This window comes from Eurosta solidaginis, chromosome 1 (assembly GCF_040869045.1).
Source record: "Eurosta solidaginis isolate ZX-2024a chromosome 1, ASM4086904v1, whole genome shotgun sequence".
In the NCBI taxonomy this organism is placed as follows: domain Eukaryota; kingdom Metazoa; phylum Arthropoda; class Insecta; order Diptera; family Tephritidae; genus Eurosta; species Eurosta solidaginis.
In genome coordinates this window covers 225,533,605-225,605,693 of record NC_090319.1, presented here as the reverse complement: position 1 = coordinate 225,605,693, position 72,089 = coordinate 225,533,605, and the positions used below count along the sequence as shown (strand labels likewise).

General features: G+C 40.2%; 2 protein-coding genes, 1 long non-coding RNA gene and 2 pseudogenes across 9 annotated transcripts in view; 3 read left to right on the top strand and 2 right to left on the bottom strand.

Annotated features, from left to right (window-relative positions):
• The window catches only part of LOC137240001 (uncharacterized), a 4,118-nt gene extending 933 nt beyond the window's left edge, over positions 1–3,185 (top strand). Inside the window, exons 2-5 of the mRNA XM_067765871.1 lie at positions 898–1,312; positions 1,376–1,689; positions 1,747–2,211; positions 2,302–3,185. Of these exons, the coding sequence (XP_067621972.1) occupies positions 898–1,312; positions 1,376–1,689; positions 1,747–2,211; positions 2,302–3,123 (2,016 nt within the window). The 3' untranslated portion in view covers positions 3,124–3,185. The remainder of the gene's footprint in view (positions 1–897; positions 1,313–1,375; positions 1,690–1,746; positions 2,212–2,301) is intronic.
• Positions 3,186–12,116: 8,931 nt separating this feature from the next.
• On the bottom strand, positions 12,117–69,258 carry LOC137237039 (methionine--tRNA ligase, mitochondrial-like). 7 transcript variants are annotated; one of them, XM_067760190.1, is made up of 4 exons: positions 20,953–21,192; positions 14,874–15,277; positions 12,999–13,154; positions 12,117–12,940 (listed from the first exon to the last, which is right to left on the bottom strand). In XM_067760190.1, the coding sequence occupies exons 3-4, from the start codon at positions 13,039–13,041 to the stop codon at positions 12,450–12,452; spliced, it is 534 nt and encodes a 177-aa protein (XP_067616291.1). In that variant the 5' UTR covers positions 13,042–13,154; positions 14,874–15,277; positions 20,953–21,192; the 3' UTR covers positions 12,117–12,449. The 7 variants fall into 7 exon arrangements, with proteins under 7 accessions (XP_067616291.1, XP_067616293.1, XP_067616292.1 ...); XM_067760193.1 differs by lacking the exons at positions 14,874–15,277; positions 20,953–21,192 and adding exons at positions 68,628–69,070; positions 69,162–69,258 and having other exon boundaries at positions 12,815–12,940; positions 13,033–13,154; XM_067760192.1 differs by lacking the exon at positions 14,874–15,277.
• LOC137241415 (asparagine--tRNA ligase, cytoplasmic pseudogene) lies at positions 24,069–26,222 on the top strand (annotated as a pseudogene).
• Positions 46,947–50,200, top strand: LOC137237041 (uncharacterized). Its single transcript, XR_010948774.1, has 4 exons — positions 46,947–47,157; positions 47,251–47,299; positions 47,441–49,984; positions 50,073–50,200. It is a non-coding gene; the product is annotated as an uncharacterized lncRNA (long non-coding RNA).
• Positions 66,375–67,211, bottom strand: LOC137241413 (microspherule protein 1 pseudogene; annotated as a pseudogene).
• Positions 69,259–72,089: the final 2,831 nt, after the last annotated feature.

The following is a 72,089-nucleotide window of genomic DNA, read 5'->3' as shown; positions in this document are numbered from 1 at the left end:
TCAAGTTTTTTTCACCTGATTATTTCATTTCCTTTTAAATTTGTTGCAGAAAAATATCACTTATCTTGAAAACACATTGGTAGTACATAGTACAACATTATTTGGCATGTATTTTTCTTGTCCACATAAATTCAAATAGCACTGTCGGGTGGCGAGTTAGGATAGTTTATAATATACACATTAGACCTGGCGCAGCTTATATGAGATTTTTTTTTTTTTGGAATTTTGAGTACGGGGATTGGTCAAATATGCGATTCGATGTAATAATTCATGTGGTAAATTTTTAACTCGATCAGAGTGTGCCAACCTGTGCCATAATGAGGTCAAAGGTCAAAATATAGAAAAACACTTGTTTTTTTTACTGTTATCTGTTTATTTATTATATATAGAATGTAATGACCTCATTTTTCCTCAATATTTTGCACAGTAATTTTTTCTATATGTCCAATAATGATAAGAAAATTAGTAAAATTAATTATCTGCACAAGACTGTTGTTGGAATTGAGTGGAATTGCGTTCAGTGAGTTCACAACAACAAATTACTCGAATTTGCGCAGATAATGTAGTCAGTGGCCCGCCTAACGGTAAATTCATACATTACGGTTCACATACGCCAATGTTGATAATTAGACAGACTGAGACGTGCAAATAGACCTTTTAATATTTTGTCATTGCGAAATTGACTGTGGTTAAGAAAGGGTCTTTATTAAAATAATTAAAAATAGTAAAAGTTATACTGCAATATCGTGATGGCTGTAAATAATTTTGTTACACTTAGATCTGCTGACACAAACGTATATTTGATAGGAAAATGTGAAAAAAATATACTTGGAAGCAAGTTACCGTCACAACTACAAGTGCTGAAATGTTTTTTTTTACTATGTGCGGTGTGAAAAGAAAACAATTAAGGAAAGTGCTAAATTGGCTTCGAAGGAAATATTGCCTTTTTGGGAAAGAGCACGTGTTCCAACGTTAAACAAAAAAGCATGTGACGATAAATTGGTGAAATTATATTATGAGTGGAGAACAGTACAGAAATTTTGTACATCTTCGTTTCCTAGTTCTCGTAAAAAGGAAAATGATTTCAATGATAATTTGAACAATTTATTCGATATTGCACATGCTGATGCTTTAGAAATGATAGCTATTCCTGAGGACCGAGACTTTTTAATTAAACAAAGAGAGCCAGGGCGTGTTGGGAGCATGATTTCTATAGATCAATGTCTCGCAAATAAAGAAAAACGGAAGGCGCAAAGGTTAGAAGAAGAAAATCGACGCAGAGCAAAGTATCAAAGATTGGAAAGCACTCAAGGTATTTAGTTAATTCTGCTGAAACAAATAACATGTAAGTTTCTCTTTCAACTAATTTTTTTAGAGTTGAGTGTAGACTATGATGTACGTGATGAAAGTGAATATGAGTCTGAAAAATCTGTAGAGCAGTTAATGATCGTATCAAACACCAACGAGCTGAAAAAAAAACGTGGTAAAAAAAGCTTCATAGATGATAGAATGCTTGCTTGTATGGATGCTGGCAATTTGTCAACCCCACTCGCAATTCATTTTATTATTGCAACAGCTAAAGCTTTGGGTCACGATATTGAAGATCTGGTTATTAATTGTACAAGTTTGAGAAAACAGCGCAAGGAATATCGTCGGCGTCATGGTACAGAAATTATTGAGAATTTCAAGGTATAAAAGTTTATTTTGGATTTGTTATGAATACTTCTCAGAGCGAAAATTTTTCAGATCCCTGATACATTTATGTTACACTGGGACGGTAAACTACTTCCTGCAATGACTGGAAAGGAAAAAGTAGAACGCCTAGCTATTGTTTTAACGGCAGATAATATAGAAAAATTAATTTCCATTCCAATTATTGAATGTGGAACTGGTGAAGCAATCGCCCAGTCCATATATAATTACTTAGAAAAAATGAATATGATAAATTCGGTGGAATTGGTATGCTTTGACACGACAGCTACAAACACTGGTAAACGTAACGGTGCTGGAATGTTGCTGGAACAAAAATTGAAACGTAGCTTGTTGTGGTTGCCATGCAGGCATCATATTGCAGAAATCATACTACGAGCTGTATTTGAAATATATTTTGGAAAATCTTGTGGCCCTGAAGTTGCCATATTTGAACGTTTTTCGCGGGAATGGAACACTTTCAATTTAAAAGATCTTTCAATTGGAATCATGGATGAAGAAGTGCGACGTGCTATAAATGCAGAGGAATGTGAAGCCAATAAAGAATTTTGCATCAAAAATATAGCAAAAGACCACATTCGCCATGATTAGAAAGAGCTATTGCAACTCATGTTTATTTTCTTAAGTGACAGCATCCCGAACTTTTCCTTTCGTGCACCTGGCGCGACGTCACATGCCAGGTTTATGTCAAAAGCGATATATGCCTTAAAAATGTTTGCTTTGCAAAAACAATTTAAAATGTCTTCCAGCCATTTGAATGGATTCCGCAATGTGTGTATTTTCATGGTGCGTCTTTATATTCCGTATTGGTTTCGAACTACTAATGCAGTCGAAGCACCAAATTTGGATTTGCAGCTGGTAAAAAACATTGCCGGTTATTACGACCCAAAAATATCTCTAGCCTTATTAGATAAAATGAAAAACCACTTATGGTATCTGTCCGAGGAAGCCGTTGGTCTCGCCTTTTTCGATTCTAATGTGGACTTAAATGTGAAAAGAAAGATGGTTGAAGCACTAGCATTAGAAAAAGAGTTTGAAAGCAATGACGACAATGGCGTTTATCTGCATAAAAATGTAAATGCCAGCATTGAAGAAATGAAAGCATTCATAAGTAAAGATTTAAGTTGTTTTGTAACGCAAAGAACTAGAAATATCTTTTCACGATTGGAAATAGACATAAAATTTTTCAACTTAGATCCCTCAAACTGGTGCGAAAATGCAGAATATTTAAAAGGTGTTCAAATCCTCAAAAACGTCACTGCTGTTAATGATTCTGCTGAGAGGAAAGTAAAACTAATAACAGATTTTAACCGGTCTTTAACTCATAGCGAAGAAGATAAACAATACTTGCTTCATATTGTCGAGAACTACAGGCAAAAGTTCCCTTCATATACTAAAACTTCGCTTTTGTAATATTCTTGAGACATATATTAATGATTGAAATGCAAATTGTGGAAAAATTGCGTCATTTTATTTTTTCTTTAATAAATAAACAGATAACAGTAAAAAAACCAAGTGTTTTTCTATATTTGGACCTCATTATGGCACAGGTTGGCACACTCTGATTGAGTTAAAAATTTACCACATGAATTATTACATCGAATCGCATATTTGACCAATCCCCGTACTCAAAATTCCAAAAAAAAAATAACGCCAGGTCTAATACACATACTTGTATACATTTTACACACATTTGCTATATAACCAATAAAATATTTAAAAATCCAACAAAAACCATTATATTGTATCGGGTGACTGAGAATTTTCGTTTGGGCCAAATTCCTTCTTCGTAGTAAATACTACTAAACCACCAGCTGTCCTGAACCATCTAAAACTTTTTTATCTTAAGCTGTCCATACATTATACTCCAAAATGGATGCTTACATATGCTTTGCCGAAGCAGTAATTGACTTTGAGACAGAAAACAGCGCCACAAAAGATGCCAACAAGCATACTCTTATGACGACTAAGTGAAACAAGAGGGTCTTTCAAAAGAAGATAATAAGGCCGTAAAAATGAAACACAAACTATCCATGAATAGCTATATAAAATGTATGTCAGCTATAACGGTCCAATTAGAAATCCTGAATAAAGCAGAAAGAGAGAACCTGGAACAGTCAACCCAAAAAAGACCGAACGCAAACACCATGTTCGCCTACCTCCATGCGAGACAGAGATTTTTAAAGGTGACTATCTGTCTTGGCCATCTTTTCGAGACGTGTTCTCGGTTATATATATTAAAAACGAGGACCTCGATGGGGTTGAAAAATTATGTAATCTCAGCAAAAAAACCCAGGGTGAAGCAAGAGATATAGTAAAAAAAATATCCTCTAACAAATGAGGGTTTTACTATGGCCTGGAAAAACTTGTGCAAGAGATACGAAAATAAGCGTATCCTCGTAAATACGCAATTAAAAATTCTTGTCAACCTTAGTCCAATTGAAAGTGAGTGTGGTAGCTCTGTAAAAAGGCTGCAAAGAGATATTAACAATTGCTTATCATCCCTCACGTGTCACCAAGTTGATATTTGTAATTAAGATGCAATAATTATTTATCTCTGTTCCACAAAATGACCAGAAAATACTCTGGCACTTTGGGAACAAACGATCGAACAAAAAAGTGGCTTGCCAAAATGGGAGGATATGGACAAGTTCCTATCTAGCAGGTTTCAAACACTGGAAACACTATACGGTTTGAAAAGTAAAGGTGAAGGCACCGAAGTCGCAACCTACACGTTACGAACCCAAGGATAGATTAAACTTTATCAAAAAGGAAAACGGTTGTCTTAATTGTCTAAGTTGGGAACATACTATGTAGAGATGAACAAGCGCATACAATTGAAATAAATGCCAATCACGATATAACACGCTCCTACATCTGCAGACAAATCAGCAAAAGACAACTGCACATCGTACTTCATCATCGGAACAGCATAAGTCCGACGATATACCCTCGACTTCCAAGCAGGCCCAAACTAATCGGGAGAAAAATACATCCACTGAGAAGCAAACAAATACTGTGTTGTCTTGTCATGCCAATGCTACTTCTGGCGTGCTTATCGGTACGGCACGCGTCAATATCCACATTACTGACACAGATTTTTCCGCTAGGGCACTTATCGATTCTGGCTCCTTGTCTTCCTTCATTACTGAACGACTCAAACGCAGAATCAAGCTTCCCTCTAGAAAGATCCGAGCTCAAGTTTCGGGCATCACAGATTCTAGCGTTGCGCAAATTAAAGAAGCATGCAACATAGAAATACGATCACCAGTTCATCCAATATTCCGCATGCATGCCACGGTGCTAGTTTTAGCCAAAATGACTGGTAATCTGCCATCCTGTCGTATCAGTGCTATGACTATGCAGGCATTTCCAGATTCAGTTCTAACGGATAAAAAGTTCTATGTAAACGAAGAAGTAGATCTGATATTGCGATGCGATTTATATCCCCAAATAATTCTTAGCGGCCTGAAGAAAAATGTACTGAGCACGCCTTTGGCACAAGAAACTGTGTTTGCCTGGATTTTAACCGGCCGCACAGAACCACAAAATCCAACCAATAACATAGTAGCGTATCATAGCAAAGTGACCTTAGATAAACAATTATCGGCTTTCTCGGAGTTAGAAAACATCCCTGCAAATAAAGCTATGAGCGCAGACGATAAATTTTGTGAAGATTTATTTGAAAAATCTACGCAAAGGCACGAAGATGGGAAATATATACTGTCCCTCCCCTTCAAACAAGAATTTCCTGCAACTATATGCTTAGGCTCTTCTCTTAAAAGAGCGTGCTCTCAATTCTTCCGAAATGAGACACGGCTCGCATAAAATCTTGAGTTGCAAGAAGAGTACACAAGGGTTCTAAGCGTATATGAGACATTGGGGCATGTCAAAAATTGGTAGGAGCATATCAGCAGATGCAATCGACAACTATTTCCTACCACACCATGCTGTCATAAAAGCTGAAAGTACCTCCACGAAGGTCCGTGTGGTCTTCAATACCTCTAGCCCGACGGCTAATGGTAACAGCTTAAATGACATTTTACTCCCGGGTCCGGTACTTTAGGCAGATCTTCCAATACTTATTCTACGCTGGAGATTATATCAATACGTGTTTAACTCATAAAAAAAAAATTTAAGGCGCGATAACCTCCGAAGAGGTCTAAGGCCGAACTTGCCTTCCAATTTGCGTCGTGCTCCTCTTGATTTTCCCTACAAATTGGCCGGACGGGACCTACATGTTTTATGCCGACTCCGAACGGCATCTGCAAGGCAGATGAATTTCCACTGAGAGCTTTTCATGGCAGAAATACACCCGGAGCGCTTGCCAAACACTGCCGCTTAGAAAAATTTTCTTCTAATTGAAAAACATTATTTCTAAAATTTTGATGTTGCTTTGCCCGGGTGCGGACCCAGGGCATACGGTGTGGTAGGCGGAGCACGCTACCATCACACCATGGGGGCCGCGTGTTTAACTCTTACATCGAGAAAATGTATCGACAAATATGGGTGAACAAAGATCATACCAAGTATCAGCGTATAGTCTTTCGTGCCAGCCCAAAAGAACCTCTTAATCTATATGAGATAAAAACGGTTACATTCGGTATAAACTACGCACCTTATCTCGCGATACGCACATTGCTACAATTAGCTGACGATGTCGAAAGGGCTTCTGTGGCTTCCAACATTCTGCGAAAATGTATGTACGTGGACGACGTGTTAGCGGGAGGGCACATAATCGGAACAACCATAAAGGCAAGAGACGAAATCACTGAAGCTCTACATTCAGCAGGATTTCCTTTACGAAAATGGACTTCCAACTGTGAAGAAATTCTTAAGGACATCCCTAAGCAACATCTACTCAGTGAGGACTTTTTGGCATTCGAAGATACCAACACAGTAAAAGCTCTTGGAATACGATGGAACGCGCATAGCGACTTATTTTACTTTACCGCAAGGCCATTGAAAACAGACCAGGAACTTACAACTCTTAACTCATATGGCAATAAGATTGAACAGATCTGTGTTAAAGTTAAATTTTCTAAATCAAAATGTATTTTCATTGTATTGTCTTATATTCCTCCCAATAGTACTATTGATGTTTATGAAAATCATTTAGCCAACCTAATCTTGGTATACAATAATTTAACTCAATTCGATGAACTTATTTACCTTGGTGACTTTAATTTAGGTAATATTGAATGGATATCCACTGATAATTTAACCTCACCATCCAATTTGAGATCAGATATCGATATACTGTTTGTGAGCAATATATTATCTTATAACTTAAATCAAAATAATTCTATTGTTAATTATTTAAATCGCTTTTTAGACCTAGTTTTTATTTCTGCTGATTTGAATTCTTCTTGTGGGGAATGCATTGCACCATTATTAAATAATAGTATTCATCACAAAGCACTAACCATAGAATTTTAATTCTACGAATTCGATAAGAACGTCGTTGATGATACCAAGTCATATAACTATAATAAAGCAGATGTTACTGGAATCAATAATTATCTTAATAATGTTGACTGGTCATTTCTAGACTCCCTAGATGATCCACAGTTATTATACAGCAAGATATCTGGGTTATTTACTCTTATGATTTCAAATTTTGTTCCTAAACATAAATTAAGGTCCAACAATAAGCCACCTTGGTTCAATCACAGATTGTGTCACCTCAAAAATTTAAAAAATAAAGCCTACAAAAAGTATAAAACAACGGCTTCAGAGGCCGACCATTCAGTCTTCATCCGTCTAAGAAAGGACTTTGATTGTTTGAATAATTTTCTCTACAAGCAACATATGTTTAGAATTGAATCCAACTTGAGACAAAATCCTAAAAGTTTTTGGCAATACATCAACACGAAACGGAAAAGTTGTGGGTTTCCAACTACCCTGTCCTACGTAGGTAATGTATCCGACAACATATTTGATTCTTGTAATCTCTTCGCAAATTTTTTTCAAAAAGTGTATGAAGTTCATGCACCTAGTGACTATGCAACGCCCAATGCCTTGACATTGGATCAAGTTGATGGCTTTAGCGTCTCGCCACAGGATGTTGCGAACACAATATCTATTCTAAAAAACAGCTCAAAAGCTGATCACGAGGGGTTTCCTCCAATATTTTTCAGGCTACTTAACTCAATCATATCTACTCCCATCGCTAAATTATTCAATAAGTGCTTAAGTAAAGGTATCTTTTTAGACTCTTGGAAGCTTTGCACAATATTGCCAGTCTACAAATCGGGTAACCGAAATGACGTATCTAACTATAGACCCATTGTGAAACAAAGTAATTTTGCAAAAATCTTCGATCACGTGGTCAAAGCTAAACTGTACGATCACGTTCAATCATATATCTCTATACATCAACATCGATTTGTACCCTCGAGATCAACTTGCTCAAATCTGGTCTTTACAAACAAAATAGTTAACGCCTTTGAGAGCCAAGCACAGTTAGATGTAGTTTACACTGACTTTTCTAAGGCATTCGACAAGGTAGACCACTCCATTCTCTTGGAAAAACTCAAAGCATTCGGCATTAACGGAAACCTTCTAGATTTTTTCTCAAGTTTTCTTATGGGACGAAAACTTTTCGTCCAAATGGAATCCGCTAGATCTCAAACTTACATACATGCTTGGTCAGGTATCCCCCAAGGTACACATCTTGGGCCTCTCCTCTTTTTATTTTTTATTAATGACCTTCCTGATCAATTTTCAACTGCGGATTGTCTTATGTTTGCGGATGATGTTAAATTATTCCTAAAAATTCAAAATACAATTGACTGTTCTAGTCTTCAGTCTCATCTAAATAATCTTTCTAATTGGTGTATATTAAATCATCTCCATCTAAATGTTAGTAAATGTTGCGTCATCACGTTTGCTAAAAAGTCTAAGACAGTGACTTGCGACTATGTACTAAATGGACAAAATTTGTGCCGTAAAGATACTATTAAGGATCTAGGGGTTATTTTCGACTCTAGGTTGACCTTTTCCAACCATGTAGACCATGTGGTGTCGAAGTCTTTTTCTATGATTGGTTTTATACGCAGAAACACTGTGGATTTTGTTGACCCACTTGCTCTCAAAGCGCTGTATATATCTTTAGTGCGTAGTCAATTGGACTATTGCTGTATAATTTGGAACCCTTACTATCAAAATCTTACTTCTATAATTGAAAAGGTGCAAAGGGTGTTCACTAGAATGGCTTTGCGTCCTCTGTCATGGCCTGATGGGCTTCCAGACTATATTGGCAGACGCAAGTTGCTAGGTCTGCAAAGTTTGGAAGAGAGAAGATCTTATTTTTCTATTATTTTTGTGTATAATGTGATGAATTCTAGAATCAACTGTGAACTCATTTCTAATTTAATACATGTTCACTCATCAAGTCTTAATTTAAGGACAACTCGTTTATTCGATGTAATTTTTCATGCAACCAATTATGGTTTCATGGGCCACTCACAAGATGCGTTCGAATATGCAATTCATATGCTAAAAATTTGAATTTCAGTTTAGAGATAAGTAGCTTTAAGACTAGTCTCTTTATACTTTTTAATTAATGAGTCTGTTAGAACTATTCGGTAGACAATAAATATATAAATAAATAAATAAATGAAAAGGGAAGTACTATCAGCCATAGCCAAACTATTCGACCCACTAGGATCGCTCGCGCCAATAGTAATCGTAGCCAAAATACTTATGCAAAGTATTTAGTTGGAACGCTGGAAGAATTTTACTCAACACTACCATGGAATAGACAATATTAAAATTCCGCGTTGGGTATATTTTTCGCCGGGAGACAGCATCGAACTCCACGATTTCTGTGATGCGTCTGAAAAAGCCTACGCAGCCACGGTTTACCTCAGGGTCAAGGAAGATGGCAAAGTTTTTGTTAACTTGCTTCTAGCAAAAACCAAGGTAGCCCCTGTAAAAACAGTATCACTCCCAAGGTTGGAACTCTGTAGAGCCGTACTTTTGGCGGAAATGATGAACTCAGTCATCAACAACCTCAACATAGGGCAGGCGGAAACGTATTTATGGACGGACTCAACAATCGTTTTGGGGTGGATTCGAAAGCCGCCATGTTCATGGTCTACATTCGTCGCCCATCGCATAACGAAAATAGTCGAAAAAGTGGGAAATACAAATTGGCTACATGTGGAGTCAGCTGCCAACCCAGCTGACTTAGCCATCAGAGGGTTACCGGCGTTTGAACTGATAATAAATTCTTTGTAGTGGCAGGGGCCCTCTTGGCTACAAGAGGACGAATGATGTTGTTGTTGTAGCGATAAGGTTGCTCCCCGAAGGCTTTGGGGAGTGTTATCGATGTGATGGTCCTTTGCCGGATACAAATCCGGTACGCTTCGGTAACATAGCACCATTAAGGTGCTAGCCCGACCATCTCGGGAACGATTTATGTGGCCACAGTAAACTTTCAGGCCATTCCCTCCCTCCCTACCCCCAAGTTCCATGAGGAGCTTGGGGTCGCCAGAGCCTCGTCTGTTAATGAAACAGGATTCGCCGCGGATAGGTGAGGTTGACAATTGGGTTTGGAGAAGCTATATATTGCGCTGGCAACCTGAAAGGTTGCGCTACACAGCCTCTTGAATCTGGTATTTTAGTCGCCTCTTACGACAGGCATACCTACCGCGGGTATATTCTGATCCCTTAACCCGCTGAGACGAATCCCATTGGCCTATACAATAGGGCAACTACGACACAACAATAGAGAAAAAAAAGGTTCAAGCTCACACGATAGCCAGAACTGACAATAGAACAACCATTCTTGATAGGTTTTCAGATTTGCTTAGAGCGTTAAGAGTACTCTCTTATGTGTGGAGATTTATCCAAAGGACTCATCCAAAAACAAAAACCTCGGTCCAATTTAAATCTCTTTTAATTTACCCAGAAGAAATCGATGACCCAACTCTTGATACATATCCAACAGAAATATTATTGGAAGGAATTTTCGAAACTAAAATCACAGGAGTTAATAGAAACGAAAAATGAACTGTTACTCCTTGACCCCTTTTTGGATAAGGATGATCTCATAAGAGTAGGTGGTCGTCTTGGCGCTTCGCAAGATATACCATTCAAAGAACGTCACCTTATAGTGCTGCCCTATGGCTGCCGGTTCTCCCGCCTTCTCGTCAAGTTCATTCACCAGGTCGCACTCCATGGAGAAAACCAGTTAATGCTGCGTCTCATTCGCACACAATACTGGATCCCCAAAGCCAACAACCTGATCAGAACAGTCATACATAATTGCAAAATTTGCACCATGTATAAAAAACGGTTTCAAACAAAACTCATGGGGATATTACCAAAGGAACGCAACACCTTCGCTCGTGCCTTCACGAATACAGGTGTCGATTTTACCGGTCCCTTTTTAAGTCAAAAGTTATCGTGGCCGAGGATGCCGGATGTCAAAGGGTTACGTCTGCCTTTTCATCTGTTTTGCGACCAAAGCGATTCACTTGGAAGCTACCACAGATCCTAGTACCCCTACGTTTTTAGATGCCCTTGACAGATTTATCGGCAGACGAAGATGTCCGAAAAATATTTAATCCGACAATGGCACTAACTTTGTCGGAGCATGTCTCAACTCCCGCCCAATTAGCCCATCCTCAAACGAACCCACTGACCTGACACTACTAACCCCAGGCCACTTCCTAGTAGGGGGCCATCTGTTAGCTCCGCCCGAACTTGATTCCAACGAGAATCCTGCCTCCGTAGTAAACCGGTGGCAGAAACTTAAAGTCTTACCCAACACTTCTGTAAGCGTTGGAAAAACGAATATCTTTTTGAGCTACAGAAGCGCAATAAATGGAAATATGCCGAGACAAATATAAAAACTGGGGACCTTGTAGTAATAAGAGAGGACAATCTCCCTCTTAACGAATGGCGATTAGGCCGAATAGCCAACCTCCACCCTAGTCCCGATGACCGGGTCAGAGTTGTCGGCATCACAACGGAAAGGGGCGAAGTGACGAGGCCACTGACCAAGTTGGTTTTACTTCCACCGAATAACGCGGAGAAGCCAGAAGGAACCGCCCCACCGCTCTCGTTCCAACCTAACGAGGCCCTTTAGGAATCCAACGAACGTTAATATATTCATGTAGTTTTGTTTGCCCGACATAGATGAGCAGAACTGCGTTTTAGTCACTATGAGCGAATATCTTATTTGACGGTTTCAGCGTGGAAAGTTTCTTTTGAATGGAAAGTTTGTTGAAATTTTCTAGGAAATATGCGAGAAACACGTCATTAAAAGCATAACTTAAATTTTTAAATTAACAAATATTTTTCTTAAAATATCACACACAAAATTAAATTAATGTCTTAGTGAAAACAAACACGAATCCATAATAGGCCTAACAAAACCTTGTGTATCTGCATTTTTAACCAGTTTATTTAATGTTGCGGTATTACATGCTTAGTATGTACCTATGTGTTAATGTTTTGAAATAACAGACCGATGATAGTACTTGGGTTTTTTTTAACAAATGGACACCAATCTAAGCGTAAAAAAGCTCGTTAAAAGTACTGGCATACACATAAAATATTTGTTTCATTATAAATAACGTTTTTTCCATTAATTTGCGTGTGCAATCCTATTTTCTGTGATTTGCAATTTTAATTCGAAACAAATACCTATCCTATATCTATATTGTTGTTTTTTTAGTTTAAATCGGTGCGAGACTAGCACAGTCGAATGACACTACATTTTACGTCTAATGCTTGCTTGAAATAAGAATATCAGCGCCACGGCTGCGAAGCGCTAAGACGACCGCTTCGTAGAATGGACCATAGGTGAACCAGTAACCAACTACAACAAATAATAAAAGTAAATGTACTTGAGCGATGATAATATTTTTAGTTACATGACCAGATTTCCAATGGTCCAATTCATGACCGAGCACCGCCAAGACTTCTTCATTGATGCAACTTTTACCCTTGTCTTCCTCTTTCAAATCAACATCATATGGTTTACCTTTGTTGAGTACAATAAGCTTGGAGTTCCATAATGCATAGAAGTATGCATTACAATGTGATGAACGTTCTGAACTTTCCACAACATGTAATTTCGTTAATGGAAATGTTTGCGTGGCGGCAAGATCTTCAATAGATTGACGTAGTGGTCCCTTTTCTAATCGTGTATACTTATCGAATAGTGGCGCAATGAATGGTGGATAAATGGTGAGTAATGTCCACGAGGTTACACCTGTAAATACCCGTAACCAAATAAAGAATTGATCGCCACTATTTTGTACAATCCATACTTATTTTTCTTGAGCAAATTTTTGTTGCACTCACATACAGCATCAAGGTTGATGCAAGTTATTTAACTGGCAAGAGCACAGTACTCCTTGAATTTTTTGTGATCAGCAAACATGTTTTTCTCACCAGGTTTCCAGGTAGCTTAGGCATCTTCAAATCTGTAATTAAATAAACGAAGAAATCTCCTGTCGTCAAAAGTTTTTACTTTCAACGAAATAGAATATATATATCGATCTCTCAGCTGCTCTAGGATTGCAAGCGCGCCGTCTATTGGCACTTTAAGGCAATAACATATCCGTCATTTTAATACACGGGCACTCAAACTGCACAATTTAATGTTAGGCCATAGTCACTTTTGCTATCGCATTTTGTATTATCTATATAACAAAATTACCAAGCGAAACTTTCGACGCCCGAGACAAATCGTCCAATCTCTCGCCACCCGACCTCAGTCAAAAAACCGACTCAAATCATTTTTTTTTTAAAAGTTATAACCAAAACCTTTTCAGGAAAAATGGGTCGTTTCCGCGCATTAAAACAGCATACTGAGGGTTCATCAAGCCTGAAGAAAAAGTGCCATCTTTGTGAAAAAAACACCCTATACGTCTCTGCCTCATATACCGCGCCAAGACACCAGAGGAACGACTCAGCGAAGCCCTAAAAAGGTCATTCTGTGGAAATTGCCTGGCCATGGACCATTTCACTAGGGAATGCACAAGTCAAGGGAGATGCCGTCGGTGCGGTATGAAGCACCACTCAACTCTCCACCTAGAGGACGACAACGAAGAACTAAACCTTCTTTGGGAAGCACGCAGCAAACTTTGGAGCACGCAAGTATCTGAAGAAGAAGACGACGACGAATCTGTTTAAATGCCTCGGAGATTGGAACGGAGACTAGGCCTGTTCGTCCTGAAACCCAAACATTTCGGTCCGGAGCGGAGACACGGCGTCTTCGCCCGGCCCTTACTAGGGGATTGGAGACTCAGTCTCTCCGACCCCGCTTACAACACGAACGCCAACATCCTACCCGACAAAATAAAGTCACCAAGCGCGGAGTGGAGTTAAGGCCTCCCCACCTGCATCGACAGGAACATGGGAAGGGTATAAGTAATTGGCGCCAGCTTCATAAGCCGTCAACCTTTCGCAACTGTCTAATAGGACAACACGCAGCCAGTCAACCAACGTTGCGGCTAACTCCCGCGATTTCACCCACCGCAGTGGTAAGAGTAGAAGCCACGGGACGTCTCCACCTTGTCAGAGCCCTCATTGACGCCTGCTCACCACGTGCAATCATGTTATCCGATTTAGCATATGAATTGGGATTACCCCGTCCAGGATCAGTTAGCAAGATAGCTGTACTCTGCGTATAAGAGGGAAGCATGGCGAAAGTAAACGTATATCCACATACGTTACCCTAGTCCCAAGTTATCAGAGGGTGTCGCCCGGGGGCAATCTGCACTCGTCGATAGCCAGCAGCTACACCCACATTCGGCTAGCAGACCCTCAATTTTATAGGTCGACGCCCATCCGCTTAGTTCTTGGAGCGGACATCTACGGAGAAATCTTATTACCTGGCCTCCTACCGAACACATCGGGTGGGTACTCTCCGGAGTCACCAATGTCTAAACTTTTTCACCATTAAACTTAAGGTTTTATAAATCTTTCTTTTTTTTTCAAATAATGAATATTATATGAGGCGCCTAAATACAAAACCTGCTATTTTGAATTTTTGAATTAATTTTTGTATAATCTCGCACGGTGCGTGGTTGCACGGAGAATATATATATGTAACAAAAGAAATAAAAAGGCAAATATTTGTATTAATAATAGTGACAAATGATTAGTTTATTTAATGTTAAAATGGTACAATATTTTACCTTTGGTATGTTGCGTGACGGCAGCAGTTGACCTTCTTCCTTCGTGGTTGAAATTGAACAGCAAAATGGAAAGTGATCTCCGTGTTGTCGAACCGGAGATCGTGCGGGGATGTAGTGCCACAGTAAAATGTATTAAAATAAATTGTAGATGGCAACCCTCTTTAGAAATGTGCAAGATGCAACCATACATCAGATGCACTTGGCATCACTAAAATTGCTAGAGTCGAACAATTTGGAGAGTTTCTGATTGGTTGAAACTGCCGTTGTTCGACGCCATGATTTTATTTTTGACGCCATCATTAATTTCGTTGCTAAGCAACGTAAAGAAAAACTGCCGAGCTACAGAGTTGCGTTAGCGGCAGTTTTTCAGTTTTTAGTATACCGGCACACGCATCAGACGCGAACTTAAAAATTAGAAAAAATAAAAAGTTACAAGTTGTAGTGGAAAGATAATTAAAAGAACAGTCGACAGAGAACATAAAATACATAAATAACTAAAAGTTTGTTTTAAATAAAGTTGTACACAAAAGAACATAAAATACATAAATAACTAAAAGTTTGTTTTAAATAAAGTTGTACACAAAGGAAACTAGTTTATAATTAAAAGGGTTTACTGATAGAACTAAATTGCGAATAAAAGGAAAAAACTAAGTGTTAAAAATTAAAACGATTTCATTTATTTAACAAAAGGAGAAGAAACTAAAAGACAATACAAGTTTAGCGTAAGTGCGGTGTGTGTGTGTGTGCACAGTATATATATATATATATAAGAGTGTCCAAGATGGACACTTTACAGGGATTTTCCAATGGATATTTGTTATCCGATGGAAAACTCAGTTACCCGTGTTAGTGTTGCATATATGTGAACATACATGAATGTGTATGCATGTGGGTGTGCAGTATATGAAAGTATGTATGAATGCATTTGCACTAAATAAATTATGTATTAGAGTGGCCGTGTTTGCAGTATAAAAATATTTAGGTCCTGACCTAAACAATATTTAAATTGCGACAATATTGCATCGCCTATACCACATTCTTTTTTTTCGATAGACATATTGGACAGTGCAATTGATTTTAATCCACGTATGTTTTCTTATATTCTACTTTACAGCATTCACAGCTTTCGAAATGGTAGTTTCTGCGGCTGCCCTAGACACATATGTTTTCTTGCCGCAAGGGGGCCGGAATGTTTAGGCCGATAAGCTAAACATCTCGTACCACCCTAATGCGCACTTTTTTATTGTCTAACTGTTGCACAAAAATGCATATTAGAAGCCGTTTTTCTTTCTTTTTGACTTTCAAGAACTGCAGTCAGGAGCAACCACATCGAAGGTAATTTAAAGTTAAATACATAAATTTATATTTTCATAATTTTTATACTTTATTATATAAATATAATAAAACCATTGTAACGAATTTAAACTAATTCATTTTCTAATTTATTTAATAATTTGGGAAAAACTTAAACAACGTGACATTCATTTTCATTCTGATGTATTTTATCTCCCGTCTCATGCCCATAATTGAGTCTTTCCGGATCATAAGCCCACCAACGAGGGCCTTAGCGAGGAGGCCTCTGCTCGCCAAATCTGCAGGGTTTGACGCAGAGTCTACATGCCGCCATACTTTGTCTCCAACTTTGTCGATGATTTTCGTTATTCGATGTGCCACAAACGTTGACCACGAACATGGTGGTTTTCGGATCCATGCCAGTACTATAGTCGAATCTGTCCAAAGGGTTACTTTAATATTGGAAAGTTGCATATTTTCTATGGCCGACTCTATCATTTCTGCAAGTAGGACTGCGCCGCAGAGTTCCAATCGTGGCAATGATATAGTTTTGACCAGGGCTACTCTCGTCTTGGCCATCAGCAAGTTGGTGAAGACTTGACCCTTCGTTTGTACCCTCAGGAAAACAGTGGCGGCATATGCTTTTTCCGAAGCATCGCTGAATCCGTGTATTTCGACGCTGTCCTTTGGGGTAAAATGAACCCATCGCGGTATGCGGATATCGTTGATTTTTCCGTAATTTTGCATAGATGCGGTCCAACGATCTAGAGTAGTTGGTGATACTTCTTCGTCCCAACCCGTGTTTTCCAACCAATAATTTTGCATTATAACTTTGGCTACAATTACGACTGGTGCCAGCCAGCCAAGAGGGTCGAAAAGTTTTGCTATCGCAGACAGTATTGATCTTTTTGTTACAGTAGGGTTATTATCAAATGGTTTCGCTGCAAAGTAGAAGTAGTCGAAATGAGCGTTCCATCTGATACCGAGTGCTTTTACCATGCTGGTGTCTTCAAACTCAAGAAAATCCTCGCTTAATAAGTGTTGCTTCGGTATACCCTGTAGAATTTTCTTGCAATTGGACGTCCATTTTCGCAATGGGAAACCTGCCGATTGCAATGCCGATGATATCTCGTCCCTTGCCTTGATTGCAATTTCGATGCTGTGTCCACCGGCGAGTACGTCATCAACGTACATGAAATTTCGCAGGATATCTGCTGCCATTGGATGCGATATCTCCACGTCATCAGCCAGTTGGTGCAGCGTCCGAATCGCAAGATACGGAGCACAATTAACAACAAAGGTTACTGTTTTCAATTCGTAAATGTTAATTGGGGTTTCGGGGCATTTGCGAAATATGATTCGCTGATATTTTGTTTGGTCTTCATTGACCCATATTTGGCGATACATTTTCTCTATGTCGCTGTTAAATACGTATTTGAACAGCCGCCAACGTAGTATAAGAATTGTCAGGTCGGATTGAAGAATCGGACCTGGATATAAGGCATCATTTAGACTTTTGCCATTAGTGGTAGGACAAGATGCATTAAATACGACTCTGAATTTTGTCGTTGTACTTCCCTCCTTTATAACAGCATGGTGAGGTAGGAAGTAACAGTCATTGGAGTCTGGCGAAATATTGCCTATTTGTTTCATGTGCCCTAAAGTTTCATATTCGGATACAACTCTATTGTATTCCGTTTGAAGGACTGGGTTTTTCGCAAGTCGTGTCTCGTTGCGATAGAATTAATGAGGGGCCTAAGTTAAACTCTTTCCGAAAGGGTAAGGAGACTATGTATTTGCCATCGTTGTTCCGAACTGTTGTGGATCTGTATAGCTCCTCGCAGTAAGTGTCATCGTTATTGATGCTCCTCTTCTTTGGAATTCCTCTATCTCCCAGAAAGCCGCCAGTTGTTTGTCTGAAGTGACCTCGTTAAAATATGAAACTAGGGTCTTATTTGTATCATCCGCATCTGTCAGAATCCAGCCGAACACCATTTCCTGTGCTATTAATGTGTTTAGCACATCTTCCTTAATGCCGCCTAACATAATTTGGGGGTATATGTCTCCGCCCAGAATTAGATCGACTGGCTCATTGACAAAGAATCGTTTGTCAGCCAGTACTAAGTCAGGGAATGCTTGCCTAGTCATTGCGTTTATTCGGGAAGTTGGAAGATTCCCTGTCAGTTGTGGTAAAACCAGCATGATCGTATTGATCTCGATTAATGGGTCGGTTGGTGACCGCAGTTGTATGTTGCACGCTTCTTTTACTTGTGCAGACATTGTATTATTGATGCCCGAAACTTGGGCATGCAGGTGTTTGGATGGCAGATTAATTATGCGCTTTAGTTTCTCGGTAATGAATGAACATTCAGATCCCGAGTCTATTAGGGCTCGCCTAATATTCAACACCATTAAAATGAATATTGACCTGAGCTGTCCCTAGTAATACCTTATTTGTGTTTGCGAAACATGAGTTCACATTATTAATCGGAGCATTTTCCCTTTCAGCATTGCGTCGTATTTGTGCTTCCCGTGAGGTAGATGCTCCGATAATGTCTGAAGTATTTGTTGGTTTTGGCTGATTCGAAATATGAAGCAGCGTATGATGTCTTAAATGACATGTGGCACGGTTCATTTGACTGGTGCACTTTGTTACCGAATGGCCAGCAGAAAGGCAGTTTATACACCCACGGCTGCTCTTAATTTGTTCAAACCGTTTATTGGGTGTTAAACGTAAGAACATTTCACACTTTGAAATTCGATGTGCAGGACATCTTACACGTAGGTTTGGCTACACTTGCACTTGCCTGATAGGACCCTAATTTTTTAGCCGATGTATCTGTTGCCGAACGAGATACTTGTGGCTTTGAGGTTTTGGAAACTGTATCCCCTCTCAGATCAGTCACGGTTTCTAGGGTTTGGAAACGATTGGATAAGAATCTATCCATATCTGCCCATTTTGAAATTTCCGTTTTGTCTTCAATTGTTTGTTCCCAGAGTGCCAGTGTGGTTTCTGGCAGTTTTGTGGAACATAGATATGTTATAATTGCATCCCAGTTTGATATGTCTATGTGATGACACTGGAGCGCCGAGATGCAATTATTTATTTCACGTTGCAGTTTCTTTATAGAGCTACCGCATTCATTCTCAACTGCTTTCAAACTAAAAAGAATTTTTAATTGGGCGTTTACTAAGATACGTTTATTTCGTATCTGTCACAAAGATTTTTCCACGCTGTTTCGAAACAGTCTTTCGTTAAAAGACATCGCCCAACTATCTCTTTGGCCTCACCTTGAGTCTTTTGGTTTAAATAATATAATTTTTCTACTGCTTCTAGGTTTTTGTTACGTATATATATAACAGTGAACATGTCTCTAAATGAAGGCCAAGAAAGCTAATCTCCCTTGAAAACGTCCGTATCACACGGTGGCAGGTGCACGCGATATTCCCTGTCTCCTGAGCTTTCTTCTTTCTTTTCAGCTTTCTCAAGTTTTTCCGAGAGTTCAGCCATCGCTGCCTGGCACTTGAGAATGCTGAAGTATGCAATTTTGTGCTTCTTTTTGATAGCCGACAGCTCTTTTGCCTCCAGTTCTGAGGAGCTCAAGAGTTCCTCATATGTCTGCTTCGCCTTCTCCCATAGCGATTTCAACTCCTCCTTTTGGACTAAGAGGGTGTGTTTTGTATGGTCTGAAGGAGACATACCATGATAGTAATTTTCAAACTCAGTCACTGCCTCTGCTTGGCGTATATAGGTATCCATTATATTAAATGAAAATTTATTTAAATATTAATTAATTAATTGCCTTTGCAGAGAGTCCTGATTGAAAATGAACTGGAATGAAGGAATGTATTCGAGAGAGATTTCTCGGTGAAGTGGCTTCGAAGCTTGCAAGAAAGCTAGTAGTTTGAGGGAATGTCCAATTGCGTGGTGGCAACGGCGCGCACCCACGTAATTGTTAAAATAAAGTGCTAATGCAGCTGTGTTAACGAATTGTGTAAGCCAATAAGTAATGGCTAGTGAAAAAGTGGTGTTAGTGAAAAAATAAAAAAATGTATGAACGTTATGGACTTTTTGGTAATTTAACCAAGGACTGTATTAAGACTTTAAAGTGATTAGTATCTTTATATCACCAAAAATAGATCAGTGAAAACTGGTTTGCGTATTGCCGCAAATGAAAAATAAAAATAATTCAATTTTAAAAAATTGAACAAGAAATAAGCCTTTTGGCCACCCAAACAACAACAACAATATATGTGTATGTAACTAAGTGCACTTTGTACTATAGCACCACACTAAATTGCAAACGTATTGCGCGTGTAAATAAGTGCAAGTGATTTGTATGTGAGAAAAAATTTTTTTTAATTAAATGTGCGCCTAAATTAAATTTACAGGTTTCTGAATAAGTAACCTTAACAAATGGAATTTTTGTGCTGTGGATTAAATGAATTTTTTTTTTTTTCAGATAAATCCTGCAAATGTGAAAATAGAAAAGTGGCGCAAAGCGGTGTTTGAGGTTATGTTAACCTTTTAGAGCAGTGTTGTGCTACCTTGAGCTGTGTCCGGAAAATTTTACCGCTGGTGGGGGATTGTTCCGGATAGTCACAAGGCGTGTTGCACAAACTTTATATAACTGCGTTAAGCGCCTTTTCCTATTTTTGCACAAAATAAGACTTCTCACTTCACGGAAAAAAAATCACTTGCACTATTACATATAAAGAATCACTTTGTAATTTGTTATTTTTATTTTGAAATTTTATTAAATGTGAAATTAAAAGAAAATCCTACCTAGCACGGAATATTTTTAAACCACGTTCCTTTCAATAAATTGTTGATCCGGACTAATAGATTGATTTTTGTGGATTGTCGGAGTTGTTGATGTTGGTGTTGTGTCTTCCTCGAATATGTTTGTATCACCAAGAAATTGTAGTTATCACTTTTTTGTGTGCCAATTGCTGATGATTATTATCACGATTGTAAATAACTGCTTCCTTGATTTAGTGCGAAATTTGAATGGTGCTTCTGATTAATGGCCTAGGGAGTGGAGTGGACTGTAAATATGTGACTGGTTCTCTTTGCCGGCGTGGTAAGGACCATGGACAAATGCGTGGTGGCAACGGCGCGCACCCACGTATTTGTTAAAGAATGGTTAAGGCGAAAAAAAGGGAAGAAAATAAAAACACCAAAAAAGTTTCGTATTAATAAAAAAAGGAATTCACAGTGGTTTTTTTATTCAATGGATATAAATACAACAAGTGTTAAGGAAGATTTTAACACTGTTGTGAAAGGTTAAAATATTAAAAATATTTTAGGAAATTATTAAGTATATTTTTGGAAATTTACAACTTACGTGAACGTACGATTACGTGTACCTTTGCTGGCTGCTGGATCAAAAGAGGACGAGACTCTTTGCTACATGAGCCGATGAACCCACGATACAGCTCCTTCGTTGGGTTTCCCGGCAACAAGGTTTCCGTACCGCGGGCTCACAGTGGTAAAAATCTTAAGATACATACGTACTACCACTCACACATACCTGTGTGTATTAGTGATCACAAGCATATGTGGGTGGTAGTAAATGGAGGAAAATAACTAAGAAAATTATGCTACGAGGGAGGGGAGATATATTTAGGCCTGTGGCCTAAACATTCCAGCCCCCTTGCCATAAGCAACAAAGAAAAAATTAAAAAAAGGGAAGCCACGTGATCGCACGTCCAGTAAGGCGCTGTAACGAAAGAAGGCAGTGCAGATGCGGACTGCAAGCACAGCACCCCAGATGGTTGACCTCACGTTTCGCTCTCCTGTGGAAAAAGGAAAGAAGTTATTAGATATACGTACGTGGTTTTAAATTCCGTGCTGTAATTACATATTTTTATGAAAAAAACTCCTATTTTTGGCAGGCTCCTAAGACTACCAACCCGAATACGGTCGGTTGGGTCAGGAGACCGCCAACTGTTGTTGCTGGCGTTCCGCTCACCATCATTTCGGCGTATATATCTGCGCCGAGTGTAAGCCGTATTGGCGATGAGCGGTAGAACTGTGTGTCGGCCAGCCGCATGAATTGGAATGGAGCGGCAATCTTTGGATCTGCATTTGATGGCGGACTCAACCGATAGTGGCTTGCAACAATGCTGGCTTGAGTGGTCAAGTGTGTGGATGAGCCGAATTTCCCGCGAAGGATTATAGTGTATTGCCCTGATCCTTGACGCTCTAATTGGAGATCACGTACCAGCTCTGCATCGACGATTGTGCTGGTGGCGCAGGGATCGATGATAGCACGAACCAGATGTAAATGTCCCCGCGATTCGATGCGCACTATGGCCGTCGGCGCAATGGGCACGAAAGGCCACATGATGGGTGATGGGGTCGTTGGCTGGGATAGGCGTCCCGTTCGGAAGCCGGCTGGTACGGCGTGTAATAGCGCTCGCCTACTGTCGACTTTGCTCGCGTTACTTTGATATGGCGCGGTTTTGTTTCGATTTTGCCTCGTTACGCGTTTAGTTGCTCTGGGCCGACCATGGGCAGCGCTTCCCTTCGATGATGTGGTATGGAGTTCGGTGTCCTGCTGCCGCCAATTGTCTTGTTCTTGTCGTTCTTTCTTGAACTTTTCCGCCTTCCGTTCATGCTGTAGCAGCGGCCGAAAACTACGCTTCCCAAGATTGCTGGTCGAGGGGTTTTGTTCGGCTCTAGCCATTTCTTCTTCCAACTCTGCCTCCTCGACTTGTTGGGCCCAAGACTTAGTTGGTCCCGATAAGTGGATCGACAACTCGTCGTCCGATTGGTTGTCGTCGCTGACGACAATGGTTTCTGCGCGTGCAGGACGTTGGTCCTCGAGGTGAAGCGTAGTATGGTGCTTCTCGTTACACCTTTTGCATCGATATTTGTTTTTGCAGTTGTCAGCGCGATGAAACGGCGACAAACAATTCGGGCAGTATTTATGTAGTAGGACAGCCCGTAACCTTTCTTCGGGCGACTTGCTACTGTACTCAGCGCAGAGCCTCATACTATGATTTCTACCGCAGAGCTGGCAGGCGACGTCGAAGCGCTTGGCGCTTCCCTCTGACTTGGCCAATAGAGTTTCGAAACGGGTCATGATCTGCAAAGAATATCGGTAACATTGATCATGACCATATAAATTGGGTGGGTTCTGTTTGGGTGGCGCAAGGTGACGGAAAAGCAAAAGGGGAAAAATCGTACGTGATTTCAATAACCGTACATGTAAATGATGCCTTAGGGCGGCGTCAGTTAGCAGTTTACCCCAAACTTCAGCCCTGAATTTAACGTCCAACCCAATTTGTGAACCTTGAAGCAACAAAATAAAATACGACCTTTGTCAAAGTTATTAAAGGGTCGAAGTTGCCTAACTTTTCGTTATGTTTTGAATTTAGTGCATTCATTCCGATAACTTTAATAAACTTCGTACGCTTTAACTTTGTCGTCAAAGTTAAAGTCGTACGCAATGCTAAATTCTATCTGACGCCGACTTTTAGGACTAGTTTATTTAGAATTTAATTTTTGTAATTTTGGTCGGTAGATGTCGCCGAAAGTAGTCCTAAAAATTTATTTTTGATTTGTGGTGAACTTTGTTTTCACAACAAGTGGCCTGCCACCACACGGAACAGTTCGAAACCTGGCTGAAAAAGTACAACAAAGTTGCATTTCTATCATTCAACGTTATTTTCTACGTGTATTGTCGATAATGTTGAGATTTGTGGAATTAAGTATTTTTAATCTCCACCAAATGAATGATTGGTCGATATATAACACGCGACATGTGTGGCGTGTTGTGCTCGATATGTCGTGCGGCATGTAGTGCGTGACGTGCAGTGCGCGAGATACTTGCGCATGAGGCCTAACGTTGATATTGCAATAATCATTGACAGTCAGACATTAAGTGTAGAGATTTTGACATCTACGCTTCTCCATTTCCTGAATAAAAAAAAAAATGTCATTGATATAAAACACGCGGTGAGTATAGGAAGCTAGTTGATTGATAATTGTAATATGTAATGTTAATTCATTTCTCTTTCTACTTTCAGGTATTATTAATACAATCAACATTCACATCGGAATATTTGCCAAATAGCACCACTGCAACGTGGATCAATTTTTACCATAGACAACGCCTATTGGTAGAAGTGAATGCATTTTACGTGACTGGTGAAATTTGCTGTCGATTTTTTATAATTTCACTATGGCATCCGAAAGTTTTATAGATGAACTCTATACATCTGAAAAATGTGGTAGCGACGAAACTGTTAATGGCACTAAGGAAACCCCATACAAAACAATTTTGCAAGCTATGCGTCATGCTAAAGCAGAACCTTTCCCCACCATATATGTCGATAGTAAAGATCCAAATTCTGAAAGTAAATATGAAGTAGCTGCAAAATCACAACTAAAGAAAATACAAGAATTGTTTACACGTGAGGGCTACACAAATGCCGACAAGCAGCAGCGAGAAGCTGAAGATGCCGAAAAGCGTACTCATAACTTAGATGATGCGCGAAAGATTAAAATTGTTGAGGATCCAAGTTTGCCTGCCGCTCGCAGCATAAACATACGACATGGTGAAGAATATCGTGGCGAGCGTGTTAAGGTTTACGGTTGGGTACATCGCTTACGACGTCAGGGTAAAGGATTGATTTTTATAACCTTATGCGATGGTAATGGTTTTCTGCAGTGCGTACTTACTAATCAACTTTGTCATACCTATGAAGCGCTTGTTTTGACTACAGAAAGCTCGGTACCTTTATTTGGTACATTAAAAGCAGTGCCTGTTGGCAAATCGGCACCAGGTGGCCATGAACTACATGTCGATTACTGGGAATTGATTGGTTTGGCGCCTGCTGGGGGTGCGGAGAGTATTTTGAACGAAGAAGCTCATCCATATGTACAATTGGATAATCGTCATATCATGATACGTGGTGAAAATACTTCCAAGATAGTGAAAATGAGATCGGTTGGTATGCAAGCATTTCGTGGACACTTCTGCGATCGTGGCTACAATGAAGTGACACCCCCAACTTTGGTACAAACACAAGTTGAAGGAGACTCAACTCTTTTTAAATTACAATACTTCAGTGAAGAAGCTTACCTAACTCAGCTCTCAGCTATATTTAGAAACTTGTTTTCAAGCACTTGGTGATGTTTTCTGTCTTGCGCAAAGTTTTCGTGCCGAACAAGCCGTACACGTCGCCATTTAGCTGAATATACGTACGTTGGAGCTGAATGTCCTTTCATAACATTCGTTGACTTATTGGGTGGTTTGGAAGATTTAGTGTGTGATGTTGTCGATCGTGTATTAAAATCACCATGGGGACATATCGTAAATGAGCTAAACTCCAATTTTAAACCACCAAAGAAACCGTTTCGTCGTATGAATTATGCAGATGCTATAAATTGGTTACAGGAAAACAATGTTACTAGAGATGATGGTACATTCTATGAATTTGGCGAGGATATACTGGAAGGGCCAGAACGAAAAATGACGGATACAATTAATGAACCAATAATGTTATGTCGTTTCCCAGTTAATATTAAATCGTTTTACATGTCAAAATGTGCTGAAGATGCCAACTTAACAGAAAGTGTCGATGTATTACTACCCAATGTTGGCGAAATTGTTGGTGGCTCAATGATGATTTATGATAGTGATGAACTACTGAAAGGCTACGACCGCGAAGGCATTGATCCTACACCATATTATTGGTGTACAGACCAAAGAGTTTATGGTACACTACCTCATGGTGGTTATGGTCTTGGACTAGAACGTTTTATTTGCTGGTTGTTAAATCGTTATCATATACGCGAAGTTTGCTTATATCCACGTTTCTTGGATCGGTGCAAACCATAAATGGAAGATAACACAACTCAGAGTGAAAAAAGGCAAAAAAAAGATAAGAAAAATTATGCAAAGTTACAAGCTTGAGGCATTCAATAGATAAATAAATTGTGTTCTTGCATTTACAATATACCATTACTATATTTATTCATCAGCCGATTGTTATGAATCATTACGTTCTGCACGTAAAATATCTGCAAACATTACGCATATGTTACGTGGACGTTTAATCTTAGAATTAATTAAACAAGTTAATATTTTGTATTAGTATACTCACACTCAACTTCGTCGCTGGACGATGATACTGTTCTTGCGTAGTTCGAACAATCGCACTTCCGACCTGGCCCTCTCTTCCTGGTATTGTGGATATGATGATACCCTTTGGCCAGGAATAACGTGTCGAGTTTGGGTCGACAATGGCGACCATGTCTCCAACTTCAGTCAGCTTGGCTTTGTCAAACTAATTAGTCCTCCGTGTGAGCATAGGTAAAACGTCCGCCACCCATCTCTTCCAGAACATTTCAGCAAGGTATTGAGAGTGCCGTCAGGAGGCACGAGCAAATTGATCTGCATTTTTGAAGTCGCCTATTGGTTTGAGCCCTGACCACGAGCCCAGCAGAAAATGATTGGGTGTTAGCGCCTCTTGGTCGGCACTTTCGAGGGCAAATACTTTAGAGGTCGACTGTTTACTATATGCTCCGCTTCGACGAACAAGTTGCACAGCTTTTCGTCAGTTAATATTGTGGTCGGCGTAACAATTTGGTACATAACTGTCTTTATTGAGCGCACCGTGCATTCCCATGCCCCTCCCATATAGGGCGATGCGGGTGGAATGAATGTCCATTTGGTGTAAGAGCTGGCAAACTCGACTTCTAGGTCGCCAAAGTCAACTTGCGATAATGATTCACGCAGCTCCTTTTCTGTCGCTTTCAAATTCGTTCCGTTGTCGCTAAAGAATTTCCTCGGACTTCCTCTACGGGTCATGAAATTACGCAGAACAATGCAGCATGAGCTAGTAGTCAAGCTGTATGCCATCTCGATGTGCACCTCACGGCACGTCATACATGCGAACACCATGCCATATCGCTTTTCAGTACGTCTTCCGATGGTAGTCAGAAATGGTCCGAAAAAGTCCACCCCTACATAAGTAAATGATCGTGTATAGGGTGATAACCGTGCTTCAGGTAAGTCCACCATCACAGATGCGTGCGGACGAGCGGCGATTTTCTTGCAGAGTTGACAACACTTTCGCACGGACCGTAATAAAGTCCTTAATCCTGGTATGTAGAACTTCTGGAATAACTCATTGATTACTGTCTCATGGTTCCAATGCTTCCATTTTCTGCGGTACCAATCTACTATCAATCTTGTAACAGCATGTTCTTTTGGTAGTAAAATTGGGTTTTTGGTATCATTATTTATAAATTCGGCTCTTTCTAACCGGCTACGCATTCTAACTATCATTTGCTGGTCTAAAAATGGAGATAGCTTACGAATAGGGCTTGTTTTTGGCAGGGAGCATCTTGGATTCTGATGCAACATTTTTATTTCTTTGTGAAAGGCTTGGGCTTGGGCAAGGCGATATAAATAGGTTTCGCTCCAGACCAACTCATCGGTACTGAGGCCACCTTCATTGGGGAAACCACGTAACTTACCTACAAATCGTCTGACATATGCCGTACTTCGGAGTAGCCTTTCTCATTTTGAAAAACGGCTAAAATCTATCAGGGGTAAGTCTTCTACTATATTGACGGCAACTAGTTGTGAACGTAAGTCCTCATGCTCCTGCGGAATGACATCTTGTTGCTTGAGATCGACGTTTGTCCAGTTCTCAGCCGGCTGACGCAAGAAATTAGGTCCGGAGATCCATTGACCACCCCTTGAAAAATCTGCTACCGAAGTCTGCTTAGTTCCTAGGTCTGCCACGTTTAATTTCGATCATAAGGAATTGTTTGTATCCCTTAGGATCGAACCGTAACCAGGAAAGAACAATTTCAAGGTCTTTCATCACCGTGTTACCAAGTCTCGCTCCCATCACCGCAGCGAGCAGCTCCATTCGAGGGATAGATACAGGGCGTAGCGGTGCAACCTTAGATTTGGAACACACCAACGATACTTCGATGTCATCACCTGTCTCTATCCTTAGGCATGCTACCGTGGCGTAAGCGTTTTCACCTGCATGTACGAATACATGTAGTTCAATATTGTCCACCTGACTTCTTACTCTACTGAAATAGCACCTGGGCACCTTCATACTCTGGACTTGTGGGAGGTAGGATAGCCATCTCATCCAATCCCCTGACAACTGCTCTGGAATCGTGTCGTCCCATCCAATACCACTTCGCTATACTTTCTATAGCAGGATCTTCGCTTCGATTAAGAAAAACGTTTATAGTCCCAATGGGTCGAATATAGACATTAGCAGTCGTAGCAGTTCCCTTTTTGCTGGTAGCTTGTAATGAACGCCGTTAGTCGGGTTTATAGCTGGGGTATAACTCAGCGAGTGGGCTCGCCTATACAATAAAAGATGTTAGTTAAACGTTATAAAAATGTAATCGGTGAGCGTTTTACACAACTCACCGGATCCCTAGTAAAATACGTAGTCGGTGAGCATTTTACACAACTCACCGGATCCCTAGTAAAATACGTCATCGGTGAGCGTTTTATACAACTCACCGGATCTCTAGTGCAATACGTAGTCGTAGAACGTTTTACACGACGCGGCGGTATACCTATCATAAACAGTTGAAGTTTGACACCACCAGCTGATCCGTAGTGGATGTTTAACACAGCCCACTATATAGCTCACTCTACGACTTCTAAGCCAAGAGTGCCTTGTTCTTGAATTTGCCGCTCCTTTTATACCATTTTTGAGTCGGCTTCCGTTGATTTACAATGAAAGTTCTTATAACTGAGCTAAGTATACTAAATATATATTTGTACGCATGTGTGTTCGCTATCGTTTGACAATTTCATTTCTCCTTGTTCGCTTATACGTCAGTATGTATGTTTGTGAATAATTATGTGAGTTCTTACACTCTGCGATAAAAGTTTTCATATCCTATATATAATTTAATATGTATTATAATTATATATGTTTTAAAATGTATTTATGATTGTACAAAGTATATTTAATTCAAAATGTATGTACATATATGAATAAGTGAACTCATTTCATGCCATATATATATAAATTATTATAATTCCGTTTATAATTTTAATATGAAATTGTATTATCTACAATGAAAAATCAAAATTTGTGGAGGCCCCGAAAGCCTGTAATTTTGGGGTCTTCACATCCCCCCCTTACTTCCGGCTCGTGATTGTTACCTCGTCACCTCTGTTGATCCGTTGTCATCGCGTGAAAGCCGTATATTTTGTCCAAAACCATCTAATCATAACCCGAACCGTGTTGGTATTTCCTTCGTTAAATTTCCAAAGGTTTCCCATTTCGCAAAATTTCGTATGTTTATGTGTATGAATGTACGAGTGAGTTGGCTAATTTCTTAGTTGTTGTTGTTGTTGTACCACTGTGTCTTTTCATTTCGTGCTTGCTTGTGTTGTTTGTTGTTTTACCATGTAGCTGTGATATTTTCTATTACGTTTGTTAGTTACTGTTGGTATGCGCGTGCATTTGCCCTTTATTGTATTGCTTGTGTTTTTGTTGTTGTACCACTGCATTTATATTTCGTGTTTGCACGTGTTGTTTGTTGTTATACCATTGCATTCCTTTGTTCCTTGTTATTGTTAGTCGGCTGTGATTTGTTTGGGGATGCTGTTTATTGCAGGCATGCTTAACGAACCAAACGATATCATTTCGTTACGATAATCAACGTTAATAAACGAAACGAAGTCATTTCGTTTCGTTTATTAACGTTAAGAACGACAAATTAACGAAGTGACTTCGTTTCGTTTATTAGCGTTGATTATCGTAACGAAATGATATCGTTTCGTTCGTTAAGCATGCCTGGTTTATTGTAGACAGAGTAGATAAGCGTTGTTTTGGTGTGTACCAAATTAGGGTTGCCGAAAAATTTTGTTACCGGTAATATAAATGTGATGATAATAAATAGTGCTATGCTATTATGATTATTAGAGCATTATTATTAAAACTAATAATAATATTATAGAAAATAAAATCAATATAATTGTAATAATTATTAGGGCAATGATTGAAATTTATGAAACTTGTTCATATTGTGATTTACCGTCGTGCTACGCCTTCCTTTGTAGTTTTCGGTGATTTTACTCTTCGGTTGTGTTTGCAAAGATGTAGGTGGGCATCTGTGAAGGGATTTTTTGCGCTTTCGCTTCTCCCGTTGATTAACTTGTTTTCATAAAATGGTTTAAGCTCGCTTAGATGCGCTGTTCTCTTCTTGCCTTGAAACGTTTTGTCCAGTTCGACGATGTCTGCCGAAATAAAATTCGTGATTCTATCGGGCCCGCTGAATTTTGGTGCTAGTTTGGCCGCAAAGTTGTCGGTTGCCTTTGACAGATGGTGTTCCTTTACCAAAACTCTGTCTCCTATCGCCGGATTCCATTTCCTTCTCCGCAAATTATAATGTCGTGCCTGTTCTGCCGACGTACGTTGCTGGTTTCTTCGTACCATTTGAAATATCTCCTTCATTTTCGCTACTTTTTCATTTGCCGTTGTTGTGGCCTGGCCTGTGCCAAATGTTCGCTTGTCATATAGGGAGTTTGGGATCCGTGAATCTCGTCCTTGTACCAAGAATGCCGGGCTGTATCCTGTTGCATCGCACATACTCGAATTTAGTGCTAACATTATCTCTGGTAATAACTCTTCCCAGTTGCGTTGTTCTATTCCCGTGAATTGTTTGATGTTTCGGTTTTCCCTCTCCGTTGGGTTCTGTTGTGGTGTATAGGGTGCTGTTAATTCGTGCTTTACTCCATAGTCCTAAAGGAGTCTCTTGAATTGTCTGTTCGTGAACTGGGCGCCGTTGTCTGTAATAATGACCTTCGGAACTCCAAATCGTGATAATATACGCTCTCTAAATGCTTTGATGAGGCTATCCGCTGTTGCCTTGCGTAATGGTATGATCTCTTCCCACTTGGTGAAATGATCTATAAATACTAGAACCATGGTATTGCCGTGCTTTGAACGTGGTAATGGTCCAACGAAATCTGCACACACCGTTGCCCACAGTTCTTCTGGAATTTGGGTTAACATTTTCCCCGCTGCTTGCTGCTGATTAGGCTTGTAAATTTGACAGGTTGGGCATTGTTGTACATACAGTTTTATGTCGCGAAACATTCCTAGCCAGTAGTACGTTGTGGCTGCTCGAGCTATTGTCTTCTGGATACCCATGTGTCCGGCACTTGGACTGTCGTGCACTTCCTGTAATACTTTACCGCGTTGTGGTTTCGCTACACATGGCTTCCACGGGATCGCGTCTTGATCGTCGATCTGAACAGCTATGTGCTGATATAACTCACCGTTTTCAATTATGTAGTCTGGACACTTCTCCGGGTTTCGTTTAACTTCCTCCTTCCTTTTTTCAAGCCATTTACACGATCTTTCGTTTTCGTGTTCCAGTCTCTTGAGTTTTGCGTCTTGCGGCTGTCGTGATAGTGCATCCGCTACTACGTTCAGCTTACCTTTCCTGTACTGTACATCGAACGAATATTGTTGCAACTCCAACGTCAATATCACAATACGTCCTGAAGGACTTTCGATGGCGTTCAACCATTTCAATGATAAGTGGTCCGTGATTACCGTGAATTCGTAGCCCTCCAGATATGGTCGCATTTTGCGTATAGCCCATACAATGGCTAAACACTCTTCCTCCGTGGGTGAATAATTAATTCCTGCTTTGTTGAGGCGGCGGCTAGCGTACGCGATTACCCGCTCCATGTCGTCTAGCTTCTGTGTGAGGACTGCTCCTAGTCCAAAATCGCTCGCGTCTGTTTGTAATGTGAATCTTCGTGTAAAATCTGGCCACTCCAGTACTGGTGCTTCGGTGAGTGAATTCTTAAGTGTCTGAAATGCTGTTTCTCGTGTTTCGGTCCATTTCCATCTGTTACCCTTCTTTAACATGGTTGTCAGCAGATGCGCTATTTTTGAAAACTCTGGTACGAATCGCCGGTACCAAGACCCTATACCTAAAAATCGTCTTAATTCTCTTAGGTTTGTCTTTACTTGCAATTCCTTAATCGCTGCTACTTTATCTGGGTCCGTGTGTATACCCTTTCCGCTTACGACATGTCCCAGATACTTCAGTTGCTTCGTGAAAAATTCGCACTTCTCGGCGTTGATTCTTAAATTTGCTTTTCGTAAGCGTTTAAACCCATCCGTTAGATGTTTAATATGCTCCTCCAGCGTTGTGCTTGTAATTATGATATCATCTAGGTATGCGAATGCGTTCGGCTCAAATTCGGGGCCGATTATTTATTTTATTTATTTATTTGTTTAAGTCTATGAATTTTAATCCTTACAGACTATGATACAAGGAAAATTTAAAAAATACTTATGCCTAAAAGTAATCGGTTTACTTAGAAAGCAGACTTCAAAATATTCATAAATTCAGCTCTTTGTATAGAAAAATCAAGAGCAACGGAATTACTTATTGAGTTAAGCTCCCGAATAGCACGCGTAATGGGAGCATTACCAGCGTAATTCGTTCTGAAATAATCGTAATAAAATGGAAAGGAATTTCTGAGAGATCTTTGGGGAACATTAAATCGAATCCTTTCCAGCAAATAAGGGCAATCAATGTAGCCATTAATAACATTATACATGAATGACAAGCACAGTATAGATCTACGATTTTCCAAAGACTTGAGGCTTAAAAGTAAAAGACGTGCAGAGTAGGAAGGAATCGGCTCCGAAAAGTTTAACGGGCGAAGGGCATATTTAAGGAAAATTTTTTGAATTCTCTCAATTCTACAAATGGCCGTTTGGTTGCTTGGTCTCCAAATGAAGACAGCATATTCAATGTGAGATCTAACGTATGACGTGTAGAGCAGCTTAAAGGTATAGGGGTCTGAGAATTTTGAAGCATTGCGCCGTACAAATCCGAGCATAGAATATGCTTTCGACGTTACGTAGTTAATGTGATTAATGAAGGAAAACCTTTTGTCAAAAACGACACCCAGGTCTTTAATCTCGTCAACACATTGAAGTTCACAGTTAGATATACTGTATTTTGTAGAGAAATTGTTAGTTGATTTTGAATAAACTATTTGGAAGCATTTTTGCGTATTTAAAGAGAGACAGGAGTTCAGGCACCATTGGTGAAGCTTATTTATATCATCCTGCAGCTTTATGGCATCTTCTTGCGATTTAATAGCTGAGAATATTTTTAAGTCATCTGCATAAAGTAAACACTTTGCAAACGAAAAACAACTGCTGATGTCATTAATAAATAATATAAATAAAAGTGGGCCTAGTATACTTCCCTGGGGAACGCCAGAAGTCGCAACGAACGGACTAGACATTTTCCCATCAATGGTAACAACGCAGTGTCTATTACTTAAATAAGAACGAATCCACAAAAGAAACGTTGAATGAAAACCGATACAGCTTAATTTTTTTATCAGAACTGTGTGAGGAACTCTATCAAAAGCTTTGGAAAAGTCAGTGTAAATGCAATCAACCTGTAGTCCAGAAGAGAAAGAATCTACACAGTATTCGCTAAAAACAGCAAGATTTGAAACCGTGGACCTATCAGCAACAAACCCGTGCTGGTTGGGTGATATAAGGGATTTAACAGCAAAACTCAACTTGGCATTCACAGCATGCTCAAAAAGTTTAGAGATTGTGGACAGCTTGGATATTGGTCTATAGTTACGCACATCGTTCTTATTTCCACATTTGAAAACGGGCGTAATCGAGGTGAGCTTCCAATCATCGATGAACGTCCCAGATGATAATGACTTATTGAAAATCAGAGTCAACGGATAGACCAAGGCTGGACAGTTTTTTAACAAGACAGAAGAAAACCCATCAACGTCAGTTTGGGATGAGGATTTAAGTATAATAATAGCCTTACTAACATCCTCACAGGAGAGAGTAAGCGTACCGAAGTTCAGGGTACTAACGGCATCCAATGAAAAATCAACCGCTTTATTATTATCATCCTGAGAAAAATTTGACTTAAAAAACTCAGCAAATAAGTTCGCTGCCTCACTTAGAGATCGCGCAGGTTGATCATCAAGGAAAACTCCAGGGGGTACAATGGAGCCGCCTTTTTTTGACTTTATATAGTTCCAAAAATTTTAGGATTCGATTTAATATTCGACTCAATATTATAAATATAGTTATTGTACAGAAACTTATCCAAATGATTAAATATCTTTAAATAGTGCTTGTACTTAGTAAAGAATATATGATTCTTTGACCGTTTGAAATATTTATTTTTTATGTTCTTCAGTTTTTTTAATTCTTTCGAATACCACGGAAGTTTATACGGCCTCTTTCGCTTTACCGGAATTTTATCCAAACAGTGACTAAATAGAGTGGATTTGAACGTGGCGAAGCAGTTAGAGGTATCAAGTCCCTCCAGTAATTCGTCCCAGTTTATTTCCATTAAAAAATCGTTAAATCTAGGAAAATCGCACAAATTGAAGTTGAATGTTAATCTGCTATCTGAAGTATCCGACGCATAACAATAAAAACTACAAGTAATGACCAGTGGTAGGTGATGCCTATCCTTGGGAATAACTGCATTAGAGCATTCGCTGACTTCACAATTAATGTTGTCACTTATAAATACTAGATCCAATAATCTATTTAGGGCATTAACACTTTTACTAATTTGCTTTAAATTGAGACTCAATAAATTATCAATGAAATACAGTTCATGATTCAAAGAAAGATTATTAGGTGTGAGACCATAACTAGAATTATTTGTTGACCAGTGAATATTACAAAGGTTGAAGTCTCCAAGCACGCAGAGGTGGTTATCATTAAGGTTTCGTAAAACAAGAGAGATTATGTTATCAGCATGTGCTTTGTATACATCAAATGCGCTGCCTGGTGGAACATACGAGGCAAGCAGATATAGGGAGCCATGCGCACCAGAACCAGAACCATTTATACACACGCAGATTTGGTCAAGTAGCGAGTCGTCATTGTTGAGCGGAAATAAAAATGAACGCAGCTGGCGCTTGACAGCAATTAAAACACCACCACACACACACTTGATCTAATGCCCGTTGAAATGTTGCGGGTGCTGAATGAAGACCAAATGGCATCAAGCAGCATTGAAACAGCCCGCGTACAGGTACAGCAAATTCCGTATATTGCTTACTTCCTTCCTCCATAGGGATCTGCCAGTAGCCGTTTTTCAGATCCAGGCTACTTATGTACTTCGCGTTTCTTAGCCGGTCTAGTATGTGTTGGATCCGCGGTACTGGGTATGCATCGGGGACTGAGCGTGCGTTGAGCTGGCGATAGTCTATACATAACCTCCACTTACCATTCTTCTTCTTTACGAGTACGATCTGTGCACTCTGTGGGCTTCGCGAGGGCTCGATGTACCCCTTCTCCAATAGCTCGTTTATCTCCATATTAATGGTTTCCTGCATTTTCGGATTCCGTGGAAAGTATCTTTGTTTTATCGGCCGATCATCACGCATGACTATTTTATGCGCCGCGATATTTGAGGTACCAGTCATATTTTCGAAGCTAAAAATCTGTTCGTCTAGGAAATCCTTAACTTTTGAAGTCTTTTCAGACGGGCTTTGTTGGTCCGTAGTTAGTTCTTCCGTATCGTTTACATCGGGCTCGCCTGCCTAAGTTATTGTCCTGCACATAACCGTGTCTTTGATTGCCTCTTCTGCTTGTAGGTTAACGTGTGACCGCCGAAACTTAATGATGTGTTTGCCCTGGCAAGTATGTCCATGCCGATGACAACTTCTTCTATTAGCCCTGGGAGGACGAGTATTTCGCTGCTGTACTTCTGTTTCTCAATCTCTACATCTGCCACTATTACTTCCTTTATCGTGCAGGCTCTACCATCGCCCAATACCACTCGGCTTCGTACCTGTTTCAAAATCGCCTTACCTAATCTCCTCGAACATGTCTCACTCATAAAACTCCTTGTCGCTCCTGTGTCTACTGTTGCTGTTACTTTGCAGCCATTTATCTTTTCGTCGGCCAAAATACGCCCTCCTGTTTGCTTCAAAATAGTTAGACTTCCCGAATTTGTATTGCTGGAGACCCCACCGCTCGGGTCTGATCGAGTCTCCGGTCGTTTCCCGATGATGCGCGGCAAAAATTTTTTGTGAGAATGATGCGTCCACCACATTCCCAACAAAAGTCTCGACGTTCATTGCGGCACGCATTGGCACGATGTCCGTTTCCACCACATCGCCTGCACGCGGTCCTAGGATTCGTATACGGTTGTCTTGTTGGTGGGTTACTTCGCTGTGTATTGCCATTGCCAATCCTGCTACTTGGCTCTACATCTGTTAATTCTTGTATGAAAAAATGCCGTTCATCTGGACGCCTTGCTGGGAGTGCTCTTGCCACTACTCTCAATGCATCTCTACCATTCGTAATATTTTCGAAGTCCTCTGCCAGACTCACCAAACCTTCGAGCGTCTGAAATTCAATTCGCTTTATATATAATTGATACTCACTGCTGCAGTTCCGGTATATTCTTTGCAGTCTTTGTTCCTCGGTGAGGTTCGCGTGTCTAATGAGGTTCTGTAGTTCCAAAACGTAATCATTGAATGACTCTCGTGGTCGTTGGTCGAGGTTGGGTAAGTTGTTCTGCAAATTGATATGACGTATTAGGTATCGTAGGTATGCTTACGCTTTCAATGTTGTTGACAGGGGTCGCTGGTCGACTTCCGGAAGCGGTTCCACTGTTGCCTTGACCTTGTTGATTGGTGGTTAATGTTGTTTTGGAATGCTTTGTTTCCAACTCTGCGAAACGTGTTTCGTAGCTCGGATTTTGGTTAACAAATTGGGCGAACTCCTTTCTCAACTCGTCGGCGGTTCCGCTGTTGTTGAATCCAAACTCGGCCGCGTATGTCAAAGATCTTCCTTCTTCAGGTAATAAATCCAATTTACCTTGACCATGTTGTTTTGTTATGTGTTCCGGTGAAATAAAATATGGGTCCCCTTATATGTATAAGGGTCCCTGCTCGGGCGCCAGCTGTAACGAACCCCGTTAGTCGGGTTTATAGCTGGGGTATAACTCAGCGAATGGGTTCGCCTATACAATAAACGAACCCATTAGTTAAACGTTATAAAAATTACGATTTATTTCAATCCTTCTGAAAAGCTATATACATATGTATATACGTATGCGGTTATAATACGTTTAATCACCGAGTGTTTTACACTCGGTATACCTGGTGAATATACGTAATCTGTGAGCGTTTTACACAACTCACCGGATCCCTAGTAAAATACGTAATCGGTGAGCGTTTTACACAACTCACCGAATCCCTAGTAAAATACGTAATCGGTGAGCGTTTTATACAACTCACCGGATCTAGAACGTTCTACACGACGCGGCGGTATACCTATCATAAACAGTTGAAGTTTGACACCACCAGCTGCTCCGTAGTGGATGTTTAACACGGCCCACTATATAGCTCACTCTACGACTTCTAAGCCAAGAGTGCCTTGTTCTTGAACTTGCCGCTCCTTTTATACCATTTTTGAGTCGGCTTCCGTTGATTTACAATAAAAGTTCTTATAACTAAGCTAAGTATACTAAATATATATTTGTACGCATCTGTGTTCGCTATCGTTTGACAATTCCATTTCTCCTTGTTCGCTTATACGTAAGTATGTATGTTTGTGCATAATTATGTGAGTTCTTACACTCTGCGATAAAAGCTTTCATATCCTATATATAATTTAATATGTATTATAATTATATATGTTTTAAAATGTATGTATGATTGTACAAAGTATATTTAATTCAAAATGTATGTACATATATCTATAAGTGAATTCATTTCATGCCATATATATATAAATTATTATAATTCCGTTTATAATTTTAATATGAAATTGTATTATCTATAATGAAAAATCAAAATCTGTGGAGGCCCTGAAAGCCTGTAATTTTGGGGTCTTCACAAGCTTAGCTCCCTGCAGGACCTCCTCGTTTGCTTTAGTAAACTTTAAATTATATGTTAGTGTGTCATCGGACAACTGCCACCACATACCTAACACCTTTCTAGTTTCTACCACTTGATCTACTCGCTTAGCAGCACTACAAAATTCGCCTGTGTCTCCTGCTTCTCCTAAGGCTTCAACAACCTCTTTAGAGTTGGATAGCCATCCTCGAATATGGAAATTTGCTTGTTTGTGTATAGAGCGAACATTCTTCGCAAATTGAATCGCTTCTTGAATTGTGTCCACGCTATCAAGCATATCATCGACGTAATGCCGTTCCAAGGTACTTTTAGTTGCTCGTGGATGCATTTCGGCTAATTCGAAAGCATTGCGATTTTTTACAATTTGAGCTAAGAATGGCGAACAGCTTGCACCGAAGCTCATTACTAATAACATATAGACATCTGGTGAGCGGGCTTCCTCGCAGTTTCTCCACAGAAAACGCTGGGATTGCTGATCTTCAGCATCCACATATACCCTGTGAAACATTTCCCTGATATCCCCAGACAACCCTATTTTTCCTTTCCGGAAGTTCAATAAAACGTCAAAAAGAGAAGTCAGTAGATCTGAACCCTTGTCCAAGCAGGAATTCAAAGAGAGGCCTTTATATTTTGCAGCAGCATCCCATACTACCCTGACCTTCTGTGGTTTATTTGGGTTTTGTACCGCAAGTATCGGCAAATACCACTTTCGAGGATGATAGGCGGAAATCTCGCTAGTGCATAATTTGCGAAAGTACCCTTTTTCCTCCATTGAACGAATGTGATTGTTTATAAGCGACCTAAGATCGGGAGACGACTCCAGCTTTCTTTCGAAGCTTTTGAGCCTGCGCAAGGCCATCGGATAGTTGTCTGGCATAACAATGCTCTCCGTTTTCCATAGAAATTTTGTTACGAAATGTTCATCCTTACGTACCACTTTGTCCAGCATATCCTTTAGATATGTTCCATGAAACTGTTTGTTTTTGCTGTCCTCACCATAATTTTTCAGGGACATGTATTCTGTGACCAGCTTTTGCAAGGCTGCATCGTCATCGCATTCGCAAATGTGCATTTGCATGTTATTAATTTTATTTTTCTCTCCGTTATTAATGACACAATAAACGGTATGCGGTATGAGTCTACTGGTATTCCTCTCAGATGCTTATGCATTTCGGCGAGCTCCGTTATATTTATTGTCTGGATTGGGAGATCAAGGGTGTCCACAGAGCGTACGTTATATAGCGTAAGTCTTTTATTTTTCCCACGCGGCGAAATACCAAAATCAATCCTATCAGAGTCACGCTGTACACGTGCAGTTCCGTCTGTCCACTTTGGGCATAGATCTGCTTTACCCCCTTGTAGTTGCAATCGGTGCAACACATCTTTCTCAATTGAAATTGGACCGGATCCATCGTCCAAAAGGGCATAAATGTCGCACGAAGTGCCTTTGCCGTAAATCGTTATCGGCACAACACGATAAAGTGTGTTGGATACCTCCTCGTGATGAGCCACAACTGCGGGTGAAACATCGACGGGTTTGAGTAGAACCGGAGAATGCTTGTATGTGCAACCGTTCACGCCGTACGCCTTTCTCTCAGGGCAGCTTCTAGAATCGTGCTTTCTTATACATACCCTACAAAGCTGCAACCTGTGCACTTCATTCCATTTTTCGTCGTACGGTAAATTTTTAAATTTGTCGCATCTCAATATTACATGCGCTTTGTTGCATAATTAGCACGCTAGTTTTGGTCTAACCGGCTCTAGAGACTCTTTTCCCGTTTTCTTTCCCTCAGCATGAAGACTCACGCGCTGAACTTTGCGCTTCTCCGACTCTGTATTGCCGGCAGAAATTACCGGTGTGACGTTGCTGGCTGCGTCCGCCAAATCGAAAAGCCAATCGCTAAACACCTTCTGAGTAGCGTCTGAAGAGGGTCTAGAAAACATTGCCCATTGTAAACGTATTTGAGCTGGCAACTTTTCAACCAGTTCTTGCATCAATAAAGAATTCGTCATATGCGATAGTAGCCCTGACGCCTCCATAGTGGCGGCTAAATTTTTCACCTCAAGTGCGAAAGTTATGAGAGTATCAAGCTTGTTAACATTGACAGGCGGTGACGAATATAGCTTTCCCAAGAGACTATTCAATATTTGTTCCGGCTTGCCAAAAAACCATCCGTAGTGTAGGCATTATCTCGGATACAAGTGCCGGAATCATTAGTTTGCTACTGACATACTCAAGTGCCTTACCCTTCAAAGCACGTTGCAATCGAAACAAGTTTTCATCGTGGCTAAATACACACAGGCGCGTGGAATTCTGAAAGCTGCTGACGAACAGAGGCCACTCCTCAGCCTTACCACTGAACACTGGTAGATCCTTGTGCACCACGTGTCGCGAACTAATTTGCTGTGCATTCAAGGTTACAGCATTTGCTTCCGACGTATTGCGTTCCTGCATGTGAGCCTCGTTATGACCCCTGTATATTACTACCCTATCGTGCCCAGCACCTGTTCCAAGCTGCCTTTCTCTATTACTACCTATATCACCCTGACCCTTGCCATCTGCCCACTGAGTTGTGCGATGCACCTTCAGCGCATCCAGACTGCTGTCATCATCTGATTCTTCGGAATTTTCAAATCTTCGCATAATACGAAATTAAATATGACAGTTTTGCCCTTTTTCTCTCTTCTAAACGAGCCAATTCGATTTCCATACTGCGCTTCGATTTCACGGAGCCCTGCTTGTTTGCCCTGTTACCCTTTTCATCTAGCTTCTCGGTTTATTTGTCTACATGTTCGGTTGTTGTACACGGCTTTGATGTATTTGCCTTTGGTAACGTTGTACACTTTTTGCAGCTCCATTCTTTGTCAGCAATATCGTGAGACACTCCTGCGTAGATATATTGCGTCCACTCGTCGCATACATCGCACTGCACCATTTCTTCATTCTCCGACTCATGACATAAGGCACATGTAACTGGCGCACTTGTCTCCGTTATAGTCCGTCCCATATTAAATAATTTTTCGGCAAACAGATTTTCTAACCTCAATGTTGTAATGGCAGCTAGTGCGGCAAATTTTTTAAAGAATTATTATTTCAACCAATTTATGAGTTCGTAAACGACTTTAAAAACTTTATTTCAGAAGGGTGTTACAATTAGAATTAATTAAACAAGTTAATATTTTATGTTAGTATACTCACATTTGGTTTTACCAACTGCACTTATTCACGCCGTAACCAAAGAGATCAAGAATGTACGAAAAGGAAGTAGAACGACTAAGCAATTTAAAAAAGGGTTACCTAATTGCGGTCATACATACAGCGTTGCCTGATAAATTTGTTGTGTGGTTAGAAATACCAAGTGTGACTTTAGACATGGAGATTAGCCAGTGACGGTGTTTCCAACAAAGATATAAATATCAACTTTAGTACCTTATTATTTGAAACTCAATACGATTTTGAGGAAGAGCAGCAAACAATTGAAAATAAACCGTTGCAGACAAGAACCCTCAAAATCCCTCAATCAACAGTAGAGACAGCTTCATCAGCGCTGTCTAAGAATGCTCCTGATATCTTTGAACAAATCAAAGATAGTTATGAAGCAATAACAATATCAAAATACACAAATAGTGGTACCGAAGTCACGGGTAACCCAAATTCGGTATTGCACATACAGAGGCAATACCGCGGTGGTTTCCGTGAAAGTTACAGAAATAACAGCTACGGAGGCTGTCAAGGTAGAAGACTTAGACCTGATAACACTGATAATGTACGTAATCCCAGCAAACGCCACTTCAACAGTAAACAATAGAAAAATGTGTGTACTTAATCTTCTTCTAAATAGTTCCATATCTAAATTGATAGCAATATCACAACTAATACTTCAAAGAGTACACAGCTGGAAATGAAAATTACGTAGGAACGCACTATCGCGAATCAATATTAAAAATCTTAATGAAATGTCAGTGGAAGCATGCAAAATACTAAAAGTTACCACAAGATCAGAAACTAGAAAACCAGTCAGTAATAATAATAGAAATGAAGAAACTAAAAGTCACAATGAGAACCCTATAATATATGAAGGGCTTAATAAATGTGCAGCTAGAAGACAGGACTTAGGACAATTCTTTACCAGGCTTATGAAAGTAGCCGACAATTTAGGACTTGTAAAAATACAGTTGTGCTTATGAGACAAATTGTTTAAGAATAATTATACTCGAGTAGGCAAATTTAAAGAAATAGGTACCAAAGTTCTCAAAAATTTAACAATTGCATTAACTCCGGAGGTTATGCATGTAGCAAATGTAGAAAAAATTAAACAAATCCTTCATAAATACCATGATGATCCTGTTTTTGGTGGCCACCCAGAAATAAATCACATGACACACAAGATCAGACATAAATATTACTGGGAAGTATGTAAAAAATTGCATCCACTGTCCCTTCTTTTTATCTATTGGTTTAACTTCTACAAAAATACCTTGCTCTTGCAACAACTGCAGCTCCTAAATTTTCTGTATGTAAAATGCTCGGAAACCCTCGCCTTTAGAGCAGTGTCTATTGCCATCCGATTAGTTACGGTCATCATATTCTATATGTTTTAATTTTAGTTTGGTTCAAATGAAGTGAAATTGCGATGCAAAGGCTTTGTTTGTTAGAAATGTCACATTAAGGAAATACTAAATCTCCTATATTTAGTATTAATTAATGATGAAACCGGTTATAAGTTAGATAATAGATGTACAATTGTGGTGTGTCGCAAACTCGGCAAAGGAGTGGTGGCACCACAATTGTGTTAGGATTAAAAATTAAAAGAAAAGAAAGAAAGGCGAGATATATTTCTCGTTATAATATTTCTTTATTACAGTGGAAATTATAATTCAAACGCTAAGCTACCTGTGCATAAAATTAAGATGGCGGGGCTCCTCGGACGTTGATGGCTGTGGCTGTTGATCGCTCGACAATCGCTGGAAAAGTAGACGGTTGCCTTGTCGAGGAAAACCTTAGAACCGCGGAAAAAGTCTCCGGTTTTAAGGGGAAGCTTCCCCACACAGTTGTACCGGCATGCACGTATATGTGTACGGACAGCATAACCCTACCTATGTACACATATACATGCATGTGGGCGAACTAGTGGTCGATAAAGTGGTGCTATTAGGGTGGCGCAAGTTAAGAGGAATTTAGGCTTCCGGCCTAAACACGCCGGCCCCCTTGCGATACGCAACAGCTCAGATTCCGCCCGAGCCCCGACCACGATTTGTCTTAAAACTAGATTCTAAAATTAAACGTTGCGCGCCGGATGGCGCGACGGCATCCTCCTTGCCTTCGCCGTGACCTAGAGCTAGGATGATAAGAAAAATTAATTCAAACCGTATGATATATTTCTTGCCATTCATATAACACTTCATTTATTTCGAGAAAAGTACCATTTACAAGTTTAAACTTACAATAAACTAAATAACCCTAAATAACCATTAGGGTATGCTAGATTGGGTGTGTCCCCGAAAGCACCCAACTAAAGATGGTGCTTTGGGCCAGCAGCGAGCCAAACGATGGTGGTAACGTGCCCGGCGTTATAATGTCGGCATAAACGTCGCCGCAGAGAACGAGGCGGATGGGCGTTGAAGCGTAAAATTGTGGATCCGCCAGTCGGATATGCTCGTAAGGAGCCGCGACGCGGGGGTCGACGTGATAGGTTGGGCTGACGCGCTTGAAATCATGATGTGTTGTCACTGTCTTGCTCTGTCCATGCTTACCCCTGAACCTAATAAAGCAGCCGGTTTCGCCGGCGGCTTTGATCGTCGGCAGTGCTAACTCTAGCGCCAGCCGACGGTCGATCGTTGTGCGAGGGGAACATACGTCTATGAGTGCACGGATGAGGTGCAAACGCCCCCCGGCTTCTACCTTCACGACCGCAGTTGGCGCCAGAGTAGCCATTGGTCGTAGGGTTGGAGCGGCTGTAGCGTGGGCTGCAATGATCCCGTTCCTAAAGGAACTGTGTTACGGTAGCTGGCGCGGCCGAGTGGCCAGTCTACCGTTCCGATTGTCCTCCTGAGAATTGCGTATGGCGCATAGCTGGCACGGCCATGGGGCCAGTCTACTCTCTTGGTTGCGGGCGTTGTTACTTGTGCGTTGTCGCTGGCGTGGCCGAATGACCAGCCGACGTTCGTGGCTGCTTGTATGATTACTCGTTCGGCGTTGATGGAGCGTGCGGTAAGGCCGTGGTTCCGCGCCACTTTGGCTCCATCTTTCGTGGGCTAACAGGGGTCGGAACGGCCGTTGGTCCGATCCCCCGATTTCTCGTTGCAGCGACCGAGTGCAAATTTCCTCTTGGCAATTTTCTAGGGCGTCGCGATTGAAGTCAGACTCGGAAGCGTGAATCGAGAGTGCTTCCTCTGCATCGTCCCCTGCTCGGTAGGCCCTACTCTCCTGGGAGGGATGTATCGTCTCGCGCTCTTCTTCTTCCTCCTCCTCCACTTGCTGTGCCCAACTCCTATAACGCTCTGCTTGCCGTGGAAGGTCTTCTATCGGTGAAGGTATTTTGGTGTGGTGTTGATCGTCCATTGGTAAATGCAGTGTGGTGTGGTGTTGTCGGCCACATCGTCGGCACCTGCCGTCGCTGGGGCAATTTTTTGCCCGATGCACCATCGATAGACAATTCTGGCAGTAGTCGAGGCGAATGATCTCGCGCAATCTTTGCAGAGGGGTCTTCGCCCTATAAACAGTGCACGATCGAATCAGATGTCGCGCGTTACATAGAGGGCATGGTTTGGCGCAGCGAGCGGCCTGGCGCTCGGTTCTCTTGCGCAACGAAGCGTAGCGAGTCATTCTATTCAGAGAAGTAGGAAGAAAAAATAAAGGAACCTCGTTGAGTGATTATGACTTTGTCACGCGTTCGGTGACGAGTAAGCCCCAATTCTATTATCGGCGCTTTTGAAATTGCCCGCGTGAGTAGGGTGAAAACATCTCTAGATGCCTACGAGATTATATTCATATCTCGCGCACGTTATGTGCGTGGCCTCTTTCCCCGCACGTTATGTGCCTGGGTCTTTAGTGCCCTGTTTTGATTATTTTTGTGTCACCCGGTAGCGTTTTAGTTAGCCACGGGCACAATAATGCTGCAAAAAAGTAAGCATTTACGATTTTCGGTTCGCACATTCTTGTACCGAACCGAGTAGAGAGTGTATAACGCGGGTTCTTTTGAGTCGTTGTTATTTATGTTGTTGGTGCTAGAACCTAACAACTTTCCTGCACGCCGAGAAAAAAAATGCTTGGAGAGCAAAATGTTATGCTAGAAACCAACAACTTTCCTGCCCGCCGAAAAAAAATGTTTGGACAGCAAAATGTTATGCTGTATAAAGAAAAATAATAAAATATATTCGTTTTGGCAGAGGGAAAAAATTTATAAAATGTAAAATTTTTTATTTTTTTGTATTGCCCTTCGATTATTTGTCCAAATTTTCTCCAGTTTAATTGACGGCCTTTAGCCATGGCATGGTTCCCGAAGTGTATTTGGCTCCGATACCGATTTGTCAGAAACGGGTTTTTGGGTACCCGTTTGCATCTTTTTATGCATCCCTAATATAATGTACATTTAAAACTCGGCATATATATGTACATACGTTGGTATACCCTGCAAAAATTGTTGGATTACGAGTTCCATTTTCTTCTTGTTGGAGTACTCTAACAATACTCCTTTGCACTGCGTTTGCGGACCACCATCAGCCCATCATTGCTCGTTTTTTAACGACAGTGATCACGACTCGATGACGATCGAACAGAGTTGCCAAAAGTAAAATATTGCATGCAAATAATTAATAATAAAATTTTACTTTGGCAACTCTGATAAAATGCAACAGCGCACTGGTTTTAGGTATACATATTCTATTAGTTTCTTTATTCACGTATGCATATTATATTAGTTTCTTTATTCACGCAAATGTAAATAACATAAGAATATTCGTAGTATAAAATATAAAAGTTGTATTGCCCGTCTTTTTTTACTTTCATTTTAAATTAAATTCACTTCGATAATTCTTTCCGACACAATTCCTCTTTAGTACTTTGGCATATGATCCTCTGTGGGTGCTCCATGGAGTACTACAGTGAAAGTACTTTGGAAAGTACTCTCACATATGTACTCTATGGAATACTCACAAACAAAGCTAGAGTGGGATCACCTACTCCTCTCCTAGGACATGGCAATGTTAGTTGGAGCACATTTTTTTTATGAATACAGATTAGATTTGGAGCAGTCCTATACTCCCAAAGGAGTATTCCTTACATTATTTATAGAGTATTCGCGTTTTTTGAAGGGTAAATATATGAACAGTCAGTGAGCGGACTCTATCGCATTAGTAGATTTACGAACCTTTTGACCTATTTTCATTTTCTACTACTACTACCACCGAGGCCCAAAATCTACCAATATTTTCAGTATTTTCGCATTGAGAACAAATACTGTGATCATTTTGTAAACGTATTGAATTGCTGAGCACAACCAACTAATATTAGGCGGTTACACTAACCACCCGCACGAAATTTGCACACAGTTGTGCACGAATTCAAAAACGGGAATAAATTTGTTTATGAAATAAAGTAGTAACTGAGAACACAAATAAATTTTGGCGCTATTGTCATCTTTTTTTGTATGCGAATACTTTTCCGAGTAACATGCCGAAATCGGTTATTTTATGGCAATATCTTTGGTTCTTTGGAAAATTTTTGTGGTAGTTAGATGTTTTGGTATGTGATTTGTTTTGTGAGTTCTTTGTTTTACAATGAATTGGGAATTTTTTGTTACAAATATAAACCGTAGTTATTGTTTTCATGAAACTTCTACTGCCATTTTCCGTCTCCCAACATTTTGCCTTTAAAAAAGTCCGTGCACTGGTAGATATTTACTAGCAGCAAAGACAAAAAAATTGTGCACATTCATACACACCCGTGTATAGAATGTATATTCCTCTGAATTGAAGCAAACGGGACTAATCGAAATATTTCTTCCGTTGCTTTATTCTTTCATTTTTTACGCATGGTGGATTACGGTTGTGATCAATGGCTATACATGGTAAGTAAATTGCAATATTTTATTTTATCTATTATTATAAATCACTTTTCTTGTATTTTTTCCATTAATAATTTATTTTTTTTTATTTTTCAGGTGGGTGGTGTGGTATCCCGGAGTTGGACCGATGCCCATATATATGGATGTAGTATCGTCCCTTTTTTTTTTGATTGCGTGTACCGGCATCGCAAAAGGGGTGCTCCAACTGTGGCGTCGGCCGCGCTGTCAGTTGTCACACTTTTGCGATGCCCCTTTATGCATGTATTGATGGATTTTCTCTTTGCAGGTTTTGGTACGGAGCATCCTGGCTGATGCAACTGCGATGTATGCTTAAGATTCACCACCCGTTCTTTCACCTTCTTCAAATCCACTAATAGATACGAAATGCCGGAAACATTTCATACTTCCCTACCTGGCATTCATTACTTATAAAACAGACTACCAAGCAATCACCTACTAGCAACTTAGTTAAAAACAAAGGTCCAAAGATGCACTGCATTGTATTGTTACATGCAGATTTTCGAATTAGACAAAGAGTATTTTCGTTGGTAAAATTCCGCCATAACTAGGTGGTTTCGCAAACTTCCGGTAATTTATGTTATGCGACACATTCATAAGAGCACCAAAAAGACGCCAGGCGTCCTCCTATTATGATGTAGTGGCAAATCCCATTGATTTATTAAAAGTTGAACAAAAATTAAAAAAACTGATTCGTACGATGATTTGATGCAAGATTTTGAACTGTTGGTAAAAAAAATGCTAAAGCTATCTACGAGGCTGATACAGTCGAGTTTCAGGATGCACAAGTACTATGGCAGTATAGTATAGTTACTAAGCAAAAACTTTTAGAGTCATATGGTATTTTTGAAGATGAACCCAAAACGAAGAGACTCACGCACTCCCAGAAGATTGACTGTATCTGCAACAGGGAATAAGGGGGGAGGGGATCGGGACTTGTTACCCGAACCTTCACGCAGGGTAGAAGAAGATGCAATTATGAATTATCGTCCTCTTCATCGCATGTTTCTTCTTTTACCGTCAAAGGAAAAAAATGTATCTTGATTACTATGAAGTTATTGAACATCCAATATATTTGCGATGGATTGCGACCAAAATACAAATGAATGCATATTCGAGTCTTGTGGCAATGGAACGCGATCTTTTGCAGATGACAAAGAGTGCTTGTCAATTTAACGAACCAGGGTCGCAAATATATGGATGCAAAAGATCTAAAGCGCCTTTTACGCGTGTTGAGATGGATGGTGGTACATGGAAATCCATCCAAGCGTGTAAAATCACTTTCAAGCGCTGCGATTTCTGCCATGAAAAAATATGTTGATAGTTCTGATGATGGAGAAACCAGCAAAAAACTACCGATTTATGTTCTCAATTGCAGGCAATATAATGAAGACGGCTGAACTATATACGAAGATGCTAACGATTTAGGGGAGCCTTCAATTAAAAATTAATAGCGTTCCCGGACTTAAGTGATATTAAAAGACCATTTCACAGGCTAGCTAAAACCGGTGGACGTAGCAAGAAAACAGCTGTTGTTGGTTTTTAGCGATGCTGAATCCTTTCTATGTTTTTCAACTATTTTCTGTTATACTGTGGTTCACATATGATTATTATTACTATGCATGTGTAATATTGCTTATGCCCGTATTTGGAATAGCTATGTCAATTATTCAAACTAAACAGAATCAAGATGCTTTACGAGAGACTGTTTCGAACGTTGGAAATACTTCAGTGTTAAGGGAAACGGGTGATGCATATGAGATAGCTTGTTGTTGTTGTTGTAGCGATTAGGTTACTCCCCGAAGGCTTTGGGGAGTGTCATCGATGTGATGGTCCTTTGTCGGATACAGATCCGATACGCTCCGGTAACACAGCACCATTAAGGTGCTGGCCCGACCATCTCGGGAACGATATATAGTTCCTAGAGATATTATTGAAATACCCACAAATGGATGTATGATGCAATGTGATACTGTACTTTTGTCTGGAAACTGTATCCTAGACGAATCAATGTTGACAGCTGAATGTGTACCTGTAACTAAAACTCCGTTGTTAATGAAACGTAATATAATTTTTGATAAGCAAGAACATGCACGACATATTTTTTTTTGTGGAACGCAGATTATACAAACAGGGTATATTGATTCTGAAAAAGTTTTAGCCCTTGTAATAAATTGTTTTGATAAGACAGGTACTCTTACCGAAGAGGGTTTAGACATGTGGGGTATGGTACCAAAAACAGTGACCAATGAATTCCAGATGCCCATTAAAGAGATCGAACGCTTGACTTTTGATAATTTTTTATTTCGAATGGTAACATGCCATTCAATAACTTTTATGAACGGACAGCTGGTTGGTGATCCACTTGATTTAAAGATGTTTGAGTCTACTGGGTGGAATATAGAAGACCAAATGAATATACCTGATAATCAAAAATATAGCTTAATCCATCCAACAATTATACGACAGCCAAGAAAAGGGTGAACCTCATTCTAATTCATACAGATACCAGAAATAACAAACAAATCAAATAATTTTTAACGAATTATACGTACGTATTAAGTATTGAAGACAAAACTATTCACAACGTAATTCATCCAAAAACGAAGTGCAGGTTATATCAGGAAGGTATTGAACACGCCTCTTGGATCGTGTAGCCGACAAAAGCAGGAATAAGCTTGGGGTTTTTTTTTTCTAACTGGTGGACTATCCACCATACAATCCGTCCGGCCGTGGTCTGACGTATCTCAACATTCACAACGACAGCAAACGGCGTGCTAACCCCGGCCACCAAAGCAGAAAGTCCGTGAGTGTAAGTAAATTTTTGTGCTTTTAGAAAGATTCCGCACGAAATGTCTTTTAAAATGGGAATTAATAACCTTTAAAATGCTTGTGTACAGGTCGACGTCGCAACCGTAGGAGTGATGGGAGGAATGGAATGCCAAGTCTTAATGAGAACGAAGGAACTGGCCGGTTAGAAGGCACCTTCAAGTAATACTACTGAACTAACCACATATTCGAGGTAAAAATTTTTTTAAAGGTAACTCCTTAACAAATAAATTTTTGTGTCGAAAATATATTCTAACGAGTGAGGAAATTTTGAAATTGTGTACCATATTTGAGCAAGAATTTAGAGCGGTTTTATCTAAAACTTGTAACATACAAGTTTAATGTTTTACTAGCCGTGAAAGCTGGAAACAACTTATAAATCAATTTAAAAATAGTCGAGATAGGTAGGAAATTAATAACTTTGGAAAGATTCATTGCGCTAGCATGAATAACATCCGCTAACCGTGTTGTTACTTTGCGATTTCTCGGAAAATATTAGTAGTAAAACTGGGATGCAATCAGTTTACAAATACCCGATCGGTACTAAACTTCTTTGAACCTTTTTGCATTTTAATGAATTTATTAACTATGCCATGATCTATAAGTGTGGTTGAGCATAAGTTTTATGGAAAGTGCGGATTCCAGATAATCATGCACTTTCGTAAACCTAGGAACATACGAAACCTAAACGAATTCAAATTCGTCAAAACTCGACTCGATTCACGTAAAATTGCCATATGTACCGAAATGTACCAATTGAGCATATTAACCTATTCATTCCGTATAGTCGGAACATTCGACTCCATTTAAGTATTTGGGGGAATCGGTTTATATTTGGAATATTATGCATATACGTATTTGATATATTCGGCCCCCTGAAGTAGTCTGAAACGAACGTGTTCGGAATATTCTAAATCAATGTTTTATCTGGAATACTTCTATGAATACTTAACGGAAAACCATCCTCCGAAGCTTTAGAATGAAAAAGTGAATACTCCCTATGTAGCCGGACCGCACAAAGGATTACCGCCTTTGTCAAAGTCAAGCCCGGAATATAAAGTTCTAAGAAAATAAGCCATTTTCTTTTATTTTTTGTCAGTACATTGTGGCTGCTGAGTAGAGTATCACCCCATGTCGGATGCCTGTTCGAAATCGTCCTATCTTAAGATATTATCCATACTTGGTTCACTAATAAGTTTATTCTCCTCAATAACCAATGGTTGATCATCATCATCATACGCATCAAGTTGTGACAATTCTTCCTGAATTCTTTGTAAAGATTGTATATTTTCCCTAGATAAGTCTATCGGATTTGAACCGTTACGTACTTCACTTTGCAATAATGTGACGAATGATCGCCAATGATCATTTCTCAGGTTAATTCCAAGTAATTTTCGTATAGTGTTTAATAATTGCTTTACATTTTTAATACTAAATTCACGTAGCATTTGGAATTGTTGATCCTCTAAAAGGTTTAAGTTTTCACGAAAATCGAATGTGAATAAGTTCGTTGCGTTTTCTTCATTCCAATCTAGGACAGCCACCGTATCATCGTATGGAATGAGATTTGAGGCTTAGATAACCTTTGGCCTCATGCCTTTGGCCGAGCGCGTATGTTCGGTGGCAGACCGTGGGTCTGAAGTAGGTTTCTGGTGTCCTCGCTCTGGGTGAGCGAGTGAGTTGGGTATGATTCGAGCGGGTGAATTGTGGGATGGTTTTTTTTGAAATATAAAAAATGTGTATTTTGTGGCAGATGGGGGATCTGCGTGAGGACTTTTCTGGTATCCTCGTTATGGGAGAACGAGTGAGTGGGAAGATATCTGGTGTCCTCGCTCGGGGTGAGCGAGTGAATTTGTGGGATTTTTTTTTTTTTTTGAAAGGAGGGATGTGGAGGAACGGGGGGATTGTTAAGAGAATCTCTTGGTCCTCTCACAATCTATCTCCGTGGGAAGATCAGTTTGACCAAATGTCGTCTGACTTGACCCTTCTCGGTTATGAGGTCGACTACACGTACTCGGTTATCTTCGCCGGGGTGCTTCCACTTCATTTTTTTGAAGTTCGGATAAATATTCCGTTTTCCGAAGGTTTGATGGATGGCCTTGAGCTTCTGCCATCTATTTAGTATGGAGGCATCTATTTAGACATGCCTCGGTCCGGAACAAAAGGGTTTGGAACTCCTCCATGGTATATTTATGGAGAGAAGCGACCTTTTTGAAGTGGCTTTTGAAGCTCTTCACTCCCGCTTCCCACAGACCGCCCATATGTGGAGCGCCGGCGGGAATAAAATGCCAAGTTAGTGCTTGATGGCTATACCTGGAGACTGTTTTGTCTCGGCTTTCTGCCAGGAAGGCTTTGAATTCCGATCGTAGAGATCTGGAAGCTCCGACAAAGTTCGTACCATTGTCGGAGTAGATGTTTCTCGGACATCCTCTTCTCGCAATAAAACGCGAAAAAGCTGCGGGGAAGCATGGGGTGGTTAGGTCACTAGTGGCTTCTAGATGGATGGCCTTAGTGGAGAAACAGACAAATAGGCATACGTAGCCTTTGGACAGTCGACATCTGCTACCGCGGTAGCTTTTGATGTCGAAAGGCCCCGCGAAATCTACACCGGTATTGGTGAACGCGCGGTTAAAAGTAGTACGTTCGCAGGGAAGGGTACCCATAAGTTGGGACTGCGCCTGCTTCCTGTGAATAATGCAGGTTTTGCAATTGTGGATGATGGCTCTGATCATTGTCTTGACATTCGGAATCCAATACTGGGTTCGAAAAAGGCGGAGCATGGGCTGGTTCTCGCCATGAAGGTAATCATGATGAATCATTATGACTGCAAGGCGAGACAGCCTGCAATAATCGGAGGACGCTCGTTGTATGACATGTCTTTTGAAGCCCCTAGACGCCCTCGTGTTCTGATAATATTATCTTTGTCGATGTATGGGTTGAGTGAGAGGATTTCACTCTCCCGATCAATAGGTTCCCTATTTTTTAATTTTAAATATTCTGTACCGTAAAATTGTTTCTGGCAGACTCGTATTAATGCTTGAGTCGTTGCCTTAATCTCATCGGCTGAGATTATGCACGACTTTTCTTGGAACACGGCTTTAGTTTTAAAAAGCGTTCTTTTATAGAATCTCCTAACATAAGACAGGACTTTCAAAGCTCGTGGTAAATCTGAAAATCGGTCAAGAATATCTATATGATCTACCCTTGTCGTGGCATATTATTGTGCCCTCTTTTCCTCAACGGACGTGTTGTAATCGGTGTCTTGTGCTGGCCAGTGAGAATTGTCTGACCAAATCTGACGCCAGTAGTCCTCTGCTCCCCAAATCCGCTGGATTAGATTCCGAGTCCACGTGAAGCCAGTCCTTGTAACCGACCATGTCGAGGATCTTGGTGATTCGATGTGCGACGAAGGTTGACCAAGTACAGAGCGGCTTGCGTATCCATGCAAGTACGATGGTTGAATCCGTCCAGAGGTGAACTTTTGCTGGTCCCAAATGTATGTTTCGGAATATTGATTCCATGATTTCTGCGAACAGGAGGGCACCGCAGAGTTCTAACCGTGATAGCGAGATGGTTTTCACTGGGGCTACTCTGGTTTTTGGCAGTAGTAAATGGATGAAAAACTGATTGTCTCTTTTTACGCGCATGTATCCCGCTGCAACATAGGCTTTCTCGAAAGCGTCACAGAAGCCGTGGAATTCTACATCGCCTTCCGGTGAAAAATTTACCCACCGCAGTATCCTTATGTTATCGATTTCACCATAGTGTTGGGTGAAGTTTTTCCACCGTTCTAATGTATTTGGTGAGACAGGCTCATCCCATCCGGTGCCTTCTAACCAAATATTCTGCATTAATATTTTTGCCACTATGACCATTGGGGCGAGCCACCCTAATGGGTCGAAAAGCTTGGCGATGGCTGACAATATTTCTCGCTTAGTTAAATTTTCTGGATCCTCCATTGGTCCTGCTTTAAAATAAAAGAGATCGAAGTGCGCATTCCATCTTATGCCCAATGCCTTCACGGCGCTGTTGTCTTCGAACGCCAGAAAGTCTTCGCTTAGTCGATCAGGTTTCGGGATGTCTTTCAGAACTGCCTCCGAGTTTGATGTCCATTTACGAAGTGGAAACCCGGCTGACTGAAGTACCTGTCGGATTTCATCCCTTGCCTTAATGGTCGATGCAATGGTGTGTCCTGCTAATACGTCGTCTACATACATGCATTCCCGCAGGATGCTCGAAGCTCGATGCTGTTGGATGGGAATTTTCAACATCGTCATCTAGCGGTAGAAGCGTTCTGATGGCCAGGTATGGAGCGCAGTTAACTCCGAACGTTACAGTCTTTAACTCGTAGAGGCCTATTGGTTCACTAATGTCTTTTCGGAAAACAATCCTCTGAAATTTGGTATGGTTGGCATCCATCCAAATTTGCCTATATATATTTTTTTTTTTTTCACTATTGAAGACATATCGATAGAGTCTCCAACGTAGAATAAGAATTGGGAGATCTGCTTGTAGTACTGGACCAGGTAGGAGAATGTGGTTTAGACTGGTGCCATTAGCCGTCGGGCTTGAGGCATTGAAAACGACTCGGACTTTCGTCGTTATACTTTCTGGTTTGACAACGGCGTGGTGTGGCAGAAAGTAATTATTTGTTTCATCTGCCGCGACGACACTGCTGATTTTTCCATATGTCCAAGAGTCTCGTATTCTGAGAGTACCCTAATATATTCTTTCCCTAAGCCCGGATTTTTTATTAACCGGGACTCGTTTCGGTAATATTGCGAGCATGCGCGCTTAGGGGATCCTCCTAAACTCAACTCTTCTAAGTAGTCTTGCTTGGATGGAAGGGATACTATGTACCTCCCATCTTCGTTTCTTCTTGTTGTTTTGTTATACATTTTTTAGCAATATGCGCCATCTGCATTAATGCTTTTGCCTCTTGGCAAATTTTCTAACTCCCAGAATGCTTTTAGATGGTTGTCCAGCGCGACTTCGTTGAAAAACGACACTATGTTCTTTGTTGGACTCGGTGCTTCGATTCGCCCGGTAAGTATCCAACCGAACACTGTCTCTTGGGCCAAAAGTGTATTAAGTACATTCTTTTTCAAACCGCTCCGTATAATTTGGGGATATATGTCTCCACCAAGTATGAGGTCTACATCTTCGTTGACGTAGAACCTCTTGTCTGACAAAACTAAGTTTGGGAATGCCTGCATAGTCATTGTGTTGATATGGCAGGATAGCAGATTCCCAGTTAGTTTGGCTAAAATCAAAACAGGAGTAGTCAAGCTGAAGCATGGATCCACTGGCGAACGTAGTTCGATGTTGGATGCCTCTTTAACTTGAGCAGATACTGCATTGGCGATGCCTGAAACTTGCGCATGCATTTTCCTTGCCGGCAAATTGATTCTGCCGTAACCTGTGTTCAGCTTTGCACATTTTGTAAAAAACCCTTGATGTTGATTTTGAAGTAGGTTCTGATACCTTTGTTTGGAAGACACCTAGTCTTTTTATGGGGGTTTCGGTTATATGCCGAGAATTTGATGGCTTTTGTCCCTTTTGGGCGTTAGTACCAGTGAAGCTAGACACTGTTTCCAGTGTCTGAAACCTATTTGATAGAAACTTGTCCATATCTTCCCACTTAGATATGTCCATTTTATGGTCTATGCTTTGTTCCCATAGAGCCAGGGTACTTTCCGGTAGCTTTGTCGAACACAAATACGTTAGTATTGCATCCCAATTGGATGTGTCGATTTTGTGACACTTGAGAGACGATAGACAATTGTTTATATCGATATGTACTTTCTTTAACGCGCTCCCACACTCACTCTCTACCTTCTTTAATTTAAAAAAATTTGTAATTGCGTGTTGACTAATATACGCTTGTTTTCATACCTTTCGCACAGGTTTTTTCCATATCCAACCCATCATTTGTTGGCGGTCATTTTTTACAATATCTTTGGCCTCGCCCCTTGTCTTGTTGTTCAGATGGAATAACTTTCCACCCCCTGTAGGTCGGAATTATTTATGTATATGATCGTAAACAGGTCACGAAAGGTTGGCCATGATAAATAATCACCTTTGAAAATCTCCGTGTCGCAAGGAGGGAGGCGGATCTTATGCCCGGTGTGGCTGGGGGTGCTTGCTCAGAGATAGCACTATTTTCTACTTTTTTAAATTTCTCTGCCTCAGCAGATATTGTGGATGAGCATCGCATATATATTGAGTAGGTTGTCATACGTTTTTTCCGGATGGCTAACACATCATTTGCGTCGACCTCCTCTGATCCCATCAGTGAGTCAAACACAGGCTTAACCTTCTTCCATAAGGAGCGCAACTCTTCTTGCTGTATCGCAAGAGTATGCTTATTATGATTTCCCTCTGGAATAAAGCTGTACTGTTTCTCAAACTCTGTGATTAACTCAGCTGATCGGATATAATTTTCCATTTTCTCAACAAATTATTCCTACCCAACTAAAACCAAACTAATTCTTTGAACAAAAATGGAAACAATGTTTTGCAAGATCGCTTTTATTTATGTATGTCAGACTTGGCCGATTCGTCTGATATTTTTTTTTTTGTCTCAAAGGAAGAACAAGCAATGGTGTAACCTACTCGCCACCCGCACGCAAATTATGTATATATGTATATATTGATATTTCTGGCTATTAATTTATAAGGTTCAGACTTGGCCGAGTCGTCTGGTTTCCCCAAGAAAAGAGTAAAACACAACAGTGTGGCTTACTCGCCACCCGCACGTAAATTTATATATGTATGTATATATTGTTGTGTGTGTTAATTTATTTGTAAGGGTTGTGGCTCAGATAAAAGGAGCAAAGTGTAGAGTGCGCGATATAATAAAACGTCTCGACCTAGTGAAAATTACCAGTGCCAAAATTTGTGAAACTAAATTATTGTGCTCGTGAGTGGATATACGTGCAGAGTCACTGTAGTTGCTTTCCAGAAAATATTTGGTACTTTTTTTTTGTTTTTTAAGTGGGGTTGGCGGTGGCGGCCACCGTGGTGTGATGGTAGCGTGCTCCGCCTATCACACCGTATGCCCTGGGTTCAACTCCCGGGCAAAGCAACATCAAAATTGTAGAAATAAGATTTTTCAATTAGAAGAAAATTTTTCTAAGCGGGGTCGCCCCTCGGCAGTGTCTGGCAAGCGCTCCGATTGTATTTCTGCCATTAAAAGCTCTCAGTGAAAACTCATCTGCCTTGCAGATGCCGTTCGGAGTCGGCATAAAACATGTAGGTCCCGTCCGGCCAATTTGTAGGGAAAAATCAAGAGGAGCACGACGCAAATTGGAAGAGAAGATCGGCCTTAGATCTCTTCGGAGGTTATCGCGCCTTACATTTATTTTTTTTTTTTTTAAGTGGGGTTATGGTACACGGTGGTACTTGCCGTGGTCGTGGAATACTCCGGATCGACACACGCGGTAGGGGGAAAGCAATTGCACAAACCAAAACTGAGGTACTATATCGCACAGACTGGTCACTGATAATTTTCACTTTCCACTGTTTAGTGGTTCGGAGCACTCGCGGCACTTTTTAAATAAAAAACTAACCAAAAACAAGTAAGGAAGGTTAAGTTCGGGTGTAACCGAACATTACATACTCAGTTGAGACCTATGGTGACAACATAAGGGAAAATAACCATGTAGGAAAATGAACCGAGGGAAACCCTGGAATGTGTTTGTATGACATGTGTATCAAATGAAAGGCATTAAAGAGTATTTTATGAGGGAGTGGGCTGTTGTTCTATAGGTGGACGCCATTTAGGGATATAGCCATAAAGGTTGATCAGGATTGACTCTAGAATGCGTTTGTACGATATGGGTATCAAATGAAAGGTGTTAATGAGTATTTTAAAAGGGAGTAATCCTTAGTTCCATAGGTGGACGCCGTTTCGAGATATCGCCATAAAGGTGGACCAGAGGTGACCCTAGAATTTGTTTGTACAATATGGGTATCAAAAGAAAGGTGTTAATGAGTATTTTAAAAGGGAGTGATGCTTAGTTCCACAGGTGGACGCCGTTTCGAGATATCGCCATAAAGGTGGACCAGGTGTGACCCTAGAATTTGTTTGTACGATATGGGTATCAAATTAAAGATATTAAGGAGGGTTTTAAAAGGGAGTGGTGGTAGCTGTATAGGTCGCCTTTTCGAGATATCGCCATAAAGGTGGACCAGGGGTGACTCTATAATGCGTTTGTACGATATGGGTATCAAATGAAAGGTGTTAATTAGTATTTTAAAACGGAGTAATCCTTAGTTCCATAGGTGGACGCCGTTTCGAGATATCGCCATAAAGGTGGACCAGGGGTGACTCTAGAATTTGTTTGTACAATATGGGTATAAAAAAAAGGTGTTAATGAGTATTTTAAAAGGGAGTAATCCTTATGTTTAGGCCACAGGCCTAAATATATCTCCCCCCCCCCCCCCCCCCCTCGTAACATAACTTTCTTTGGTTATTTTCTTTCGTTACTACCACCCACATATTCTTGTGATCACTATACACACAGGCATGTGTGAGTGGTAGTACGTATGTATCCTAGATTTCTACCGCTGTGAGCCCGCGGTACGGCAACTTTGTTGCCGGGAAACCCAACGAAGGAGCTGTATCGTGGGTTTATCGGCTCATGTAGCAAAGAGTCTCGTCCTCTTTTAATCCAGCAGCCAGCAAAGGAACACGTAATCACACGTTCACGTAAGTTGTCAATTTCCAAAAATATACTTGGTAATTTCCTAAAATATATTAAATATTTTGACCTTTCACAACATTTGTTAAAAAACTTCCTTAACACTTGTTGTATTTATATACATTGAATAAAAAAAAACACTGTGAATTCCTTTTATTAATACGAAACTCGATTACTCCGGATCAACACTTCGATAAAAGGTACGTGGTTTAAAAATATTCCGCTAGGTAGGGTTTTCTTTTAATTTCACTTTTAAAAAAATTTCAAAATAAAATTACAAATTACAAAGTGACTCTTTATATTAAACAGTGCAAGTGATTTTTGTTCGTGAAGTGAGAAGTCTTATTTTGTGCAAAAATAGGACAAAAGGCGTTTAACGCAGTTATATAAAGTTTGTGCAACACGCCTTGTGACTATCCGGAACAATCCCCCACCAGCGGTAAGATTTTCCGGACACAGCTCAAGGTAGCACAACACTGCTCTAAAAGGTTAACATAACCTCTAACACCGCTTTGCGTCACTTTTCTATTTTCACATTTGCAGGATTTATCTGAAAAAATTCATTTAATCCACAGCACAAAAATTCCATTTGTTAAGGTTACTTATTCAGAAACCTGTAAATTTAATTTAGGCGCACATTTAATTAAATCAAATTTTTTCTCACATACAAATCACTTGCACTTATTTACACGGGCAATACGTTTGCAATTTAGTTTGGTGCTATAGTACAAAGTGCACTTAGTTACATACACATATATTGTTGTTGTTGTTTGGGTGGCTTTGTTCTCATACAATTTTTTAAAACAAAAAATTTAAAAATTTATTATTCTCACTTGCGGCAATATACAAATCAGTTTGACTGATCTAATTTTTTGTGATACAAAAGATCACAGTCCTTGGTTAAATTACCAAAAAGTCCATAACGAGCGTTCATAAATTTTTTTATTTTTTTTCACTAACACCATTTTTGCACTAGCCATTACTTATTGGCTTAGACAATTCAGTAGCAAATCTGCATTAGCACATTCCTTAACATTTGCGTGGGTGCGCGCCGTTGCCACCACGAAATTGTACTTATCCCACTTGGCACATAAGCCTCTGTACAGCCCTTTTCACGTTAGCCATAACTTATCGGCTTACACAATCAATTGGTAAATTTGTGCATACATACGCACACACCAAATCTTTTCACTTGCCACATTATCACTTCCAAGTTCTGTCTTTTGGCGACATTTTCACTCACTACTCTCTGCAAAGGCAATTTCTGTATAAACTTTTGGGTTTTTATTTTTATCCACAATGGAGACCTATACACGCCAAGCAGATGCAGTGACGGAGTATGAAAATGACTTCAACGACAGGTCACCTTCACAACACAGTAAACACTCCCTAATATACCAAAGGGATGAGTTAAAAACTCTGTCTGAAGCTACGAAGGTGACATACGAAAAGCTCTTAGGTTCATCAGAGCTTTATTCAAAGGACTTATCGGCTATCAAGAAGAAGCATAAAATGTGCTATTTCAGCTTCCTAAAGTGTCAGGCGGCAATAGCTGAGCTTTTGGAAAATTTTGAAAAGAAAGATAAGAAAGTAGATGTCTCAGATAATATGGAATATCATGTGCGCCTGCCAGCATGTGATACGGATATTTTCAAAGGTGACTATATTTCATGGCCGTCTTTTAGGGACATGTTCACTGCCATATATATTAATAATAGTAAACTCCATGCAGTGCAAAAACTATACTATTTAAGGCAAAAAACTCAAGGGGCGGCCAAAGAGATAGTGGAACGGTGTTCCTTAACAACAGACGGTTTCGATACAGCGTGGAAAAATTTATGTGACCGATACGAAAACAAACGTATCTTGGTCAATGCCCAATTAAAAATTCTTTTTAGTTTAAAAGCAGTTGAGAGCGAATGCGGTAGCTCCATTAAAAAACTGCAACGTGAAATAAACAAATTGTATCTCAGCGCTTCAATGTCACAAGATTGACATATCAAACTGGGATGCAATTCTAACGTATTTGTGCTCCACAAAACTGCCAGAAACCACACTGGCTCTATGGGAACAAACCATAGAAAATAAAACAGAAATTTCAAAATGGGCAGATATGGATAAATTCTTATCCAGCAGATTCCAAACGTTGGAAACTGTCGTAGATATAAGAGGGGATACGGTTTCAAAACCTCGAAGCCACATGCTTCTCGTTCCTCGGCAGATACATCGTCGAAACGATTAGGGTCCTACCAGGCAAGTGCAACAGTAGCCAAACCTACGTGTAAGATGTGCAAAAGTCCTGCACATCGAATTTCAAAGTGTGAAAAGTTCTTACGTTTAACACCCAATAAACGGTTTGAGCAAATTAAGAGCAGCCGTGGGTGTATAAACTGCCTTTCTGCTGGCCATTCGGTGACAAAGTGCACCAGTCAAATGAACTGTGCCACATGTCATTTAAGACATCATACGCTGCTTCATATTTCGAATCAGCCAAAACCAACAAATACTCCTGACACTATCGGAGCATCTACCTCACGGGAAGCTCAAATACGACGCAATGCTGAAAGAGAAAATGCTCCGATTAATAATGTGAACTCATGTTTTGCTAATACAAATAAAGGGGTATTACTAGGGACAGCTCAGGTTAATATTCATTTTAATGGTGTTGATTATTCGGCGAGAGCCCTAATCGACTCGGGATCTGAATGTTCATTCATTACCGAGAAACTAAAGCGCAGAATTAATCTGCCATCCAAACACCTGCATGCCCAAGTTTCGGGCATCAATAATACAATGTCTGCACAAGTAAAAGAAGCGTGCAACATACAACTGCGGTCACCAACCGACCCATTAATCAAGATCAATACGATCATGCTGGTTTTACCACAATTGACAGGGAATCTTCCAACTTGCCAAATAAACGCAATGACTAGGCAAGCATTCCCTGACTTAGTACTGGCTGACAAAAGATTCTTTGTCAATGAGCCAGTCGACTTAATTCTGGGCGGAGACATATACCCCCCAATTATGCTAGGCGGTATCAGGAAGGACGTGCTAAACACATTAATAGCACAGGAAACGGTGTTCGGCTGGATTTTGACAGGCCGGACAGATGCGGTTGATACAAATAAGACCCTAGTTTCATATTTCAATGAGGTCACTTTAGATAAACAATTGGCGGCTTTTTGGGAGGTAGAGGAAATTCCAAAGAAAAGGAGCATCAATAACGATGACACTTACTGCGAGGAGCTATACAAATCCACAACAGTTCGGAACAACGATGGCAAAGTCTGGCAAAAATGGCGTAGTCTCCTTACCCTTTAGGAAAGAGTTTAACTTAGGCCCCTCATTAAGAAGTGCGTGCTCTCGATTCTATCGCAACGAGACACGACTTGCGAAAAACCCAGTCCTTCAAACGGAATACAATAGAGTTGTATCCGAATATGAAACTTTAGGGCACATGAAACAAATAGGCAATATTTCGCCAGACTCAAATGACTGTTACTTCCTACCTCACCATGCTGTTATAAAGGAGGGAAGTACAACGACAAAAGTCAGAGTCGTATTTAATGCATCTTGTCCTACCACTAATGGCAAAAGTCTAAATGATGCCTTATATCCAGGTCCGATTCTTCAATCCGACCTGACAATTCTTATACTACGTTGGCGGCTGTTCAAATACGTATTTAACAGCGACATAGAGAAAATGTATCGCCAAATATGGGTCAATGAAGACCAAACAAAATATCAGCGAATCATATTTCGCAAATGCTCCAAAAACCCAATTAACATTTATGAATTGAAAACGGCAACCTTTGGGGTTAATTGTGCTCCGTATCTTGCGATTCGAACGCTGCACCAACTAGCTGATGACGTGGAGACATCGCATCCAATGGCAGCAGATATACTGCGAAATTGCATGTACGTTGATGACGTACTCGCCGGTGGACACAGCATCGAAATTGCAATCAAGGCAAGGGACGAAATATCATTGGCATTGCAATCGGCAGGTTTCCCATTGCGTAAATGGACGTCCAACTGCAAGAAAATCCTACAGGGTATACCGAAGCAACACCTATTAAGCGAGGATTTTCTTGAGTTTGAAGACACCAGCATGGTAAAAGCACTCGGTATCAGGTGGAACGCCCATTTCGACTACTTTTACTTCACAGCGAAACCCTTTGACAATAACCACGCCATAACAAAAAGGTCAATACTTTCTGCGATCGCAAAACTTTTCGGATCTCTTGGCTGGCTGGCACCAGTCGTAATTGTAGCCAAAATAATAATGCAAAATATTTGGTTGGAAGGGACAGGCTGGGATGAAGATGTGTCTGAAACTACTCTACATCGGTGGCAATCATTCATGACGGACTACGAAAAGATCAACGATATGCGCATACCGCGATGGGTTCACTACACATTGAAGGACAATGTCGAAATACATGGATTCAGCGATGCCTCGGAAAAAGCATATGCCGCCACTGTTTTCCTGAGGGTACAAACAAAGGATCAAGTCTTCACCAACCTGTTGATGGCCAAAACGAGAGTAGCCCCGGTCAAAACCATATCATTGCCACGACTGGAACTCTGCGGCGCAGTCCTACTTGCAGAAATTATAGAGTCGGCCATAGAAAATATGCAACTTTCAAACATTAAAGTAACCCTTTGGACAGATTCGACTATAGTACTGGCATGGATCCGAAAACCACCATGTTCGTGGTCAACGTTTGTGGCACATCGAATAACGAAAATCATCGACAAAGTTGGAGACAAAGTATGGCGGCATGTAGACTCTGCGTCAAACCCTGCAGATTTGGCGAGCAGAGGCCTCCTCGCTTCGGATCTAATCGAAAATTCTTTGTGGTGGCAGGGACCTTCTTGGTTACAAGAAGACAACGAAAATTGGCCAACACAAGAAGAAGATTACAATACGAATATGGAGGAAAAGAGGGTGAAAGTTCATACAACATCGGTCAAAAATAACTTTGATATTCTGGGTAGGTTTTCCGATCTACCGAGGGCTTTGCGGGTTATATCCTATATTCTTCGGTTTTTCCAGAATACGCACCCAACAACTAAAGCCTCTTTTAAAAGGGATTCTCATTCAATAGCTCCTGACGAAATAGAAAAAAGAACACGAAGATTGATAACAATATGCCAGAGGCAACATTATCAAGAAGAGTGCGCAAATTTGAAGTCAGGAAAACTAATAAATGGGAAGAGTGAGATTTTACCCCTGAACCCATATATAGATGACGAAGGCATCATTCGAACTAGGGGGCGGACTGGGGCATCCAAAGACATGTCCCATAACGAAAGTCATCCCATTATCCTTCCTTACACTTGCAGGTTATCCAGACTTATAGTTCAATCCTCTCATGAGACCACCCTGCATGGAGGGAACCAGCTGATGCTGCGACATATCCGCACTCAGTACTGGATCCCACGCGTTAAAGTCATGATAAGGTCGGTTATCCACAACTGTAAAGTCTGCACTATTTACAGGAAGCGGACACAAACGCAACTTATGGTGATCCTTCCGAAAGAGCGCACCACCTTTACTAAGGCCTTCACAAATACTGGGGTGGATTTCGCGGGACCATTCGATATAAAATCCTACCGAGGGAGGGGATGTCGAATTTCAAAAGGATATGTTTGCCTGTTTGTCTGCTTTTCGACGAAAGCCATCCATCTAGAAGCGACAAACGACCTTAGTACTGGGTCCTTCCTAGCTGCCTTCGCCAGATTCGTATCCAGACGAGGCTGACCGAAAAACGTTTACTCCGACAATGGTACTAACTTTGTCGGAGCTTCTCGATCCTTACGATCCGAGTTTAAGCATTTCTGCGTGAAGCAAGGGACGGAACGTTGACTAAATATAGCCATCACATTATAGAATGGCATTTTACACCGCCAAGCGCTCCCCACATGGGAGGTTTGTGGGAAGCGGGGGTAAAAAGTTTTAAGACCCACTTTAAAAAAATCGCGTCTGATCATAAATATACTCTCGAAGAGTTTACAACCCTCTTATGTCGAATTGAGGCCTGCCTCAACTCGAGACCTCTAAGTCCCTCATCCAACGACCCTTCCGACCTGGAGCCGCTTACTCCAGGCCATTTTCTCGTAGGTGGGCATCTTTTAGCTCCACCTGAACTCGACTGTAGTGAAAACCCTGCCTCCATTGTAAACCGGTGGCAAAAGATGAAAGCCCTTCATCAGACCTTTTGCGAAAGATGGAAATCGGAATATCTCACCGAGATCCAGAAACGGTATAAATGGAAACATCCACAATCCAACTTAAAACCCGGGGACCTAGTCGTCATCAAGGAGGATAATCTACAACCGAACGAGTGGAAAATGGGGAGAGTCGTCAACACACACCCAGGTTCCGATAACCGTGTACGTGTTGTTGACGTTCATACAATGAAGGGACAAATTACCCGACCAATCGCGAAACTGGTACTACTTCCGCCCAACGACAACGAAAATGAACTTTAATAGTCCATATTCCTTATTCCCAAGTAACCCAGCTCTCGTTTACCCAGAACGAGGCCAACAAACCAATAACCCAGCTCTCGTTCCCCAGAACGAGGCCAACATACCCTAACGCAGATTCATTATCTGCCACAGAATCCGCAATCAAATCTCCTATATATCATATCCCATATGAACCAAACTTCGAAATTTAAAAGTATTTTCGAATAAGAAACTAATGTATCGTCTGGAGGAAAATTTACCTTAAATGTGATTATTCTTGAATACTCACTTATGATTCATATTTCGAACGTTTACTGGGTATAATACAAATTATTGGCAAAAGTTTCGATATATGATAGCGTCTACAGATTACATTTTCATGGTTTTCATGCACGGAATCATCGGCTTTCTGAATTGTATTAGATGGAAAATATCCCATTTTGTAATGCGTGCATTTTAGCGTAGTTTGTAATCAAAGCAGCCGAGCAGCAATTCTCCCTGACGGAGAAAAATACAAACATTGTCGCTTTTAACTACTTTATATTCTACAATTTTTATGGAATTTAATTGCTGATATACAGCTTTCGATTGAAAACGGGCAAATTTTCACCGAGCGCCGCTTGTCTCTGCTCTTGACCACTGTGTGGCGCATATAAATCGTGTTTGATATCGATCAAAGGTGTAGCGACCTCTGTGAGGAAAGTAAAATACAAATTGCCGTACCCTAGACCCCTAGAAACTGACACTGCCAGAATGTCTGAAGCAATCTAAGAGGATGGCGAAGTACACGATTTGGAGACTATTATACGTTCGTTAAATAAAGAGATAGAAGTGGACACCTACAGTGACAATCTTGATGAGTGCAGATGAAAATTTTTGTTCAAATACCTCTAATGCTTCGGGCAGTGCAGAAAGCCGTTCAAGGACTGTAACAGCGAGCCATACAACTAAACCAAAAGTATTAAATGCTTCTACGGTATGACTCAAAAATTCTCAATTTAAAACGAAAACATTGTACCAGATTCAACACTGTTAAATTCCACTGAATAAAATGATTTAATTATGATTTTTTAATTTAAGCCTTAAAAGTACGTCCCTCACTTTGTATTAGATGTATAGAAATTTCCGTGCGTTTCTGCAGACTTTTTATAATTTATAATAAAAGTCATACAATTTTTACGGCAACTCCTAGTTTAAAGCTGCGGTCGTCTTCGCGCTTCCATGTCGGATAGCATTTATTAGTTCATCGTTTACCAGAAAAACGAATCGTAAACTGCAAATCTCAACAACACAATTGTTGGCGAGTCGAGTCTTATTCCCACTTAGCAAAGGTGCACCACCAATGAATATAGGTCTTTTACATTCGTTTGCTATAAAGAAATCTGCATTACTTCGAAGTTTAATTGTACCCTGGCGTCTTGATATCTTGCAGGCTGGCCCTTCTAGTGATAGGTCTACATCGACATGAGAATCTTCAACATAACGGCCAAAGGTTATTTCTTTGGATCGCATTAAGTAACGAACTAGCCGACCACGAAGTACAGCTAGCGTTTGACCATCGAATTCGGGTGGCGAGACACCTGTCACTGAATCAACTAAGACATTCCACCGACTTAACTCGTTCTCTAAAATACGAATTTCACGCTTATTTTGACGATCAGTTAAAGCAAGTTCGATCTCCAATGCCTCATCACGTTGATCATTGAGTCCTGCATCGAGTATAAGATCTTCAGCACCAGAAAAACTTAAAGGTTGATCACTCATATGAAGTGGCTTAACAACTTGATCTGTCAATAATTGATATTGCTTCATCATTTGCCAATGATTTTGTAAAGATTTGGCTGTACGTGCAACATAAAATACAGAGGCATTTTTGTCCAGTAACTCTTGGAACTGTTCAAGTTTAGGGATATCAGAACTTTTAAAAGTTCCTAAAAGTCCTTCTTCTTGAACACTAAAAAGAGCTTTGCTTTGAACCGATTCTGCCAACTCTGGATGTAGATTTCGCATGGCAGCTACAGCAATACGTGATATTGCCGGTTCGTACAACAGAGAAAACCGTAATTCGCAATTTGTACTCTAAGGATACGTGCAAAATCATCTAAAAAACATGGCCTGGCTACAACTATAGAAGGACAACGTCTTTACTGAATATGTTTAGCAAATTAACATTCAAGATCAAATCCATCTTGAAATGGTACTGTTCATCTGGCACAGAATGGGAATACTTATTAAAGACAGGTGCAGTGTGGAAGGCTGCAAGGAGACACCCAACATTTCGTCTGCGAGTGTCCACCTCGGGGTACATGAGGTTCTGAACTCTCAGCAGTTTTGTGGTGCCTGCCCTAGAGGCCGTGTCAAAATGCTCCATGGAACCTATCAGAAAGTTTATTTATGGAAATAAATGGTTTGAGTAAACACGTAGGGTACATTAGGCAATTGGTTCCTGGAGAATGTACATCGAAATGGCGCCTAGAGCGCTGCTTGCGTCCGATCTCCTTAGCCGTGCAGCATAGTAGTAACCAACCAAAGGAATATTTGGTTCGCGGACTCTACTTCGAGGATTCCTTATGGTATTTTCGCCACTAAACGGGTTAATGCATGGGTATAGCGCGTTTCTAAATTCCTCTCCTCTAAAGGAGTAGTTGGAGTTTTTAAATTACAGTGCTATTCCACCACCGCTTAAATATCGCAATCATACCAAAAATAAGCCTGTATGTAAATTTAAATAAATATCAACAATCGTCACAATTAATTAGGCAGCCATTGGCCTTCGCACGCCAATCACAACATTTCCGCTAAATTAATTTAAACGCTATCCAACTTGGCAGCTATTAATAAGTCAACTAATGCAAGTGCAAATACATTTTCATAATTTTAACATGCACATTTGATTAAGATATTGGGAATGGAAAACGCATAATGAGTTTAGTAGCCTCTTCACATATTACGACAATTACAGCAACAACAGAAACAACATAAATGATGAGATCGTCGACTTCCTGCTAGAAGTCGTCTTCAAATATGTTAATATGGTCTGGCAGCTTTCTTTTTTTCTGGGGTATTGTGGATTCATGCGGCTACGCTCTTGTGGCCAAGCTAAGCAAAGGAAATATTAGACAATTTTGAATGAGGCACTTGCCACAAATCTGCCACTTTTGCTGGACAGGTGTATTGTAAAGAAGAAATGGCAAGTGAAATTTTAAAAGGTTTTATTTTCGTTAATTTTATGGAAACTACTTTTAAATAATATTGTGCTTGAAGATAAAAGATCCAAGTTATATTTTTGGAAATCGGTGTGTCTTATTTAGTGGTTTAAGTAGTGTTATTTTAACCTTAAGCACTTTGCGGAGAATTCTTGTTGCACACAAAGTGCTTACCTACATATATATATATAAATATGTGCGTATTGTTGTGCTTTAATGTTTCATTTAAACTTACTTCCATCGCTATGCGCCACAACCTCACGCAACAGGAAATACCTCAAGCCCTCTATTGTGTAAAGTTTAGCTGCCGGATGACCAGAATCAAGCAATAAACCTGCGCCCGTGTGTGTGTCCAAACGTAGTTGTGATTCTGTTAAGAAAGTTTCATCTGAAACACAATACCAACCACAATATGCAGCAGAGTAAATGTGGCCGCGCGATTTTAAAGTGTGCCAAAAATGCGCTACAGCCGTCTTGTGGCGCTCTTCGGTAGTACGTATAAAATCTGTGTTTGCTATACTCGCTTCGGCGAATACATGACGATATTGCGCAGATATATACTCGCAATATTGTGCAACTGGCACGGTTTGAGCTGCTGCTTGTTGGATTTTTGTACCATGTTCATCAGTGCCATTAATTGTCATTAATTGATATGACTGCTCATTGTAATATTATACCCTGAAAATGCAAAAGAGAAAAAATTGATCAATGAAAAAGAAATAAGGTTAGAATTAGCAAATTTTACTATACGAACAGTAACTATACTCACCGCATGTCGTAAATCAATGACATTTTTTTTTCTTTTTTTTCCATTCAGGAAATGGAAAAGCGTAGCAGATGTCAAAATCTCTACATTTAATGTCTGGCTGTCAATGATTATTGCAATACAAACGTTAGGCCTCATGCGCAAGCATCTCGCGCACTACACGTCATGCACTACATGCGCACTACACGTCACGCACTACATGCGCACTACACGTCACGCACTACATGCCGCACTAAATATCGCGCACAACACGCCGCACATGTCGCGTATTACATATCTCGATCAATCATTCAGATTTGAAATATGTAATTCCACGAATCTCAACATTATCGACAATACACGTCAAAAAATAATGTTGAGTGGTGGAAGTGCAACTCTGTAATACATTTTCAGCCAGGTTTCGAACCGTTCCGTGTGGTGGCAGGCCACTTGCTGTGAAAGCAAAGTTCACCACAAATCAAAAGTAAATTTTAACACTACTTCGGTGACATCTACCGACATAAATCAAATTATAAAATGTACTAAAGGCGCTAAAGCAACAGCCACATCGCATGGATGCGTGCGAAATTCGTTTTTTCTTCCGTTCTTTGCGCGCGAAATTTTTCATTTTCTTCTACTTAATATGGTAGGTGTCACAACCATTTTATAAAGTTTTTTCTAAAGTTATATTTCGCATCAATAAACCAATCCAATTACCTCACCATGTTTCATCCCTTTTTTCGTATTTGGTATAAAATTATGGCATTTTTTTCATTTTTCGTAATTTTCGATATCGGAAAAGTGGTCATTTTCGGATTTCGTTCATTTTTCATACCAAGATAAAGTGAGTTCAAGTAAGTACGTGAACTAAGTTCATTAAAGATATGTCGATTTTTGCTCAAGTTATCATGTTAACGGCCATGCGGAAGGACAGACGAACGACTGTTTATAAAAACTGGGCGTGGCATCAACCGATTTCGCCCGTTTTCACAGAAAACAGTTAACATCATAAAATCTATGCCCCTACCAAATTTCAAAAGGATTGGTTAATTTTTGTTCGACTTATGGCGTTAAAAGTATCCTAGACAAATTAAATGAAAAAGGGCGGAGCCACGCCAATTTTTAAATTTTCTTTTATTTTTGTATTTTGTTGCACCATATCATTACTGGAGTTGAATGTTGACATAATTTACTTATATACTGTAAAGATATTAAATTTTTTGTTAAAATTTTACTTTAAAAAAATTTTTTTTTAAAAGTGGGCGTGGTCCTTCTCCGATTTTGCTAAATTTTATTAGGCGTACATATAGTAATAGGAGTAACGTCCCTTCCAAATTTCATCATGATATCTTCAACGACTGACAAATAACAGCTTGGAAAACTTTTAAATTACCTTCTTTTAAAAGTGGGCGGTGCCACGCCCATTGTCCAAAATTTTACTAATTTTCTATTCTGCGTCATAAATTCAACTCATCTACCAAGTTTCGTCGCTTTATCTGTCTTTGGTAATGAATTCTCGCACTTTTTCGGTTTTTCGAAATTTTCGATATCGAAAAAGTGGGCGTGGTTATAGTCCGATATTGTTCATTTTAAATAGTGCTCAGGAACCTACATACCAAATTTCATCAAGATACCTCAAAATTTACTCAAGTTATCGTGTTAACGGACGGACATGGCTCAATCAAATTTTTTTTCGATCCTGATTATTTTGATATATGGAAGTATATATCTATTTCGATTCCAACCAACCGTTATCCAATCAAACTTAATATACTCTGTGAGCTCTGCTCAACTGAGTATAAAAAGGTGGCAAGAAATATATATAGACTTACGTACGTAGCTGCGTGAAGTTTGTAGTGAACAAATGTAGCGATGGAGTGTTTGTTGTATGTGTGGATGATGTAAAGTACCATCAGTAATTTATCACCAAGATGATTTTTGAAACTTGTTCAATAATGTGGATAATGCGTATCACCAAGAAACTGCAACAATACCACCAAGAATGTATCACCACGAAGATTTATATAAAAAATGCTGTTATCACCAAGATATTTGTACGAAAAGTGTTGAGTGTAGGTCGACGTTGAAAGTGCCACATGTAATGTATCACCAAGATGATTTCTAACAAATTCCAAAAACGTGTATAACTCCGCGCAATATGGATAAATTGATTTTTGTTCGAGGTTGTAGCACCAGGATAATTTTTGTTAGAATTGCGCAATGTGGACTGTTTATGTATATACGTGTTGGTTCCTTGTTACGGGGAGAAAGGACCATGTACATTTGTGGTGTGTCGCAAACTCGGCAAAGGAGTGGAGGCACCACAATTGTGTTAGGATTAAAAATTAAAAGAAAAGAAAGAAAGGCGAGATATATTTCTCTTCATAATATTTCTTTATTACAGTGGAGATTATAATTTTAACGCTAAGTTACCTGTGTATAAAATTAAGATGGCGGGGCTTCTCGGACGTTGATGGCTGTGGCTGTTGATCGCTCGACAATCGCTGGAAAAGTAGACGGTTGCCTTGTCGAGGAAAACCTTAGAGGAAAAAGTCTCCAGTTTTAAGGGGAAGCTTCCCCACACAGTTGTACCGGCATGCATGTATATGTGTACGGACAACATTACCCTACCTATGTACACATATACATCCATGTGGGCGAACTAGTGGTCGATAAAGTGGTGCTATTAGGGTGGCGCAAGTTAAGAGGGATTTAGGCTTCGGGCCTAAAAAATAGATATAAAGGGCCCTATAGAGTAAAAATATTGATAAGAATAACAATTTTTCGTTAATTCCCCACAGAATAGAAATAGCTACTTTCAAATAAAGATAAGGCAATAATAATTCATAAAATTATGCTTAAACTTCTATAAATTCAAATTATTAATAAACAAAATAGTCTATACAGTTTCGTGGTGGCAACGGCGCGCACCCACGGAATTGTAGAGGAGTG

What these genes read in the sequence shown, in the direction of transcription:
- LOC137237039 (XM_067760190.1), bottom strand. Translation starts at nt 13,041, where the DNA reads ATGCTGTATGTGAGTGCAACAAAAATTTGCTCAAGAAAAATAA. An exon ending in AATTTGCTCAAGAAAAATAA is followed by an intron (nt 12,941 to 12,998) that starts GTATGGATTGTA and finishes GGGTATTTACAG; the next exon opens with GTGTAACCTCGTGGACATTA.